This window comes from Magnolia sinica, chromosome 6 (genome assembly GCF_029962835.1).
Source record: "Magnolia sinica isolate HGM2019 chromosome 6, MsV1, whole genome shotgun sequence".
NCBI classification, from domain to species: Eukaryota; Viridiplantae; Streptophyta; class Magnoliopsida; order Magnoliales; family Magnoliaceae; genus Magnolia; species Magnolia sinica.
Genome location: NC_080578.1, coordinates 85,079,452 through 85,151,540, shown reverse-complemented (window position 1 = coordinate 85,151,540; position 72,089 = coordinate 85,079,452). Strand labels below are relative to the sequence as shown.

General features: G+C 40.3%; 1 protein-coding gene across 2 annotated transcripts; it reads right to left on the bottom strand.

Annotated features, from left to right (window-relative positions):
* Positions 1-16,373: 16,373 nt before the first annotated feature.
* LOC131248976 (transcription factor bHLH92) lies at positions 16,374-39,902 on the bottom strand. 2 transcript variants are annotated; one of them, XM_058249511.1, is made up of 4 exons: positions 39,386-39,902; positions 38,019-38,309; positions 16,852-16,958; positions 16,374-16,810 (listed from the first exon to the last, which is right to left on the bottom strand). In XM_058249511.1, exons 1-3 carry the CDS (start codon positions 39,752-39,754, stop codon positions 16,869-16,871), a joined length of 750 nt encoding a protein of 249 aa, XP_058105494.1. In that variant the 5' UTR covers positions 39,755-39,902; the 3' UTR covers positions 16,374-16,810; positions 16,852-16,868. The 2 variants fall into 2 exon arrangements, with proteins under 2 accessions (XP_058105494.1, XP_058105493.1); XM_058249510.1 differs by having other exon boundaries at positions 16,374-16,958.
* Positions 39,903-72,089: the final 32,187 nt, after the last annotated feature.

Below are 72,089 nucleotides of genomic sequence, written 5' to 3'. Positions count from 1 at the left end.
CATTATAAGGGGAAGTTTGTGGGGGTAGTAATAGTGGAACTTAGCCATTTGAATAAGTACTTGACAAAAATGTCTTAGGAAGAAGTATAGAATATTTCTCAATAATTAATAGCATTGAACAAGAATGTATGTGAAAAGACATTGTTTGAAGAACTTTAAGTTTGATAAAAAATGAAGTTGTTTGGATCTTGTCACATGAGTACCCATTTAATATGGTTGAACACGAGTATTCTAAAATATTCGTGAACAATCTTCAACCCATGTTTAAATTAGTTTCCCCCAATACAGTTAGGGTTGATGTAATGCATGTTTTCAAACAAGAGAAAGAAAAACTCTATTATTACTTTGGTCAGCTCTCTTCCTGAATTGGCTTTACTATTGCCTTGTGGACATCAAACTAATAAAATATTATGTATTATTATATGACTTCGCATTTCATTAATGATGCATGGGAATTACAAAAGATAATTCTTGCTTTTACAGTAGTAAAAACTACTCATAAAACAGGGACTTTATATAGAATTATCATGAATAAAGTCATATAGTGGAATATTGAATTTTCTTTTTAAAAAAAAAACACTTATTCTCCATCACTGTAGATAATGCTTGTCATGGTTAAAGTATGAAGACTTGTCTTTCTGATCGAGAATTGCTCATATTGTCTAGGGAATTGTTTCATGTCCATTGTTCTGCTCGTATTCTTTATTTAATTATGTAAAATGTCTTATGGGAGATAGCATGTGTGCTAAAAAATTATGACAAAGTGTGAAGTACATTAATCCATCATCATCAATGAAGCAAAAGTTCTAATCTGCAGTGGCTCGAGTAAAATGGTCAAAGAAAAAGAGTTACTTATGGATGTTCCAACAAGGTGGAACTCCACATATCTCAAGCTCGAGGCTACTTTGGACTTTAGAGAAACATTTTCATGTTAGAGCAATGTAATCATGACTTCAAGGTAAATCCATCAAATAAAAAATGAGATATGGGAAAAGTTATTAATAAGTATTTGGAGGTTTTTTATGAAGCTACCAATAAATTTTTGAATTTCAAATATCCAAATGTTAATATGTACTTTCCCAATGTTTGTGAAACTCATATCAAATTAGTTGAATGGGAGAAAAGTAATTACAATTATGTTAAATCAATGGCAAATTGAATGAAATCAAAGCTTGATAAGTATTGGCATAAATGTAGTTTGGTTTTGGAAATGGCATTAGTTCTTGATCCTTATTTTAAAATAGAGTTGGTGGAGTACAACTACTATCAAATCTATGGTGGTAGTGTTCATTTTTACATCAACAACATTTGACATACAATAGTTGATCTTTTCTCATAGTATAAAGTTGTTAACAACTTTTTCAGATCCATTGGTGAAAGCATTTGTAATAACAGTTTTTCATCATTTAGAGGTATTTCTGATAATATTGAAGATAAATTCAGAAGATTTAATAAGTAGTATTCTCATGCACGTCCTAACAATCAAGCCTTCTTCCAAAACTCAGAACTAGATTAGTATTTGGAAGAGCCACTATTCCCTCGCAATCAAGAGCTTAACATATTAAGTTGGTAGAGAATTAGTACTTAAAAGTTCCCAACACTTTCAAGAATGGCCCATAACATTTTGGTGATTATAGTCTCTACTGTAGCATCAGAATCAACATTTAGTACTTGTGGTAGAGTTCTTGATAGGACTCGTAGTTACTTACTTTCAAAAGTTGTGGAGGCTTTAATATGTTGATAGGATTGGCTGCGACATCCAAAAAACAGTTAGTAGATTTTTACATTTATTTAATTTTGATTATAATTATTTTTCATAAAAAGAAAATTCAAATTATCATTTTTATGTATATGTTAGGTGTTTCTTCTCCTACCATATGTATGAGCACAATCACAAGTTAGAATTGTCATAGTTAGTCTCTTCAATTTGGTAAGGAAAAATGTGTGTGATATTTTCTTAGAATTGATAGTTGATAGAATTTCTTGACTCTGTTTCATCTTTGTATTAGTTTACTTTTAAACTATTAGTTTGACTTGATAGAGTTGATATTCGGTAGATTTTTTTGAAATTTTAGATTAGTCCGAGCTCGGCGTAGGCAAATGTCGATCCGTTGACAGGACTTGAATAGGTGGCTATCAAATCCGATCTGGCTCCAACCCGTTAACAAATCCAGTGAGGCAGGGCAGGTCTGGATCCACTATACAGGTCTGATGGGGCGAGTTTGGATCTTAAGATGCCGATCCGTTTATGATCACATTGGTTCCAGATCCACCCGAATCTAATCCGGGTCTAACCCATTGACAGGCAAAGGTAAGACCTCCTACCTCCTAGGCTATTTTTATATAAATATATACTTTTAAAATATTTAAAGCAAAACACCTGAGGTTTACCATTAGATATTCAGCTGCCTGCAGTCAGATACTGTTATATGGTTTATGAACCATATTTTTTAAAATGACAAGACTACCCTCATTATCTCTCATTTGATCACTAACCGTGCCCTCTCTTGTGCTAAAAACACCCACCTTTGGAAACTTCCCACGGCCCACCTTGTTGTTTATCAGGGCCATCCAGTCTGTTGATTAGGTTGGGGAGACCTGGACAAAGGTTTTTAATGGTCAATAACCATTGTTTCATATGTTTTGGTCCTCTTGAAATTTTTGACTACTTCATTTTTTTTTCACGAGGCTATAAAAACAAATAGACGGTGTGGATATATATTTCATACATGGATGTGGGCCCTGCCATCAGGGTCCCACCCGCATCGCAAGTTCAAGGGTTGATGGCAAAGTCATGGGATCCATCCAAGTGGGTTGGATCCCTGATCGCAGGACCCACCGTGATGCATGTGCCTTCTATCCAGGCCGTTGGTCCATTTTGAAAACTCATTTTAAGGCATGATCCCAGATAATAAAGCAGAGTCAAATCTCAGGTGGACCATAATGTAGGAAAATTAATACAACTGTTTTGCCCCCACAGTAAGGGATACACCCAAACCATGCCCATAGTCGTTGGACCCGGATTTCCCAGGAAAGCCTTTCAGAGGGGGGCGGATTTTCTGTTACCCTTGTAACACCTCAGGGACTGTTACCCTAACCATGTGGGTCCCACCTTGATTTATTTGTTGTATATCCATGCCCTCCATCTGTTTTTCCATCTCATTTTAGGAAGCCATCCCAAACCTTAAGAAGATACAAATCTCAGTTGGATCACAACACTAGAAAGAGTGACGAATGACCATTAAAAACTTTTTGTGGGCCAAAAACGTTTTGGATCAAGCTAATCTTTCTATTTTCCCTTCATCCAGTTCTTCTTGACATAATCAACAGGTTGGATGGAAAATAAACATTACAAAAACCTTAAGATGGGCCCTTTGGAATTTTTAATGGCGAGACATCTAAACAACACTGTATCTTGTGGTGTGGTTTGTACCACGTTCTAAAATGGGCCGGAGAAACGGATGAACGGCATGGATATATAACACATCATCAAGGTGGGCCCTACGGTATGGGTAACACCCACTAACGTATTACCCCAGTAACACAAAGTTTGCATAGGGATGCTAAGTGGGGTCCACCATGATGTTTTTGAGAAATCTACCTGTTCATCTATTTTGATAGCTACCTTTAGGGCATGTGACCAAAATTAGGTGGATCCACAACTCAAGTGGGACATGAGAAGAAACAGTGGGGATTTAATGACCACTGTATGACTTTCAACTGAATGCCTTTTTTGATGGAGGGCTACAATTTATTTGAACATGAGCACATGCAATATATGAATATTCGAGGATGGACTTTTAAGAGGTATTCTTAGTTCAGACTTCTTACGGTACTGTCGAATATAGATATTCCAATCTCTATGGCACATTTTCTATGAAAATAGTGGAAAAAGTAACTTATTTAGTGGTATCCAAATGGACTCTCAAGGATTTCATGAGCATTTTTGAAACAGAAATTTGTATGAATCCTATTTTAAAGAGTATTTATAATAGCATGTAAAAAACTCTTATTCCTCTCACAATTTTCACCTCTCATCTTGCATATGAGAATATAACTATTGAAAAAGACTTATAATAATTATTTTCAATCTTATTATTTTCTTTACCAACCAAACAATAAAAAAAATCCAAACAATGGAAAACTCACAGGTAGTTCTTTTCTTTTCTCGTAATCCAAACAAGCTCTTTAAGTTCCATGGATTTTATTGATTTCTAAGTTGGAGGACACCTTCTACATGTATTTAGGACAATTGATATAAAAATGGTTACCCATGATTGAATGATCGTTTCCTTCATGAACCGTTGGTTATTGTAGCTGACTACGTGGGCCCAACTAATGAACTCTATTGTACTGCACCATGGAGTTTGCCTTGCAGGTACTGTCCCGATGCTGCAATGTCTGTTTTAAGCTGCTTAAAAGTGGTATCATGTTATTAATCAAGGAAAGCTTTTGATGTATTTTTAAACCATTAGATTATCATTCCAAGCGGCTTAAAATATGTAAAAAAAAGCTTACTTTAATGCAGGAGCAGAATAAAGGAGACCTGGACTCACCCAAGAAGGTGTGGCCCTTAATGTGGGGCCCACCTTGATGTATGTATTCTGTATCCATGCCATCCATTCGTTTTTTGAGATCATTTTAGGGTATTATCCTAAAAATTGAAGTAGATCCAATTATCAGGTGGACCATACCATAGGAAACAGTGGTGATTGACCATTAGTGGGCCACAAAAGTTCTGGATCATGCTAATATTTGTTTCTTCCCTTCATCCAGGCTTATGTGGCCTTATCATAAAATTGGATGGAAAATAAACACTACGGAAACATTAAGGTACGCCCTAAGAAGTTTTTAATGGTAGGGAGTTTAATAACCACAGTTTCTTATGATATGGTCCACTTGATAAGTGGATCTGCTTCATTTTTAGCATAATGCCCTAAAATGATCTAGAAAAATGGATGGACGGTGTGGATACAGAATATATACATCAAGGTGGGCCCCACAGTACGCGCCACACCTAATCTGCTCCCACTTGATGAAGTCATGGGCTCGAGCTTGGACTTAAGGCCCGTTTGGACACACTTGCAGAAAGGGTTGTTGAGAGAATGGTGTTGAATAGTGCCTATTTTATCTTATGGGAATGTGAGATTGGGGTTTGAAAGTGCATACCAACCCATGTTAAAAACTCTTGTTTGGCTCAGGATAGAGTTTATGCCTCGAATCCCCCATTGGAGGGTACATCCAAACAGACTCTTTTATGTATTGCATTGAGTACAAATTTCTAGGACAAAATTCCCAACGGTGCTTTCTTAGCTTCTTTTTTTTTTTTTTTTAAACACAGGCACACGCACCACCACACACTCAGGCCGTAGTGGGATTTCACCACGTACGGGTACTTGAACTTTCAATCAAGTGTTGAAACTCCTGAGAGTCTACCACCGGAGTAACGGCAAGGACCTGTATTGCCTTCACTAAATATTTTTCTTTTAAAAAATAGTGAAACTTAAGACTTGTGGGGCCCATGTGTGTGTAGTCTAATCCATTAAACATATGCACCATACCATGGTGATGACACGAACAAAACATCATGGTCAATCAAATCATCAAATGGGCTACACTTGAATTGGAATATTTTAAATGGTGTACATTATTTTTTATGAGTTGGCCCACTATGCAATTGGATCCATCATATTTTTTGTCACTATAATAATAATGTTGGTGTGCTTATGTTGGAAGGTTGGATGTGAAATACATACAACATGGTCCCCACAATTTCCACTTTATTTGTTGGAAAGAAAAAAAAGCATAGGCATTAATATAATTTATCCTTTTAAAAGCACTGCCCAGGATTATTTGACACTGGAGGCACTATTTTGTAAAATCCAGTTCCTTGAGGAATTTTGCTAAAACAAAATCTCCATTGATTTTGCTGTTGTGTACTTTAGAACCGTTGGATTGGCCATAAGAAGTATGGAGTGTTAGGCAACTAACCTTTCTTTCAGTCCTTTCATTGTACGTTGGATTTTGATTTGATGAGATTGGACACTTGGGATGGCATAGATGCTGGATTCATTTTTTTTTTAAAAAAAAACAACTCATCAACAGGAATCTTTCAACGTTGAAGATGATTTTAACTATATCCCATCCATGTTAAGGCCAATCATATAAACGGTTTGGATCATTAAAACATAACTATAAATAGAATCAACTCCCACGTGAGAGTTTGGCACACGATACTGACTTTTGACACCCATGCATGTGCTGGTATCATGCATGTGCTAGTATCTAGCAACCAAAAAAGCCTGCCAGAACACACCCATGTAGAGAAATAAGATACGTTGGGATTTTAGCCATTGGATCTGAGTCCTTTTCAATGACCTAAGCCATTTATACGGTGGGCCCCACCATGGACGAGGGATAAGAAAATAAAAACAAAACTCTTAGATTGAATATTAAAACTCATGTTCAAGGGAAAAGAATCATATGGTTAAAGATTGAAATATTCCATTCCAAGGTTTTTTTTCTTTTTTTTTTTAATTATTACTTTGGGGGTGAGGCCCATCGTATAACCGGCTTGGAGTGAAAGATTCAAAGGCTAGAGTACTGGAAACATGTGGATGTATACTAGCAAACCCTGCCACTTTTAATGAGATTTACAGATAATCTTCCTATATCATACTTAAAAATTGGTCCATCCAGCATTTTCTTTACAACTGTCCATTTGATGGACGTCACTGGAAGATTTTTAAACCTGCAAATCAGTGTGATTTTTTTGTTATTCCCCATCCTCATCAGGGCCATTGGTTTTAACTGTCCAGATCGGCATTCATATGTCCCTACTGAACTATGGAGGTTTTCTAACCCCACAAACGCCTCATCCATTGCAGCACTTGTGCCAACCTTGCATGTACGGGGCATTTGAGATTTGCATAAGATAGACCACACCATTTGAGGACATTTTTACGTTTCCATTAGCTATTGGGCGCCAGGTATATCATTTAGCCGTTGGGTGTTAGACATCTCATATGGTTAAAGCTAGTGTTGTCGGATTGTCCATAAAAGGCGATGACATCAGATAGTCATATTGCTAGCAAGGCGTTTGCTCACCTCGTAATTAATGAGATGTGGAAGGTTATTAGATTATAATTCATTAATTTTAATTCAAAAAGGTGTGCATAATATGTATGATATGCATTTCAAATGATTCATGTCGAGAGGCTTTCATTAATATCTTGGAAAGTGATGCAGACATTAGTGGTGCACCCTTTAGAGTGTATTAGAAGAGAAGGCGTCACCAACTGAGTAACGGAGCGGAAGAGTTGATGTGGATAGACGTTGGGTCCATCAGACCCATTTTCTGACACGCTACGAATGCAAGAGCGACATGACCGCACCCTGATTATGGATCCATAGGTCGGATTTCACACCTTACCACACGAGTGTTTTAATTTTACGTATTTTTGCTCTTTTTTCTTGTTTCAAGGGTTTTATTGCACCTTCTTTATTTTTTTCGTCTTTTTGTTATTTTTTTTTGTTTTCAGAGCTTTAGTATACTTTTACTTTTTCCATAGCTTATATATACATTATGAGAAACCCTATTTTCATGAATAAAAGTTCATATATTTTCTTTCTCTTTATTTAAGAGATTAAAGTTTCAAGATTGGCCCTTGGGTGTTAAGGATTCCACCCCGATTTCAGGTTTATTTCTTTTTATATTTTCAAGGTGCAAGAAAAGGTAAGAATCATTCTCCTCCTTTTCTTTTGACGACAAAAAAGATCTGTACTTTCTTCATCTTGAACCTTTCATTCTTCACCCATTTCATTTATCTCTGGATATCTCATTTCTAGTTTGAACGGAAAAGAGGAATAGTTATTCAGTAGAATCACATCCAAACTTGACTATGGACTGACTTATGCTATATATGAGATATCCTCATATCTATAGGTCCTGAATGATTTCATCTTTGTGTTAAAATTTACTTAATTCCTTTGATTGGAAACGGTTAGTTGATTCGTGTATTTATTTGAACATTCTTTAATCTGATTATACATGCATGTAAGATTAAGGCATCACATATCCCTATATCAAAATGAGATTATATTCCAAACTATTGTCTCTGTCAGAAGCCTTTAATTATATTATTTGGGAAAATTCTTGATTAAAAGGTAAGATTTAATTAAATTATCATATTGCATAGTTGAGGGTAGCATTAGGCATAATTTTTGTTTTCATCTTCAAAGTGACCGAATCATTGATTGAGCTGAGGAAGCTTGTGAAGGCATTAAAATACGCAAGCTGTATAGTAAAGCTACTGGTCTTATATACCAGAGATGACATAAGATCAGGCCTAAGTATGCATCACGTAACGGGACCCTCGACTAAGTCAGGCACTAATACTGTAGGAGGTTTATGCCCAGGCACTAGGAATCTAATCTGGAATGAGACTGGAATCTTTTGTAAATTGTGCCCTGGACTCATGGATGAGCTAAAGAAAAGTTATGGGTGCCACCATGCAAATGCTGCAATAGGTCTACATCGTAGCATAGAGCTCCATCATTATGATGTTGTGAGGCAAGCCCACACCATAACACATATGGCCCTATTTATAAGGCTTGGCACATGGCGCTACGGCTTTTCCTGGAATCCCAGTGCATCGTGCAGGGCCTTTTAGTGAGCCAGAATGCTCAAGCAAGGTTCACCTTAGCTAGCATCTGCGCTTGAAGTTCATTGTCTAAGGTGATGTAGAGCGGGTCGTGGACAATTTCATGGTTAAGATGGATTAGAAAAGGCTCAGTTGACAACAGAAGTAATCCGGACCGTCAGACTATAAATCAAACGTGTCTCACAATCCGAAATGAGTTATCAGATGTAAAATATATGATTTTGGGGTAGAATGAGCTACTTTATCCACCCAACCCGATTATGGAAATACAATTAGATTGATGGTTGTTTCCCCTTTTTAATTTATTTTTATTATAAATAGCAAGTTTTAGTTTGATTATAACTCTTCATCCGTTAGGCTTTAGTAGTTGCAATGTGAAAAGTGCTTAGAATAATTAGGAGAACAGCTTGGTGAAGCCAAATAAGATACTTACTATTTTTGGCCGAAAACCTTGCATATTAGTAGACATCACAACCGTCTATAAATATTAAGTTTACTATTTATAGTAAGCTGCGAATTCTAGGAGTTGTAATTTGATTCTGATTTCTTTATCATTGCTTGGTATCCCTATTTAAAGGGTTGTGAACTTCTTTATTTTCATTCATCAATCAATTCCAAGTTTTATAGAATTTGTTTTCTATTTTTCTAGGAGTTGTAATTTGATTCTGATTTCTTTATCATTGCTTGGTATCCCTATTTAAAGGGTTGTGAACTTCTTTATTTTCATTCATCAATCAATTCCAAGTTTTATAGAATTTGTTTTCTATTTTTCATGTTCTTTTTCTCGTAGATTCGAGGAGTCTCTAAGGAGTCCAAAGAAGTTCCGTGGATTCAGAAAAGTTATCCCCTTGAGGAAGATGATGCTTGACCTCACGTCCTTCTCTTGTCACAAGGGGAGCCCGAAGAATGTTCCGAAAGAAAAAAAAAAAATTTCTCTCTAAGTTTCTCCTCCCAAAATGAGTGTGACTGGAGTATGTATAGGCTTGTAGGGCCCAATTTTCCCAACTCACAAAGGTAGCTGATGCCTGGAGAACTCTGCTTGCCTAAGCAGTTTATGGCGAAGGGTTTTCTGTATATGGCATAGGTATGTGGCTACCCCAATCCAGCCTATACCTATATATATCTAATACGAGTGCAGATTATCTGGGTTGAAGGTGCAGGAAATTCTAGTGCCGTAGCTTCTCATCGGTGCACGTCATTTCTCGAACTGGATAATCTGGATTTCTCTCCTCCAAATAGATTGCTAGCTACACAAAGTAACTTTTAACACGTGGAACTTTTCAACATCCTAACATGACTTTAATATTAAATCTACACCGTCCATCAATTTTTTCAGATAATTCTAGAATACTAGCCCAAAAGAGAGGTACATTCAAAGCTTAAGTGGATCACACTATAAAAAGCAATGGGGATTGAACAAACTACCGTTGGAACTTTCATAGGGTCAACCGTAAGGCTTATTTTCCATCTAACCTGTTCCTAAGATCACAAGTTAAAATACAAATATCAGCTTGATGAGAACCTTCTATAGCCCTAAGAAGTTTTCAAACGGTAGCATCAATTCCTACTGTTTTTAGTGGTGTGGTCCAGTTTAGCTTTGGATCTGTATTTTTTTTGGGCTCATATAATAAAACAATCTGAAAAATGGATAGACAGTGTGCATCTAAGAAATACATTATCACAAGCACACTTAAATTTTACATGTCATGAAATTCCTTTGCCTGCGGTGTGGTGCAGGGAGCGGATTAGGTGAGATCCCAGACTCACCCAAGACGGTGTAGCCCTCACCATGGGGCCTACTTTGACATGTGTATTCTGTATCCACTCTGTCCATCCATTATTTCAGATCATTTTAGAGTATGGTCTGAAAAATTAAGAATATTCAATTATCAAGTGGACCATACTCTAGGAAATAGTGATGATGGAACACCTTACCATTAAAAGCTTCTTAGGGCACACCTTAATATTTCTTTGGTTTTTATTTATCATCCAATCTGTTGATGAGTTCACGTAACCCTGGATGAAGGGAAAAAACAAATATCCTTTTGATCCAAACTTTTGTGGCCCATTAATGGTCAATCACCACTGTTTTCTATGACTGATAGTTGTATTTGCTTCATTTTTTTTTGGATAATGCCCAAAAATGAGCTGGAAAAACAGATGAATTGAGTGGATATAGAATGCAAACATTAAGGTGGGTACCATGGTAAGGGCTGCACCCTCCCGTGTAGTAGGGCTGAAAGTTGGGCGGGTCGGGTCAGGTCAAGTTGGGTCGGGTTGGTGCTCAAACGTATCCCCACCCACGGTTCCTATGCCTCAACCCAACCCAACCTAACCTCGGGTTGGGAATTCTCAACCCAAGCGGGCTTGGTCGGGTTGGCTGGGTTGGTCGGGTGGATGCATGCTGATATTTTCGTTATTACATTACTCTATTATATTTCAATGCACGTCTTATTTTTTGTACCTATGATTTTATTAATTATATATGTAATTATTTATAGTAAAGAACTTCATTTTTTTCTAAATAAACAAGCTAAAATATAAGAAAATCGCTCCTTTAAAAGTTGTGTTGTGTAGCACACAATCTATTTGGGAGAGAGAAATCCGGCGTATCTTGTTAGCATGAGTGATCGGAAATAACGTGGACTAATGACACTTTGGGAGAGAGAAATCCTGTGCATTTGATCCACACTCAATTATATATCGATCGGGTTCGGGTTGGGTTGGGCAACCCGAGACCTCAACCCAAGCCCAACCCAAGTATTATTGGGTTTGTTTTGCATAGCTCAAGCCCAAGCCCGAGACCAAACCCAGTACATCTTGCCCGAGCCTAACCCAATGTTGAGTCGGTCACGGGTCGGCCGGTTTGAACCCACCGGACTTTCGGCCCTACCAGGTAGGGCTGTCAAGTGCCAGGCCTGGGTAGCCCTGGTTATGTCTGGGCCCAGAGTTTGAACCGCTTCAGGCATAGAGCCATGGGCCGGCCCTGATCAAAATTCTGATTTTTTAGCCCGATGTGATACTCGAGTCTCTCACCTAATCCGCTCCACGGTACAGCACATCGCGGGTAGAGAGAAGAAAACTGAAGCATTGACATGTGGAACTTTTATGAGCACCATCATGATGTATATATCAGATCCTCACCGTCCATATGTTTTTTCATATTATTTCATTGAACGAGACAAAAAATAAAGAAGATCTAAATATCAAGTGAGCCACATTACAGAAACACTGGGGATTGGATGCCTATTATTGAAAACTTATTAAGACCACATAAGACTTTTATCAAGTTGATGTTTGTGTTTTATCTTCATCCAGGTATGTGTGTACTTATGAAGGGATTAGATGGTAAATAAACCTCACAGTGGACTCTAGGGAGGTTTCAATGGTAGTCGTTCAATCCTGTTGCTTTCTATAGTGTGGTCCACTTGAGCTTTGGATATGCCTCAATTTGGACTCATGCTTTATAATGATTTGTAAAAATTTATGGACGGTATAAATCTAAAACGTAAAACATTGTGGGGGCTCAAAAGAGTTCCAAAAATGTTCCACACACACCTACGGAAATGTACTATGAAGTCGACCATGTCAACAGTAAGTCCTCATGAGGTTGAGTTGTGTGGCCCCATGGTTCTGTGTGTGGAACATCAACACCGTGCATTTGATGAGTCTCCTTTAGATTATGAGATATCCCAAAAATCAGTCGTACAAGGAACCCAGGTGGGCCATACCATCTAAAACCATGTGAAGGCAAGCCTAAAACATATAAAATCACTTAGTGGGCCCCCCTAAGTTTTGGATGTGGCCAAAGCTTGGTCTTACCTCTCATCCAAGTGCGACACATACAATGGATGGTCTGGATTTGTGAACCACATCTCAGTGAGCCCAATAAATGATTATGAATGTTTTAATGGAAGGATACCCCTCTCAACTGTTATATGTGGTGTGGCCCACCAAGTCATAGATTGACTTGATTTTTGAGCCAGTGGCCCACCATTGAATAGTGCATCTGACTATTGGGTAGATGTTCAACACACATTACAGTGGGGCCCACACAGCTGGAGTTCATGGAAAGACATGGTACCATTTCCCAGAGAGAGAGAGAGAGAGAGAGAGGGGGGCACAAAATCTGAATGATCCACGTAAGCAGATTGCGTGCTAAGTAGGCTAAGGGTACTGAGTAAACTTGAGGTCCTGCTATCGACCCTTAGCGGGGTGGCTAACATGGAGTGTGTGTACCAACATGGGTGTGTACTAACAAGCTAACCCAAAAAAAAAAAAAAAAGTAGGCTAAGGGTACTAAGTAAACTCTATGGGGTCCATGGTGATTTATATATTTCATCAAATAATTTTAGTGCTTGAGTCCAAAAATAAAGTGTATATAAATCTCAAGTGGACCACACTATGGGAAATAGTGTGAATTGAATGTCCACCATTGAAAAATTCTTGAGTGGCCACAGAAGTTTTGGATCAAGCTGATTTTTTTTTTTCCCGTTCATCCATGTCCTTGTGATCTTATGAACATATTGGATGACAAATAAACATCACTATGGTCCCTGGAAACATTTCAACAGTGAAAATCATTATTCTCAGTGTTTCCTGTGGTGTGGTCCACTTGATCTTTATATATTCTTGAAATTTGGGCTCAATCCCTAAAATGATATGGAAAAACGGATGGACGGCGTGGATAAACCAGATAGACTCACAATGGGCCCAACTGAGTTTACTCAGTACTCAATCAGATTTCCCTGATCCAAAGGTCTAATGGGGCATGACAAAGCGACTGGGCAACATGAAGCTTAGACCCTCACATTGACAACCCGACGTTTCTCCGGCGTCCTTTCATAGATGCATTGAGAAGTCTCCGAAGAACTAGTTGGAAGGGCAAAGTCATCCAAAACGGCTGGTCTTATTCGTAGAAATTATTTCAAAACGATACAACAACTGTACTGATTTGTTTAAAAGCCCAAATCAGGACCACACCGGGATTTCATTTTCTGATTTGTTTAAGACTCTTTCGCCAGAAACGACATTACCTAGGATTTCAAAATCTGACCGGGTTCGGTTCCACCACATCCAAACCCAACAGACCCCAGTTTGATAGCCTAAGTCAGAACACAGGCACACGTGTCGGCCCTAGATGGCCCAACGTGTGCAAGCAGTGCTTCTAACCGAAGATGGCCCACACGGGCACGAGTTGCCTGTGCCCCCGGCCACAGGAAGTTCCTGTGGTCCGAAGCTATGCCGGGCCCACTGAGATTGGCCGTGACAAATCCATGCGTCCATCAGTTTCTAAACATCACAGTAGGATGGGAATCCAAAAATCGGACTGATTCAACACTCAGGTAAGCCACACCACATGAAGGAGCACGGATTCAACTCCCACCATTGAAAATTTTGTGGGGCTACAGAAGTTTTGTATAAGGAGGCAGATTGCATTCTAACACTGTCTCATTACTGGACGGTGCTCTGTGGGCCACACAATGATGTATGTTTTTTTTATCCATGCCGTCTATCCATTTTCGATAGTGCATCAGCCCAAAAAATGAGGCAGATCCGAATCATGGGTGGACCACACCATACCAAACAGTGGTGATTGATCGGTCACCATCAAAAACTTCCTGGGGCCATAAAAGTTTTGGATTAGGCTATTCAGGTCCGTGTGACCTAATCAACAGGTTAGATAGCAAATTAACATTGGGCCTTTGGAAATTTTTAATAATGCACATTTAATTAATGTTGTTTTCCTGTGGTGTGGTCCACCTGATATTTGGATCTGCCTCATTCTTTAGATCATGGGCTAAAATAATTATCCAAAATGGATGGACAGCATGGATAAAACACATGCATCATTGTAGGGCCCACAGAGCACTCCGCATAGCCTACTTCACTGCTTGCAGTGTAAGTAGGCAATCGGCATCCTATCATCGGTAGTAACCCTACAAATGGATTGGATGGCATATGAACTTTATGGTTGGCTTGGCTCCAAGAACATTTCAATGGTGGATGTCTTCGTTCTCATTGTTTCATGTGGTGTGGCCTACCTAAGTTTTGAATCCGCCTGATTTTTTTGACTCATTTTGTATTGTGATCTTTAGAAACTGATGGACGGAGTAGATTTGTCATGGGCATCCCTGTGGGCCCAACATAGCTTCCGACCGCAGGAACTTTTTGTGACGAGGACACATGCGCGTCCGGCACACTCAATCACTCACGTACGATGGCTGAAAGCCGCAGCTTCAAAATGACCCCTACCTTAAACAGGAGGGGATTAGGTGAGACCTCTGGTCCACCGAGGTGGGTGAGACCCCTGACCGTGGGGGTTCAGATTGATGCATTTTCCTTAAATCCACACCGTCCAACCATTTTCAAAGCTCATATTTGGGGGTGATACTAAAAATGAAGCTCACTCAAATCTTAGGTGGACCACACCACAGGAAACAGTCGTGATTAAATCCCTACTATTAAAAACTTCATGGATTCTACGGGAATGTTTATTTGCCATCCAACCTGTTGGTAAGGCCTAAAACGCCTAGATGAAGAGACCACACAAATATCATATTGATCCAGAGCTTTTGCTGGTCATAAAAAGTCTTTAACGGCCAATTACCACTGATTCCAGTACTATAGTCCATCTGATATCTGGAACTGATTTATTTTTTGGATCCTGCCCTAAAATGAGCTTTCAATACAGATGGACGGAGTGGATGTAGTCACATACATCACAGTGGGCCCCACAGTCAGGGGTACCACCCACGTCGGTAATAACATGCCATGTTCGAACTTGCAAGTGGTAAAAATATATACAATAATGGCAAACGGTTAAATTAAGTACGACGTACATGTAACCAGTTCCTGGGCGCGGATTAGATACTGACAGGTTGAGTAGCGAGACTCGCTACTGAAGTGACGTCACCAAGTTCCGTGGGCCCCACTATGATGTTTGTTATTTATCCACGCCTTTCATCCATTTGGATAGATCATTTTAGGGCAATATCCAAAGAATGAGTTAAATCCAAAGCTCCAGTGGACCCAACGCAGAAAACAGTGGGACAGTGATGCGCACCGTTAAAAACTTCTAAAGGCTACAAAAGTTTTAGATCAAGCTGATATTTGTGTTTTAGCTTTTTTCATGTCTTTTTTAACTTTTGAACAGGTTGGATTTCAAATAAACATTATGGTGGGCCTTAGGATAGTTTCAACGGTGGAATCACTCTCCCCACTGTTTTCTGTGGTGGGGTCCACTAAAGATTTTAATCTACCTCATTCTTTGGCTCACGCCCTAAAATGATATCTAGAAATGAATGGACGGTGTGGATACAACATATACATCATAGTGAGGCCCACAGAACTTGGTGACGTCACTTCAGTAGCGGACTGGCTACTCAACCTGTCAGTATCTAATCCTCGTCCCCGGTTCCTATTTTCTAAGTTGTACTAACCCATCCCTACCATCCAAGGAAGCGGATTGGCTACTTCCCCTGACACCAGCCAATGGCTGGTGGTGGGTGCTATGTGGGCCCCACCATGATGTATGTGTTTCATCCATGCCGTCCATCTATTTTTACAGATAATTTTACCATATGAGACCAAAAATGACATATATCCCAATCTCAAGTGGACCACATTACAGGAAACAGTGTTGAATGAGCGTTGACCATTAAAAACATTTTGGTGGCCATAAAAGTTTTGGATCAAGCTGAGTACACTCTAGCATGCTGAGTAAACTATGTGGGGCCCACCGTGATGTATGCGTCATTATCCAAGCCGTCCAACCATTTTTCCAGATCATTTTAGGGCACGAGTCCAAGATTAAAGCATATCTAATCCTTAAGTGAACGACACCACAGGAAACGGTTGGGATAATGGCATCCAAAACTCCTGTGGCCCCTAAGAAGCTTTCGACGTTAGGTGTTCAATTCCTACTGTTTCCCATGGAGTGGCCCACTTGAGATTTGGATATGCTTCAAATTTGGGCTACCATAAAATTATCTGAAAAAATGAATGGACGGCGTGGATCAAATACTTACATCACGGTGGGGCCCACAGAGTTTACACAGCACGCTATGGCACACGTACACAATGCTCTTTCTAAAGGAAGCTTCTCAGCGCTCCGCACCAACGGCCCTCTTCCAAGCAATTTCGAGCTGCATCAACGTCAAAAAGGCGACGAATTCGCCTATGCCACCTCTCCTTTCCAGAAGTTCAAATTCCCAACTGCTGCATTGTCGGTTGCTTCCACGAAATCAAGCTCGAGCTTTCTCTCAACATTTCAACCAGAGCATTCTCTGCACCCTTCTCTCTCACGTAGCAATTTGAAAAGAAAAGCAAAATGATTAGATTATTGAAAACGAGAGAGAGATCATGTGAGCCCACATAATGAGTATGTGGACCATTGGATAGGAGAGGCCCACTGTTTATTGCACATGGTCCTAAAATTCTCTTGACCGGATCTTGGACGTCATCAAGTAATTGCAAAGTGGACGGTAAAACCATTTTTAATTGTAGACCGTCTATTTTTAATCTACCGGGAACTCCTCCCATCCAAGGGTCATTGGTGATTATAGGTGGGCCACCTCAGAGGAATTTGAGGCAGAATAAAGTAAGCATTCAGTTTCTACACAAGCAGCACACGTGTATGAGATCTCGGCCTTTCACTAAAATTCTGTTGACAATCAGGTGTCTCAAATTTACGCTGAAAGAGGGGCCATCGACCGGTTGATTGTCTGGTCAACACGTGGAAGGAGATCGAAAATATTCAGATGTTTGGCAAAATTATCTGGACAACTTTTAGAGCCTTCGATTACAACAGGTCGGCCCGACCGATCGAAACTGTCATACTTTGTGTAGTTTTATGTGTTTTTGCACGATTTGTTTCCATTTCTGTTTTAACTTAAATATATGGATGTAAGTAGGATTAGATTTCAGGTTAGACGTGTTTAAAGTTTGAGATAATTTTAGAGAGAGAAAAAGGCTAGGGCTTTTCTCTCGGAGCTTCTAATCGGTAAAGCTTTATCTTTTGTAACTTTGTTATTTATAACACATTATTGCTTTGTGCTTTGGTTTTTTCCCACAAAGATTTTTTCATGTAAATTAGGAGTGTTCTCTATTGAATTTGCTTGTGCGCTTATGGTTACCTTGTTTGATTCCTGTTTTTGTGCTTCCGTGAATCCCAACAAGTGGTATCATAGATAATGTTGGAAAATAGATCGAATTTGAAGACGAAGTATCTATAACTTATATATAATGAAGTATTTTGGGAAAAATAACTCTGAACTATTGAATGTGAAGATGAAAGATCTTCTAGTTCAATAAGGATTGGAAGACACACTCCTTAGAAAGCGACGGAAAACTATAAAAGAAAAAAAGTGAAACAAATTAGATTAAAAAAACAAATATCTCAATCTAATTAAGTCTAACGGATGAGGTCCTCTACAATGTTATAAGAGAGAAGACTGTTACTGATACATGGGCAAAGTTAGATAATGTCTATGCGAATAAGTCTCTTGAGAATTGTTTGTATTTGAAGCTGCAATTGTTGCGAGTCTTTGATTGCGATGCTTACTTTCATGTACCGTCCGTTAAGAGAGATGAGTTGGACCTTTATCGGCTATAATGATTGTATGAAATGGTATAAGCTATATGACTGGGTCACACGAAAAATAATCGTTAGTCGTGATGTAAAATTTAATGAGGGATCCATGTTCCGTAAGGATGAGTACAATAAAGCATAAAAATCGATTTTAGATGTTCAGATAGACAGAAAATATTGACGATGATACTGAAATATAGACAGAGGTACACGAGTAGGTGGAGTTGCCACTTGGGAGAAGGAATCCACCAAGTGATTATAGGTTATTGACGAGATACAGGAATCACTCACGTATTGCACTTTCTCTCATTATAGATGATAGGGATCGGTTTACTTTTCAGGAGGCTCTTGATGACATAGATGACGAAAAGTCAAAAGGGACAATGCACAACGAGATAGACTCCTTGTACAAGAATGAGATGTAGGAACTAGTAGAGCTTCCCATCTACCGTAAAGCAATTAGGTGCAAATAGATCTTCAGGAAAAAACATGATATGTACAAGGAAAGGTTGGTAGTGAAGGGATATACTCAAAAAGAATGTATCAACTTCATTAATATCTTCACGCCTATGGTGCAGCAAGTATCTATTAGATTCGTATTGGCCTTGGTTGCCCAATACAATCTTGAGCTGGAACAGATGGATGTGAAGTCTATTTTTCTACATGGAGAATTGGAAGAGCAAATTTACATAAAGCAAGCAGAATAATTCAAAATACAAAGGGCAGAGAATAAGGTTTATAGGTTGAATATGTCATTATACGGAGTGAAACAGTCACATAGGTAGTGGTATAAGAAATTTGATTATTTCATTATGAGTAGAAGTTTATCAGAAGTGAGTATAATCATTATGTTTATTTCAAGACATTAAGTGAAGTCTGTTTTTCTACATAGAGAATTGGAAGAGCAAATTTACATAAAGCAAGCAGAATAATTCAAAATACAAAGGGCAGAGAATAAGGTTTATAGGTTGAATATGTCATTATACGGAGTGAAACAGTCACATAGGTAGTGGTATAAGAAATTTGATTATTTTATGATGAGTAGAAGTTTACCAGAAGTGAGTATAATCATTATGTTTATTTCAAGACATTGATTGGTAAGAAGTTTATTATCTTGGTATTATTTGTTGATGATATGCTTATTGTCAGTCATAATATATCGAAGATTGACATACTAAAGGCTCGATTATTAGGGACATTTAGGATAAAAGGTATGGAGGTTACAAAGAAGGTTTTTGGTATTGATATACGCATAAACATGAAGAGGAGTAGGCTATGATTAATGTATGTCATGGTCTGTATAAGACCAAATATTTCACATGTGGTAGGTGTTGTTAGCAAATAAATATGTAACCTTGCAAGCAACACTAAGATGTAATGAAATGGCTACTTCGATATATTCGAAGTACGTAAGACTACGTATTGGCATTCGAAAATCAGGGGACAAGTTAGTAGGCTATGTAGGTTAAGATTGCACGGACAATATGAATAATAGAAGGTCGACTTTTGGTTACTCATTTGTGTTGGTGAGTGGAGTAATCGGTTGAATGTCAAAGCCTCAGTATGCGGTGGCTTTTTTTACAATCGAAGCTGAGTACATGGCAGTGACAAAAGCATTCAAGGAAGCGGTTTTGTTGAGAGGAATGATAAACTAATTGGAGCTTCAGCAGGAGATTGTGTCATTTAATTGTGACAGCGAAAACGCAATCAATTTGGTGAAAAACTCGATTTACCATTCTAAAACTAAACCTTTTGATGTGCGTCGTCATTTTATTCGACAAGTGCTTGAGGAATGAGATGTGACTATTGAGAAGATCCACACAAGCTTGAATGCAGCTAACATGCTTACAAAGGTGATTCTTGCAAAGAAATTCAAGTTCTGTGTGACTTCTCATGATCTGGCAAAGATAGAGTGAAGATAAAGTATGCATGAGAAGCAATGATTATGGAACTATGATGAAGATGAAGTAGATGTGTAGGATCAAATATGGCGTATTGTAGCATGAATATTAGAGTCATGGTGGAGATTATTGAAAATCGTATGCCTCAAATCTATGCTGAAACAGGGGCCATCAACCAGTCGATAGTTTGGTCGACAGGTCAAAGGATATCGAAAATATTCATATTTTTGGCAAAATTTTCTGAATAGATTTTGGAATTTTCGATATGTCGAAAACTTTAGTTAACAAGTTGAACCAACTGATCAAAGCGTTTTGACTCGTCGACTCGACAGGTCGACAGATTACATAGTTTTGTGCATTTTTGCATGATTCGTTTCTACTTCCATTTTACCTTAAATATATAGGTGTAATCGGGATTAGGGTTAAGGCTCATGCTTAAAGGTTTGAGATAGTTTTAGAGAGAGAAAAAGTTAGGGCGTTTCTCTTAGGGATTCACATTGGTAAGGTTTCATCTCTTATAACTTTATTATTCATAGTGCATTATCACTGTATCATGGGGTTTTTTCACAAAAAAAAAAATTCACTTAAATTTGGAGTGTTCTTTGTTGAATTTGATTGTGCGATTGTGAATACCTTGTTTGATTCATCTCGGTGTGCTTCCACAAGTCCCAATAAATTCAACCCCATATGAATGATCTTAGCCATCATCCGGAGGATGACCAAAAATATCTCAATAACTAATTACGATGGTAAAATGTGTAAGACCCGTGTCCTAGTCCGTACCGTTCTGTTGGCTTCCGCGGTCCTTTCGGACGAATTCCGGCAACCCTCAACCCGTATCCAACGTTTGCGCGCGATCCTAAACCGAGTCCCGCATACTAAAGTCGGTTCGAACCGAAACTTGTACCATTACAACCGCACCGTCACCGCAGTTCCAACGTCGCGTCTTGCATACCGATCTGGTACCCTGGCAGGGGGATGTGGACCCTCGTTCAGTTCGAGGAAAACGCTTCGTGTTGCAAATCCTAAGAGAATCCATCACATCAAATGTCAAGTATACTGTCATCACTCACCATCACTTACACCCATCCCCAAGTACAACCACCCTCTCCAAAAGTCAACATTTTCTTACAAGAAAGTACCTACTTACATCACTCACCATCACTTCTCTCCCATCATCTCTCTCTCTCATTTCTCCCAAGCTCTATGGGAGCAACTCACGTCCATGGCTTCCATGGGAGAGAGTAGTGTGACCCACCTTTCTACCACCCGATCCCACCGTCCTAAGCCCATCTCAACCATTGAAATTGTCCATTTGGGACTCTATCATGCATTGGCGGTAGAAGGAAGGAGAGATCTTGAGGTGGGTGATTTTATTACTTGATTTGTGATTTGAGAGCCACATATGTGGGACTCATCTTGATATATGTGTTGTATAGAGGGGCCCATAGTAGTGGGGTCCCTCCTATTTTCACCAAATTTTCCTTCTTTTCTCTATTTCTCCCTCTCCTCTTTTGGTGCTGGACGTGGGACCCACCAGTCATGTGTGTATTATCCACCCCATCCAAACATTGGTAGCCCACCCTGATAGCATATCTGTGGTGGGGACCACCTTAAATATATGTGTGATCCAACCGTCCAGCGTCCAGGGACGCTGGACGATGCCATAAGGTGAAGAGTGAACTGACAGTGTTGTGTACTGACAAGTAAACAAAAGCGTTAGTTTGATTTTTCAACTTTGGATGGACCACTCCTTCAGGCCCCAACTTGATGTATCAATCCAATCCACGCCATCCATTCTATTCCCCATGTCATTTTAGGCGTTGAGCTGAAAAATGAAGTCAATCTGACTATCTGGCGGGCCATAGCTTAGAAAACAATAGTTTTCACCGTTAAAATGCACTTTGATCTCTATACACCTCCAAAACATATTGAAAATTGGGCTTGTTTGGTCTGTCTTGAGACATGGAATGCACTAAATGGGTTAGATTCACCTGATGTGGGCCCCATGTACAAAAAACCCTAAAAATTCTATTTTTTTTCAAAAAAATATATAAACATTAGGCAGCGCCTGCTGCTGCTGAAGCAAGACGCTGCAGCGTCATTACAAGCGGGCGAAAGGCAGGGACCCATGACCCATGCTGTGGGCCCCACCATGATGTATATTTGATATCCACACCATTCATCGGGTGGGCCACTTCCCCAAGTGGACCCACTCCAAAAATCAGCCTGATCTAGGACTCGGGTGGCCCACATCACAGGAAATAGTGGGGTCTAACGGCTGCCATTGGAACCCCTTTTTGGGTCACCACAGAAGTTTTGGGTCAATAGGAAATTTGTTTTTCCTTCCATCCAGGTCAGCGTGACCTAACCAACAGGTTGGACAGCATTTAAACATTATCGTGGGCCCCACGTGGAACCCACCAGTGATGTATGTGTTTTACTTACACCGTCCACACCTAGACAGTGGGACCACCCCACGTGTGGGGCTGATGTGTGTGTGCGTGTGTGTGTGTGTATATATATATATATTATATTGTATATATTATATATATTATATATAGATTTTATATTATATTATATTATATGTACATGATTGTGGGCCTTCATGGGACCCACCATAATGCATGTGTTGCATCCAAGCTGTCCATCCATTTTGAAAGCTCATTTCATGGCGTGAGCTAAAGAATGAGTCAGATCCATAGCTCATGTGGACCCCGCCCTTGATGCATGTGTTGCATCCAAACCGTCCAATCATTTGGCAAGCTTGTCTTAACAGGCTTGAGACTAAAAATAAGTCAGATCTAAAGTTCAAGTGGACCCCACCATTCAAGGTAGTGGACAATGACGTCCACCGTTCAAAATTTCTAAGGGCCATGGGAGTTTCCTATTAAGCTGATATTTGTTCCACTTCATCTATCATTACATTAATTTATGAACATGTTGGATGGGAAACATATGTTATAGTGGACATTAGGAACTTAAATGGTGGAAATCATTATCATCACTTTTATTTGGGTGTGGCCTGTTTGATATACATAGGGCGTATTGGTGTGGCCCATCTGATGTACGTATGACCATGTGAGGAGGCCCATCTTAATGTATTGTGGCCCGTCCAGTGGGGCCCACCTTAATGTATAGGAGGCCCACTTTGATGTATTTTGTGGTCCATTCGAGGTGCCCATCTTGATGCATGCAATCCTTATTCACATCGTCCAGCAGCTACTAGACGATGGGGCCCTCCTTACTATATGATATTATATGTGTTGAATAAGCATACTGTCCATATGTAGTGTGGGCCAGCATGATGTATTTATTTATCCTCACCGCCCAATCTCTGGCCGTGGGATGTAGAACCCATGTGACATGTATTTCGTTCCATGCAGCTCATCTGTGTGAGGCCCACCTTGATACGTTCGTTGTACACATGGATCCCACATGATATATATGTTTTTATATCCATACTGTCCAACTATTTAGATGGGATGCACCATGATGTATTTTTATCTACGCCATCCAGGGCAGGCATCCCATTATGATATATATCAGGGCCCATGGGTTGAGGCCCATTGAGATGTATTCAAAGCCCATTTGGTAAGGCCCATTGTAATGTATTTGGAACCCGTGAGCAGAGCCCACCTCATATGTTCCACCCTAACCGTCTAGGTCATATAGGGTCAGCCTCGATGTATGTTTTACTCACCGTTCGTGGGATGTGTGACCCACTAGATGTATGCATTCTATATCCACGCTAACCATCTGGTGGGGCCCATCTGCTGCATGTGTAGGGCCTACCTATTGTGCATTTGTGCGGCCCATTGATGCAACCCACTTGATGTGCATAAGGCCAATTAGTGCGGCTCATTGATGCGGCCCACTTGTTAGATTGACACCCATTGATGTGACCCAATGATGCGACCCACCTGAGGTGCATATTAGGCTAATGGTGCGGCCCAATGTATCGACCCACCGTGATGTGTAGGCCCTTCTGCTACATGTGTAAGGCTCACCTGTGATGACTATTTAAGGCCACCTGTTGGATATTTAGGCCCACCTTATGTTTGACTCTACATGGGCCACTACTTGGGAGCAATGTTGGTTGAATATCCACATTGATGGGCAATGACAGTTAGATGTCCTCATTATAACCTTCCCTTAGGCCTTATTAGGCCCATTCTCTTCGTGGGTTAACCCACATAAGTAGGGCGCATTCGTCATAGATAGATGGCTCCGTGCTATCGGATTGATATAACCACGGCCGAGAGCCGATCTTTACATTATTGTTGATTAGTTGTCCATTTATGGACCCCGCCTTGTTTATACATGTTGATTATCGGTACCGATTATCGAGGCAAATCCCGATGTCAATTTCGAGTATTGAGGCCGAATATTGAGGCCGATTGTTGAGACCAATGCGATGTATATGCGGCTCGTATTTAAGGACCGTTGTGATGTGCATTCAGGCCGTGTTTAAGGCCTAATATGATATATATGAGGCCTATGAGATGAGGCCCATTAGGATGCATTTGAGGACCGGGCTATGGAGCCCATTATGATGTATGTTGAGCCCATTATGATGTATGTTAGGCCCATGAGAAAAGCCCATTATGATGTATGTTAGGCCCATGAGAAAGGCCCATTGTGATGTATTCATGGCCCATGATGCATGGCCCATTCGATGTATTCGAGACCCATGTGTAGGGCCCACATGTCATGTATTTGAGGCCCATGAGCAGGGCCCGCCTGTTGTGTATATATGTCCCTTGAGTAAGGCCCACTGTGTTGTATATCAGGCCTTTGTGTGAGGCCGTGGGTCCATTATATGTTTGGCTCTATGTGGGCCATTCCTTGGGGGCAATGTTGGTTAAATGTCCACATTGTCGAGGTCGATTGTCGATACCGATTGTTGATACCGGTTATGAGTATGTGACAGCATAGCATCATGATACATGCCCATACGCATCATTTACATGTTTGTTATGAGATGTGGTTGATCATTGCATATGTCATTGAGTATGTTGTTATGAGACTCCCTGATAGGCGGAGGTTATCTCACATGAGCATGAGGTATGCGCAGGATTGATGCATGACTGGATTGTATGAGTCATGCATCTCGCATTATGATTACTGTATGCCTTAGCGACATCAGGGTCGTAGCCTCCACAGACATATCGTGAATGGCCAAATGGGACACCAGAAATGTTTGGTTCTAACATACGGGCGCCATAGATGTCCCTGGGTGAAAATTCCTAAACCTTCGTGGCCAGGAGACGCCCCAATGTCAAGACCGAGTGGATACATGAGCGCCCGAGTGCCGAATACTAGGAGGCCGCGTCTCCCACTGTGTCGTGGTTGGTTGGGAGGGGGTGTGGCCTTACCCGCCTGAGGGTAGGGGGCAATACCAGGCTGAGTTTGACCAGCTCGTGAATGGGTCCATTATCGACATGGCGGATAGGTATTGGCAGACTATTGGTCAGGCGGATAGTGAGGTTTCTTACGCTAACTTGGACTATGCGGCTAGGAGAGCGATAATGCCATTTGGAGTGTACCAAACCCCAGTGATGATCCCAGAGAGGAACCGTATTAACATGTGGACCTATTAAGTACGAGTTGCATACTCATGCATTCATTTCATTCACCATCCACTCGGGCTGGTGGTGCACAACTAATTGCTATGTACCTTCGCATGGCCAGGATTTCGATTGGGCATGCGACTAACCTGAGATCAGGAGTTTACCACATTGGGTCTAACTATCCAAATTTAGGTATGGGACTGGTTTGGATAGAAGTCTCTTGTAATGGACCTCATAGCCTGCGATATTACGTACTATCATCCCGACTACACACTCCAGTATGGTCGTTTCATTTGTACCGCATATTGCATTACATTCACGGCATATGACATTTTGGGTTATATGTTTTTGCATTATATGGTCCAAATACGACTGATGCTATTCATGGACTCATCAGGAATTGCATATTGCATCGCATCCTTGGCATCTGATACCTGGCTCTTTACGACTCCTCATTTGCATAGCTGTTCTATATTGTGTATTCTGATATTGATTGACTCATGGAATTGTCTGTATTTCCACTTACTTTGTTATCGTATGATTTATGATCTTGTCATGATCTTGTCAGTATTTCTGTTTACCCTGATAATTCATGATCTTGTCAATATTTCTTCTTATTCCGATATGGTATGCTTTATGAATTACCAGTATTTTTGGTATTGTATGACTATGGCATTACGTTGAATACTTGACACTTACCTTGTGCACACACTTACACCACCCTCTAAGCTTTCTATAAGCTTATCCATGATAGATGCGTGCAGGTGATGTTAGGTTGCAACAGTGTTGAGCTTGGAGCGTGCAGCGGTCTTCTGGAGCTTGATTTTCGATTTATGTATTTCCCTTTCAGCATTGAATTCAAATGTTTATATTAGTGGATATGTGATGATGATGTTGCCTTTGTGATTTGGGTATGCTTGTGGTTATGCTTATTACGAGTTAAATGTACAAAAAAAATTCCCCTTGTAGCATTCAGGATCGGAATCTGGCGTATGAACGCTAGGAGTCGAGAATGGGGTACTGCGGAGGCTGTCAGCACCGGATTCGGCGATCGGGAATTTTGTGAGCCCGGCTTCCGAGTTTGGGGCGTGACAAAATGTCCATTTAGCAAATTGGCAAAAATGTCAAGAAAAATTGTCAGGTTAAGAAAACTTCATCAAAGTACTTTTCAGTCATGAATTTGTTTTGAAACTGGAGCCCACCTAATGATTAGACCAGTCTAATTCTTAGGTAAGAGCATCTAAATAGTGGTAGACTTATGATGATGATGTTGGTGTGAGTTGTTATTGTAAACAACCAAGAGAGATTTTAGGCATTTGAAATCTGCAACATCCCCTGAATGAGGGAGTTTAGCTTGAGTTTAGGAGACGGAATTGTATAGCAAAGAATAGGTTTTAGGTTTTTTTTTTAGTGTATATAACCTACGGCTGAACAAAGATGAAAAGATATGAAAGGCAAAATTTGTGACATGGTATCAAAGACAAACGAGTTCAGACTTCCTGTATTGCACCCTAACCATACCTCCATTCATGGCAAACTCTGATGCTCCGAACTCCTCTGGTAACATGTCCAATCTCTCTGACTCTATCCTTGAATTAACTACAAAGATGACCGAGGTTTTGAACAGCGCTCGGACCCCAACATCACCACTGAAACATCTGCTGCTCCGATCGTCATTAAGTTGGATGGTTCCAACTATGCACTGTGGTCCCAGGTTGTCGAGATGTATATCTCTGGCAAGAACAAACTGAGGTACATTAACGGCGATTTTCCCCAGCCGCTACCAACGGATCCCTCCTTTTGCAAGTGGCGCACCGATAACACCATTGTTAAAGGTTGGTTAATTTATTTCATGGATTCATCCTTAATTAGCAATTTTATTCAGTTTCCTACGGTAAAAGCGGTTTGGGATTCCATTGCAACTACCTTCTTTGATGGTAATGATACCTCACAAGTGTATGATCTTCGATGGCGTGTGACACGACTGAAGCAAGCCGCTAGCTCGCTGGAAAAATATTACATTGAGTTGCAGGGTTTATGGCGTAAAATTGATTTTCGCCAGCCAAATCCTATGGAATGCTCTATTGATATTCAGCACTTCCAAGAAGACCGTGTTTATGTGTTTCTGTATGGTCTTGACGATCGGCTAGACAAAATACGGGCTGATGTTTTACAAATGAAACCGTTTCCTACTGTCGAACAAGCGTATGTGCATGTTAGACGGGAGGCTATTCGACAACAGGTTATGACTTCCCATGACACCGATGGGCTCCAGGGGGCTGTCTTGGCCTCCAAAGCCCTTACTGTAAGCACCTCTGCCCCTAGTAAATCTTCCAAGACCCAAAATTCTACTGATGCGGAAAAATGTTCTCATTGTGGAAACCAGAAACACATACGTGAAAATTGTTTTAAGTTGCATGGGTACCCTGATTGGTGGCATGATCTTCAAGCCCGTAAACGTCTTGATGGAACCGGAACTAATGGAAGTTCAGGCACAGCTGTTGTTGCTGCTGCAGAGCCCCATCCTTCTCTTGTACAACCAGTTGCAACGTCCACAGATGCTCGTCCTAACTTGAACTCAGGTATCCCTGGTCTTGCTCTTCTTACCTCCCATAGAGATGTGAACTGTAGTGCATGGCTTCTTGACTTGGGGGCCACTAAACATATGATCTTTGCTGCCTTGGACTTCTCTTAGACCTCTCTTCCGCGATGCACCAGCATAGCCAATGCAAATGGTGTTATCTCACCAGTCACTAGAGCTGGCTCTGTGACCTTATCTCCACCCTTGCATTTATCTAATACTTTACTTGTTCTGTCTCTATCCCATAAATTATTGTCTGTAAGTCAGCTTACTGCAGACCTTGGGTGTGTTGTACTTATTTATCCAAACTTTTGTCTTATTCAGGATATTCTCACCAAGGAGATAATTGGACGTAGCATTAAGAGCGGGGATTATATTATGTGGAAGACATCAGTATCGGCCAGGCCAATAACATGAACCATCCGCATGTTGATAAAGAGACACTACTTTGGTTGTGGCATCAACGCTTGGGACACCCATCTTTTCCTTATTTTAAGTATGTTTTTCCTGATCTATTTAAGCATTTACAGACTTCTAATTTGAAATGTAACACTTGTATTTTGGTTAAGAGCCATCACGCTACTTATCCATTACGTATGAATAAAAGTGACACTCCATTTTCGTTAATTCACTCTAATGTATGGGGGCCCTCACCTGTTACTAATATGTCTGGCTTTCGTTGGTTTGTTATTTTTGTGGATGATTGTACCCGTATGACATGGCTCTATGTGATGAAACACAAAGATGAGGTTCTCAGTGCCTTTGAAACATTCCATGCTATGGTTGGTACTCAGTACGGTGCCACCATGAAGGTTCTCTGCTCTGATAATGGCGGTGAATATGTCAATAAGCACCTTAAAGCGTACTTTACTCAACATGGTTTAATTCATGAAACTTCATGCTCACAAACACCTCAACAGAACGGTGTCGCCAAGAGGAAGAATAGACATGTTCTTGAGACTGCTCATGCTTTGCATATTGGTGCTCATATGCCTAAACGGTTTTAGTCCGATGCCGTCTCAACTGCTGTCCATCTTCTCAACCGAATGTCTTCCAAGGTTTTATCCTTTCAGACACCACTCCAATGTCTTTCTACTTATGTATCACTACCTACCGCACTGATGCTTCCTCCTCCCATCTTTGGGTGTGTCGTCTATGTGTATCTCCACAAGAACCAGCGCACTAAACTTGATCCGTGTGCATGTCGGTGTTTGTTTTTGGGATAAGGCGTCCATTAAAAAGGGTACCGATGCTATGATCCTACCACTCGCAGACTCTATGTGACAATGGATGTCCAATTCTTGGAGACTAATATGTTTTTTTCCTCTTCAGCACCTACTTCTCCTCTTTCGGGGAAGAGTTGAATTGGTTCCAACATGAGATGCCGAATGAGTTTGATTGTTTCAGACATGAGGGGCCACGTGAACATGAATGTCATGCCCCAAACTCAGAAACCGGGCTCACAAAATTTTCGATCGCCGAATCTGACGCCGACAGCCTCCGTAGAACCCCATTCTCGGCTCCCAGCGCCCATTCGCCAGGTTCCAATCCTGGGATGCTACGAGGAGGATTTTCAACATCAGTTTGATTCGTAATAAGCATAACCAAAGGCACAACCCACAAACAATAACCAAAAAAACTCCATCGCATTTCCACTATGATCAAAAACTTTATAAGTACAATGAGCATAAAGGGAAATACAATGATGATGAACAAAACTCCAAAATAATCCGCCACGTGCTCAAGCCTCAGCGCTGCTGCGATCCAACGTCACCTGCACGCAACAGTCGTGCATAAGCTTATAGAAAGCTTAGAGGGTGGTGAAAGTGTGTGCTCAAGGTGGTAATGTAGTTATGCAGTATCAGAGTAATGCGAAACATGCTGATGAAAGCCAAGAATACCATTAGCCATATCAAGGCCATGTGGTGCAAAGCATGAATGATGTCGGCCATACCAAAGCCATGCAATGCGAAATGCAACTCAAGCATACAAATCCTCATCTAAGTCCACATGTCAATACGACTCAAAATCTGAAATATCACTAGGGTCTAGTACACTCCAAGCCAGATTGCCGCCCCGTCGCGCGCAATAAGGTGAGTGGAAAAGACCTCACTATCCGCCTACCAATATCGGGCTCGGCTCGTCAATAGCGGACCCATTCCTCGAGCTGGTTAGACTCAGCCTAGCATTGCCCCCTCCTCTCGGGCGGATAAGGCCGCACCCCCTCCCAACCGACCACGACATAGTGGAAAGCGCAACCGTCTAGTAATCGGCACTCAGCGCTCATGCACCCACTCAGTCTAGACGTTGGAGCAACCTCTTGGTACCATAAGGGTTTAGGGACTTTCACTAAGGGATATCTATAGCACCCCATGTAGAACAATATTTTCGGTATCCAATCCTGCCAACCACGATACGCCTGTGGAGGCTACGGCCCTGATGTCGCTAGGGCGTACAGTACCATATCACACAATGCGAATGCATGAATCACACTATCCAGTCATGCAGCAATCTTGCGCGTATCGTGCGCTCATGCAGGACAGCACCGCCTATCCGGGAGCCCATAAACAATCTGCCCGAGGGCATATGCTATGATCAGTCACTCCTCATATCAAGCATACATATGATGCATATGATCGTGAATCATGGGACTATACTAAGTAGGTTATATGGTAAATGATGCAGTTCATAACGAAGATAGGCTTATACGGCCTACACATTACATGTACGGGCCTAACAATGGGCCCTAGGGAAGGTTATAATGCGGACATTTAACCAACACTATACTTGCAATGTGGACGTCAAACCACCATTGCTCCCAAGGCATATCCCGTCGTAAACATCATTGCATAAACTATGTTGGGGTCACACATTGCAATGGTCCGTAGGTATATCCCATTGGGCCTTCAATACATCAAATGGGCCAAATCACATGGGCCTTATATTCATCAAGTGGGCCACATCAATGGGCCGCACCAATGGGCCTTATGTACATTGCAATGGGCCATAACCCGTGGGCCTTAAAATACATCACAACGGGCCTCATAATATGGGCCTTATGTGTATCAAATGGGCCACACCAATTGGACCCCATATGTACATCAAATGGGCCTCAACTCATATGCCCCAATACATTTTAATGGGCCTTACAACATGCCAAGGTGGGGTCCACTTAGACAATGGATCTGGCTCATTCTTCATGCCCATGCCATAAAATAAGCTTTTTAAAATGGATGGATAGATTGGATGCAGCACCTGCCTCATGGTGGGGGTCCACATGAAGGCCAACCATCACAAATTTTATATAATATAATATATATTTTATATGTAGTATATACAATATTATATATATAATATAATATAATATATATATACACACACACACACACGCACACATCCACACACACACGCACACGCACACGCACACATACACGCCCACCGTCCCCTGGATGGTGGGGATATAACACATAATCACAGTGGGAAGTGAAACACATATATCACTGTGGGCTCCACGTGGGGCCCACCATAATGTTTGCTTTCCATCCAACCTGTTGAGAAGGTCACGCAGACCTGGATTGAAGTGGAAAAACAAATTTCATATTGATCCTAAACTTCTGTGGACCCAAAAGGGGTTTCAATGGTAGAGGTTCAATCCCACTGTTTCCTACGGTGTGGGCCACTTGAGCACTATATGGAGCTGAAATTTGGAGGGGGCCCACTACTGGGAGTGGCCTACCTCTTGAACGGGTTGGATGGCAAATAAACATCAAGGTGGGGCCCACGGCTAGAGCCATGGCCGCTGCCCAGTCCGCCTACAACGCGCGCAGGCGCTACCTGCACCTCTGGCAGCAGCAGCGGCTGCTGCTTGTTTTAATTTTTTTTTTTAAAGAAAACCAATTTTTTTACAGTTTTTCACGTGTAGGGCCTGCATCAGATGAATCCAACCTCGCCATTATTTCCCATATCTCAATACAAGCCAAACAAGCCCAATATTCAATATCTTTTGGTGCATTAAAACCTCAGGTGAATTTTTAACGGTAACAACCACCGTTTGCTATGCTGTGGCCCACCAGAACATCGGATTGAGTTCAGTTTTCAACTCAACGTCTAAAATGAGTTAAGTAAAGGAATGGACGGTATAGATTAAAAATATACATCAAGATGGGGCTTATATGAGTGGGCCACCCCATGAGCTTGGAAACAAGCTACTACTTGTGTTTTAACAGTGACGCTGGACGGATTCTCACAGCTGTGGGCTTGCTCACGTGGGCCACTTCATGATGGATGTGTGGATACAACACATATAAGGTGGGCCCCACTTCTAGATGTTTTTGATAAAATACATGCCCCAGGGTGGGGTCCATCCAAGTGGGCCATACAACCAAGTTATGATCACATAAAAAATGAAATAGAGAGGGAGAGAGAGATAGAAAGTGGGACACGCGTGATGGAGGGACTCCGGCACTATGGGCCCTCCCTTGCACTAAATCATACATCAAGTGGGTCACATTACATGTGGGCCCATTAAATTGAAATCCAACGGTGGAGATCCCTTCTCCACTAAAATAGACGGTCTAGATGACCCTAAGTATGCAAGGAAAATAAACATCATGATAGGGTCCATGGAGAATGGCCCCATCATGGAATGATCATGATGATCCAAGTAGGCCATCGGCCACATCTTAGGGTCCAAAGTGAGATCCAAACCATTGATCGGTTGGCCTCACTTGGCCCATCTAAAAAAATATTAAAACTACCCTATCAAAGCACCCCACCGCTTAATCTTCTTGCTCCCTTGGCTTCCTTAGCTCCTTGTGCTTCTCTTTGATGGAGGAAGATGAGAAATGGATGGCTAGGATGGGAGATCTAGGGATGGAAAGGTGGGCCACACTTGTAGCTTGGAAGAGTTAGAGAGGCTCATACGTATGGATTTTTTTCTTTCTTTTGGGAGAGTTTGAAAATGAGAGAGAGACTTGTAAAGGGAGAGAGAGAGGGATGGGTGATGGATGTGTTGATGTGATGAGTGATGGGTGTAAGAGGCTTTTTGACTTTTGTGGCTAATGGTGTAAGAGAAGTATGGCTTATGTAAGAACTTTTTGACTTTGGGGCTTGCTTGGGAAAGGGTGAAAGGTGATGTGTACTTGACATGATGGGATGGATTGATTGATTGATTGAGGTGACATCTCATAGAGATTCTCTCGAGTTTTACAACGCGCGGCGTTTTCCTCGCACCGAACGCTGGCCCACATCTCCCGACCAGGGTATCGCCTCGGCGCGCGAGTCGTAGCATCGGAACTGCGGTGACGGCACGGTCGCTATGGTAAAGGTCTTGGGTTGAGTCGACTCGGGTTGATGGCATGTGAATTAGGGTCGCGTGCAAATACCGGTTAAGGGTCGAAGGTTGCCGGAATTTGACTGGAAAGACCGCGGAAGTCTAAGGAACGGTACGGTCTAGGATACGGGGCTTACAATGAGGGGTAGAATCATGAGAAGCCGTAGGAGCATGATGGCTAAATGATAACTCAGGCGTTGTGAACTGTGAAGCCGAGATATATCCTAATGTAGAGCATACAACATCTGAGACCGAACCTATATCCCCTCCCTCTGAAGTGTCAGCCGAATCATCTCCTGAGAATACTCCTAAGGTAACTACTGTTATTACACCCTTACATACCGATGATATGATGCTTCTGCGGGATATGTCTTACCACACAGGTACAATCGTGGCAAGCGACCTAATAGATACTCTCCAGATATTGAAGAACAAAGGTCGAGGTATCCAATTGCTAACTATGTATCCACCAAGGAACTCTCTAAACCTCAAAAGAAATTTGCACAGGAACTCTCTATATGTCAAATTCCTACCAATGTTCATGAGGCATTGGCAAATCCAAGATGGACCTAAGCTATAGAGGAAGAAATGGAGGCACTACTTAAAAATGATACATGGACTCTTGTTCCATTACCTGAAGGAAAAAAAACCATGGGGTGCAAATAGGTGTTCTCCACTAAACACAAAGCAGATGGATCTATTGAACGGTACAAAGTAAGACTGGTAGCGAAGGGATATACACAGACATATGGTATCGATTATCAGGAGACTTTCTCACCCGTAGGCAAGTTGAATACAGTTAGGGTGTTATTGTCTCATGCAGCAAATCTTGATTGGCCTTTGCATCAACTTGATGTAAAGAATGTTTTTCTCAACGGTCATCTCCAAGAAGAGGTTTATATGGATGTTCCTCCAGGATATACAGCATTTTCAGAGAATGGAGTGGTGTGTAAATTACAACGAGTGTTGTACGGACTGAAGCAATCACCACGAGCACGGTTTGGAAGGTTTAGCTTGGCAATGAAGAAATATGGTTTCCAACAAAGTAAATCTGACTATACTTTTTCTTAAAGCATCAGTTGGGCAAGGTAACTGCTTTGATAGTCTATGTAGATGACATGATTATTACAGTAGATGATGAAGAAGAAATCTCTTTGCCTCAAAAGTAATTAGCAACTGAATTTGAGATGAAAAATTTGGGAGGACTCAAATATTTTTTGGGAATTGAAGTTGCCAGGTCTAAGTAAGGTATATTTCTCTCCCAACAGAAATACGTATTAGACTTGCTAACCGAAGTAGTGATGTTGGAGTGTAAACCTGCAGATATCTCTATGGTTCAGAATCACAAGCTTGGAGAATACCCAGACCAAGTACCAACAGATAAAGGAAGATACCAAAGGTTAGTTGGTAAACTCATTTACCTCTCTTATACTTATCCAGATATTACATACGATGTAAGTGTTGTAAGTCAATTTATGCATAATCCAAGTAAGAGTCATATGGAAGCAGTGATTCGAATACTTCGATACTTGAAGTCATCCCTGGGCAAGGGGCTTATGTTCTCAAAACATAATAGTCAATCGATGGTTTATGGATATACGGATGCGGATTGGGCAGGTAATATCACTGACAGAAAGTCCACCTCAGGATATTTTATATTTGTTGGGAGAAATCTTATAACCTGGAGAAGCAAGAAACAAAAAGTGGTAGCTTTGTCAAGTGCTGAAGCTGAGTTTAGGGGAATGGCTAAGGGTCTTTGTGAACTCCTTTAACTAAGAAAGCTACTCACTGAAATCGGGTTTGCCCCCACTTCCGAGATGGATCTCGTGTGACAATAAAACTGCAATTGTCATTTCTCACAATCCTATTCAACATAATTATAATAAAATGTGGAGGTAGATCGACACTTCATCAAAGAGAATCTTGAAGTAAAAACAATTAGGTTTCCGTTTGTGAAGGCGGACATCCTTACAAAAGTTGTATCTAGCAAGGACTTCTACAACTCACTTGACAAGTTGGGCATGCGAGACTTCTATGCATCAACTTGAGGGAGAGTGTTGGCGTGAGCTGTCATTGTAAACAACTAAGAGAGATTTTAGGCATTTGAAATCTGTAACATCCCGTGAATAAGGGAGTTTAGTGTGAGTCTAGGAGACGGAATTGTATAGCAAAGAATACGTTTTAGGTATTTTTTTTAATGTATATAACCTACGGCTGAACAATGATGAAAAGATATGAAAGACAAAATTTGTGACGGATGATTGGTTCCAAGTTGGCACATGCTTAGACAAATCGTGAATTTTTATCACTACATTAACTACTTTTCTACTTTAAAAAAAGTTTTTTAAAAAATGATACTACAAAATTTTATAGAAAAATATTCGTACATGGACAATGTAGGACAAGATAAACTTTAAAAAAAAAATAAAAAAAATTAATAATAATAATAATAATAATAATAATAATAATAAGAGCATACAAAAAGTTGAAAAGCTAAACTAAAAATTTATGTAGTTGGATAATATGCTAATGTCCACAAAGTAGTAGTAAAAGCTTTTTTCCTTCACTAAAAAATATGAAATCAAAATTACAAAAGTTACGTTACTCCCATTTTTATTTTTTTTATACAAGAACTTTGCACAAAAGAATATTTTAGAAGAATGAATGAATAAAACGTCTTTCTTTATCTATGCTCCTCCTCGTATATAGACCACACCAGACGAAAAAAAACATATGGTCGATTCCAACCAAAATCAGGCCTCACAGCGGAACCACAGCAGGAAAGAGAGTAAAGGAGGGAGAGACGTCTTTCAATGAGAGACGTCAACGTCTCTCAACCACATCTCAACACAAAACACTATAAAACGTGCCTTTCTTAAAATAAGATATTGCTTTCTTTCAAATGATGTTTATGGGAAAATTCCTTGCGGCTTCCTATTCTACCAAGACTGCCTCCATATTTCCAAAGTAAAAGATGATTAAAATATTCCACTTTGTTAAAAAGGTGACTTTTACACTAGTGGATCATAGAAACTAAAAATCAAGCCAAACTGACTATCAAGACTATCAAACATCAGATAATATTATCCACCATCCAAAACCGTTCAAATTTATATGTGGCCCACCTAATGATTAGATTGACCTATTTATTAGTTAACACCTACATCATGGTAGGATGAACCTGTTGGATGTGGTAAATACACCACACAGAATCCACATTGCTCCACCCTACTACTTTTTCAAAAAAAAAAAAGATGAGGACATCTTAATCATTTCACTCACTGAAAAACACTCAAGGCGCATTGATTGGTAAGTAAATTAAAAATAAATAAATAAACCTATAAGATTGATATTTTCCTGAATAAAAATGAAGTTCTTGAAAAACAAATCCCATTCCTCAAAATGGAAAAGTACAATTCAAGAGAGAATCCTTGGTCTCGCTACTGAAGTTACATGAGCCCTACCATGATGTATGCGGTGTATCCATACCGTTCATCCATCTGGTTAGATCATTTTAAGACATGACCCAAAGAATGAGGCAGATCCAAACCTTAAGTGGATCCCACCACAGAAAACAGTGGGGATTGAACGCTTACATCATGGTGGGGCCCATAGAACTTGGTGATACTTCGTTAGCTAATTCACGTCCGAGTCCTTGAGAGGTTGTGTGGGCCCATGAAATCTTTAAAGGGATAGGGAATTGATTTCTAAGAAACAAATTCCCAGTGAAAAAGATTGTCTAGTGTTTGGATATTGGGAAAGCTATTTTCAATAGTATATTTTTGGGTTTTAATATTGAGAGAGACATTTCACCCCTCTTAAAAAATATGAGCGTTGGATGAGAATTCATTTTTGGAAAATTTTCGACCCATTTTAAAGATAAAAATCAGAAAGTAGAAAATTCTGGAAATTGAATTCTCATGGGAATTCATTTCCCACCCTTTCTCAGGACCAAATGCCATTATTTTTTTATATATATAAAAATAGACCTTCCAAATGAATGAATTCCAAGTTCCAAGTTCCCAAACACAGATTCTGGATTCCACAAAATTTCATTCCCAGTTGTCAAACATGATGGATAAAATTGGTTTCTCAGAGAATTTGTTTTCCAGATTTAAATTCATTAGTAATTTCTAGATTCGGGGTTGGCAAACGACCCCTTAGGCCAATTTTGCAATCACGTGGAAAAATCCATTCAGATTATAAAAGGAAAGGCCCAATTTCAGACACTCATCAGCTCAAAGAAAAAAAAAAATTCTAAAATTCCGCATCGAGAAGGCAATATCTTCCAAGGAAAACAAAAAATGTGATGGAAATGCTATTAATCCACTGTAAAGATCATATTTTCAAAACTAAGGATGCTTATTTTTACACACCTCTTTCTCAATTTCCACTGTCACTTCAAATTCCTGCCCGAAAGATTTCGATCTGATTGCTCTCACTTTTAGTTCCATGCTCTTCAAACATTTCATAATCTCAATCATCGATCCGATACCAGAAGATGGATCTGCAACCCGTAATTCAATCGTAGCTACCTCTGAAGAATTCTTGGTTTTCATTTCTAAGCTTGCCTGAAGTTCTTTGTTTCGCTTTAGTAGCTCCTCCTTTAGAGCTTGCAGATTAAGCAGCTGTGAAGCTGCTGTATGAACAATGGAGTTCTTATCATTCTACAACAAGAATTTTCAAAATGTATGAGAGTTAAAATTATTCCAATCCAAAAGACCCAATTTTTTTTTAAAGGTCACGATTGTCACAATTTTGAACATTGCATTGTGGTCCACAATCCACACCATTCATTTGATGGGTCCCCATTGATTTGCTAAAGCCATCCAATTGCTGGAATTTTTTGCACCCAATGCTGATAATTGCTAGTATTCACTGTCCATTTGTAGGTTGAGTTGGACAGTTAAGGCTGCCCGGGCAGTGAAGTTTTCCTGCTGTGGACGATCATGGGTGGGACCCACTTGATGAATTCTACAGATCACGGACTGTTACACCATATGTCCAATTTGAGTACAGATCAAAGGAGGAAATTAGTGTTCATCACCTCAAAAAACTCTTAATCTTATAGTAGCTTTTATAACCAATGCAAATTACCCATTGCCCAAATACAATCATTTGTAGACAATTGATGGTCTTTCTTCAAATTTGTACTAGTAATTAGACAAAAATGATAATTCTTTTGAAAATAATTCCACGCAGAATAAACAGAGAAGAAGAAATCATAATTATAAAAATAAAAAGATTCGACTCAAAGCCCAATTGGGTCGAGTCAACTCGAAAACTTGGATGAATTTTATCATTTTTTCAGAAAAAAAAAAGTACTATTTAAAATATAAATATATGAATTATTCCAAGTTGAATTTTAACGAGTTTTTCTCAAGCTTCAACTGAGTCATGACCAAATCTAGTTTTCCAAGTCTTGGTGAAATCTAGTCGAGTCGACTCGAGTTTTTATGAAGTTTTTAAACTATGAAACAAATCACTATTACCCAACTAATTCTATATGGTATGATTGAAAACAAAAACAAAATGTAACTGAACAGAAGTCCTGAAATTCTTCGAGAAAAGATTCAACAGATTACTGAAAATCCCCTTTCTTTTATGGTCTGACTATTAAATTGGCGGCATTCATTTGATTTATGAAATCCATAAAATACCCAAATGTTTGAAAAACAGGAGAATTTATCGCTGAAAAGAAAACAAATCCAACAAAATTTCTAACCACGGGGGAGAAAAACACCTTTGTTCGAGGCGGCAGCATCAAATGCAGATCCGTATAGTTCTGCCTCATCTTCTCTCTCCTATGACGTTCATTGATCATATGCCGATAGCACTGACTGCTCTCGGGTTCTCTATTTTCGACAGGCATGGCCCTCATCGCTCTCAAGATCTCAATCATCCTCCTATTTGAGTTCCGGTGGTTGAGCGGAAAATTCAGATTCTCTAGTGAAAACCCAGTACCTGGTCTAGTGTATTGGACAAAGGCGCTCTGTATGACAGCCGGATCGGGGGCCACCCGTGGAAGGAGGGTCTGGATTTCTGGAATCTCATGCCAGAGCATTTCCATCTGCATCTCCATCTGCATCTCATGGTGGAAGAAATGGTCCATGGATTTTTGGTAGTCTCGTTTGCTCTGCTCTCTGCTTTTGAACTCAGCTACTCTGCTCTTCCCGGGAGAATTTTGAATTTCCGTTTGCTCTACTCTCAATCGTTTGCTCTGCTCTCAGCTTTTGAACTCAGCTGCTCTGCTCTTCCCAGGAGAATTTTGAATTTCCGTTTCAGCAGCTTTTATAACGGTCCGCCATTTGAAGCGTGGGAAGAGGGGATTTGAAGCCCGTGAAAAACGTGGTCAATTCGGAAAGTGAGAAAATTGGGTTGAGATATTCAAAAGACCTTGTCTTTTGCTTTGTACACGTGCTTAAATGACGTTTGTCGTTCCTTCTCGGCTGGCGCAGTAGCTACTCGCGGATCCTACTCTCGGTTCTCTTTTCCCTGGTGTGGGGGAAGATCCGTGCAGTACGCCTTCGGGGCCCACTAGGTATTCGAATATTAGGACGCCGAGTGGCTGTACCGTTAGGGCTGTACACGAACCGAGTTTGCTCGGTTAGCTCTCTCGAGTCGACCAGAAAAAGCTAAACCGAGTCGGGTTGATTTTTTGAGCTCAACAAATTTCTGAACCGACTTCGAGCTTGCCGAGGCTCAACTCCACTTGGATCGAACCCAACTCGAATTGAACTTGGATCAGACTGGTTTGGTGACTCAATTACTTTGATATTGATGTTGCTCACCAAGTGTTCGATGAAATGACTTAACAAAGTGTGGCTGGTGGCAAGAAAGGTATGTATATGAAACAAATACATTTTTTTTCTTAATTTTTATGTTGCTTAAAAAGTGATTGATGAAATACCTTAAAATCACTACTATTGTTTTACTTACAATGAGATTTTAAAGGTGCAATCCATGTGTTTGTAAAAATGTTGCACAGGTGAACTCAGCTCAATCTTGGCTTGAACTCGGCCCGATCTACTGACCGGACCGAGCCGAGCTAAGCTGAGTTCAAGCTAGGATAAGCAAGTGGCCAAGCTGAGTCAAGCTATGCCAAGCTTGACTCGGTTCGACTCGTGTACACCTCTATGTACCATCCATAATGAAGTATGTGTTATATCCCAACCGTCTTTTCATTTGGCTAGCTCGTCCTAAGGCTTGAAATGAAAAATAAGACCGCTCCAAAAAGCAAGTGGGCCAACCACGCTACAAAAATCAGTGGGGGGTTGAACGTCTACCATTGAAACCCTTTCGGGAGTTACAAAAGTTTTTGATCAATATGATATTTGTTTTTCCTCTTTATCCAGGTCTTTGCGACCTTAAGAGCATATTAGATAAAAGATAAACATTATGGTGAGCCCTACAAATATTTTAGCCGTGAAAATCATTATCCCCACTGCTATTTGTGGTGTGGTCCAGTGGAGCTTTAGATATGATTCATTTTTTGGCTCATGCTCAAAAATGATCTCGAAAAATGGATGAACAGTATAGATATAATAAATATATGATTTCGGCCCACGTAACTTTGATCTCATTTGAACCGTTATAACAAGTGTGAGCTGGAGGAGCGTCAGCACTCCTCTTCGCACGACACGTACCCACACCAGCTATGTCGCTGGTGTGTGTGGTACACCCGCTTCCCGAATCTTAGGTCGGTCTTGTTATTAGCTGTGTCCCACAAATATGCCATGAGGAGAACGGATTGGCTACTACCCCTACCAACCAGCCAATGGCTGGTGGTCCGTGCTTTGTGGAGCCCACCATGATGTATCTGTTTCATCCATGTTGTCCATCTATTTTTTAAGATCATTTTATGATATAAGAACAAAAATGAGATATATCCCAATCGCAAGTGGACCACATTATAGGAAATACTGTTGAATGAACTTCAACCATTAAAAACTTTTTAGGGGCCATAAAAGTTTTGGATGAAGCTGATCTTCTTTTTTTTTCCCTTCATCTGGGTCTGTATGACCTAATTAACAAATTGGATGTCAAATAAACAGTACAGTGGGTCTTAGGAGGATTTTAATGGTGGATATCCAATCACTAATGTTTTCCTGTGGTGTGGTCGACCTGAGATTTATATCCTCTAATTTTTGGCACATAACCATAAAATGATCTTTAAAAATAGATGAACCGAATGGATGAAACACATACATCATGGTGGGCCCCACAGAGCACTGACCATCAACCACCGGGCTGATTGCTGAGGGAGTAGCCAATCCGTTTCCTACCATGAGGGTTGTGAAAAGAGTACAGGAGGAATTCCTTTAATCCAAAGCTTCGTGGGACCACCCTGACTTCCTTGTGGCATCCAATCCGTCCATCAGTTTTGCCAGCTGATGTTAGATCAGATCAAAACTGAGGCAGATCAAAGGAGTGGGCCACACTAAGAAACTTTCTTGGGCACAGAAGTTTTGGATAAGGCTGGTATATGTGTTTTCCCAGTAGCACATTGAAGTTCCTGCATTCATAATCTAAGTGGGTCATCGTGATGTTTGTGAGAAATCCACTCCGTCCGTTCATTTTTCCAGCAAATATTAGAACATGATCCTAAAATGAGGGAGATCCAAAATTCACGTGGCCCGCACCACAGAAAAAAGTAGGGAAATGCCCAACATTGAAACGTTCCTGAGTCCACCTTGACATTTATATGCCATCCAAACCTTATGAACTGAAAACACAAAAATATTTACTTGGTCCAAAACTTTTGTAACCCCACAAACATTTCCACGGTGAACATTCAATATTCACTATTGATGTAGAAATCTAGCTCACCCCCTTCGTGCTCCAAGCACTCCTATATGCCTGCGCAGGAGGAAGACAAATGAGACCCTAGCAAGAGCAGCGGACCCTACGATGTCAATGTCAAGTTAGGAATCTAGGTCCGAGTAGTGTAGATAGGGGTTTGGGTAAGAGATTTTCCGTACCTATCTATGCAAATGAGTCATCTATTTATACCTTTTGGATAGAGTGATCGTGTCCGTCATTCTTGGCACAACTTATGTCATTTAGCGGGAACGACGCATGCACTGAAGTTGGCAGTTACGATATTGCTCCATACATGTGTTACTAGAGTTAAGCCTCGAGCGTGGTTGTAGGGCATATCTCCGTCCGAACCGACCTTATTATCTGAGCCCTTCTTGCGACGGTTCAGTCGCGCTGTTGATGAGCACCTATTTGGGGTCGGCGGACGTGGTGTGTAATGACTTCTTATGGGTTCCAGACTGATGTGAAAGCTCTATAAAAGAACTTGGACAGAGTAATATGGCATGTTTCAGGTCACGAGTCGGCTTATCTTACTTGGCCATTCCTTTTTCCCGATGCGATCGCTTAACTGGCCAAGCCGTGCTTACCCCAATTGGAGTCGGCTCAAATTCTCCCATAACACTCACTATTTATTGTTGTTCGGCTCACTTAAGTTTTACATCTACCTCATTGCAAACTCACATTCTAACATCAGCAAGAAAAATGGATGGATGGCATATAAACATTACAGTGCGCCCTGGAAAGATGTCAATGGTGGACATTTCTACCATATTATTTCTTATAGTATTGCCTACTCGAAATGAACTAATGGATTGAGTGGATGTAAGGGGGTAACGCGGTGGGCCCCACACAGCTTTAGGGGTCATTTGGCACCGTAGATTTGGGGGATTTGAGGGGATTTCAAATCTCCTAATTGTTTGGCAGCATAAAGTAAATGGGGGTTTCAAATCCCTCAAAGAGGGAGTTTGAAATCCACCACCATGAGAGCTTGGATTACACCTAAAATCCTTTCAATAATTGGACGTGTAATATGTATGTCACCATACTATTATTTTATTGGGCACATGGCCCACTAATGATATAAAAAAACAATTAGATTATCAATTGCCTCACTATAATTACTTTAATATGATGATCAGCACCGTCCAAACATTGTCCATGTAAATCGACGATTAAATATCGTTGGTTAGTCACGCGGACATGATCCTGTGCTTGTAGCCCATTTGAGACTTGGAGTTTTATCATTTTCGGTTAAAGCATATATTTCAATGGGCTTATTACAACCGTCAAAAATTACATATCTAACTAATTAGAGATATTAAAGTTAATTTAGTAATAAAATTCAAACCCCTGTAAATATAGCATGTATAGCTACTTTTGGATTAAAGTTGATGCCAAACACATTCCAAGGGTTTCAAATTCAGGGGGTGGTTCCAAATCCATGCTCCCAAACAGGCCCTTAGGTTACCCTGATGGAAGCGAGTTAGGTGAGACCCAGGTCTCACCCAAGATGATGTGGCCCTTACCATGAGGCCTACCTTGATGTCCGTATTTTGTATCCACTATAGCATTATACCAAATATGATATGGCTCTTACCGTGGGGCCCACCTTGATGTATGTATTTTGTATCTACTCTGGCATTATACAAAAAATGAATCATATACAATCATTAGGTGGACCATACCATAGGAAACAGTAGTGATTGAAAGCACTACCATTAAAAATTTCTTTAGTCACACTTTAATATTTCGGTAGTGTTTATTTGCAATCCCATCCGTTGATAAGGTCACATAAGCCTGAACGAAGGAAAAATATAAAATCAGCTTGATCCAAAACTTTAGCTGCTCATTAATGGTAAATCACTACTGTTTCCTACTATATAATTCACCTGTTGATTGGATTTGATTCGATTCATTTTTGGCATGATGCTCTAAAATGATAGGAAAAATGCATGGACAGCTATGGATACAGAATAAATACATGAAGGTGGGCCCAGTGTAAGGACCGCACCGTCTTGGGTGAGTCCTGGTCTCACCTAAACCGCTCCCTTCAGGAACAGGCGCGGCTTCGGTGGATCCCTGGATGGATGTAGGGCCCGTCGTGATGTACGTGCCTTATGTCTACACCGTTCATCTGTTTTTTGACCGTTCATTTTAGGGCATGATCCTAAAAATAACTGGATTCAAATCTTAGATGGACTCACCACAAGAAATAACGGTGAATTACGATTAAAAGCTTCTTCCGAGCCACAAAAGTTTTGGATAATCTCTTATAAGTTTTTAAAGGTAGGCATTCAATCACCCCTGTTTCTCGTGGTCCGTTCAACTGAGGTAAGACCTTTCAAAACGGATGGACGGCGTGGATGTAAGGAATATGCATCAAGGTGGGTCCCACGGCCAAGGATCCACCGAATTCGCTGGATCGGGGGAACCACTGAAGCCGCCGTGCCCTACAGGAACACTCCGTTGAAACACGTGTTCGTGAAAAGAAGCTGACCAACGGTGCACGTTGGAGTCCACGAGTAACTGGTCATTTTCAGCTGTACAATTGAGATGGAACCCGTCTTGAAGACCAGACGGTCAATGCCATTTTTCAGGGACGAGAGACTGCTAAATGGTTTTAGATTGCATGGAATGTAGAGAGAGAGAGATATGCATGATGAACCGGTCTGATCCAGCACACGTGTGCATTATATACACGTGTGAGGTGTTCTCTCGTCATTTTATTCCGAGGTGTGCATACATGGCACGTGTCTCGAGGAATTGGGAAGGTCGCCATAATCGGACGCGGATTGCGTCCTACTCCAACCTTCTCTAGCCACTTCCGGTCGGTTATGAGGGCGGCGGGCCCACCGTGATGTAGGGCTGAAAGTCCGGCGGGTCGGGTCGGGTTGGTACTCAACCCTGGTTTAACCCAAGGTTCCTATATCTCAATCCTAATCCGCCCGACCCGACTTCGGTTTAAAAATTCTCAATCCAAGCCCAACCCAAGCAGGCTCGATTGGGTTGGGTGGGTTAGTCGGGAGATACATGCTAATATTTTCATTATTACATTAGTCTATTATATTTCAACTAATATTTTCATTATTACATTAGTTTACTATATTTCAATACACTTCTTATTTTTTGCATCTACGGTTTTATTAACTATATATAGGTATTTATGGTAAAGAGCTTTATATTTTTTTTAAACAAACAAGATAAAATATAAGACTAATCCTTTAAAAGTCATGTTATGTAGTAAGCAATCTATTTGAGAGAGACAAATCTAGCATATCTCGTTAGCTTGAGTCATTGAAAATGGCGTGGACCAATGAGACCCGATGACACTAGAATTTCCTATGCCTTCAACAGAGATGAACTACACTCAATTACAATTTATAACTTACATATTGATCGGGTTCGGGTTGGATCGGGCAACCCGAGACCTCAACCTAAGCCTGACCCAACCTTATCGGGTTGGTGTTTATATAGCCCAAGCTCGAGACCAAACCCGGTACATCCTACCCGAGCCCAACCCAATGTCGGGTCGGTCACAGGTTGGTCAAGTTAAACCCGCCCAACTTTCAGCCTTACTGTGATGTATCTGTATATGCTTGCCGTCCATCCCATCTCTCATATCATTTTAAGTTATGTGAACAAAAATATGCAGATCCAGCGCTCAAAAACCACACCAAATAATAAGGATGGGCTACATTAAATGCACAAAGTTTTAAATGCAAGAGTTATTTGTAGTATGGTCCACTTAGCATTGAATTTGTCTCATTTGTATGCTCATACCTTAAAATGATAGGAGAGAATGGATAGATTGCATAGATAAACAAATACATTGCGGTGGGCCCACTCACAGAACTGATCGTTCGTAGCTAGAGACTGGTTAGGACACAATTTGCGTCCACCATAATCCGGTGCAACGAACGAACAAAAGCTCTGCAGAGCTGATTCGGTTAGGCTGAACTAACACCGGTGAAGCAAATTGCGTCCTGCCCCTGACTCAGTCAAGGGCTTTGTGGGGCCCACCATGATGTATGGGTTTTTATTACTATGTGCATCTATTTTTTCCAATCGTTGAGGCAAAAGTTAGGTGGATCATACTGCAGTCCAATGACACCTATAGTTGAACTCTTCGCAAGCCTACCATGATATTTATTAACCATTTAACATGTTCACAAGGTCACCTGGACGGACGGAAAACACAAATATCAGCTTGATAAAAACTTATGCACTCCCAAGAAGTTTTTAATGATGGAATCTCCCATGTGTGGTCTACTTAGCCTTAAATTTGTCACATTTATGGGCTCATGCCCTAAAATGATATGGAAAAACAGATTAACAACATGAATAAAACACATGCATGATGATGGGCCACATAGAACATATGCCTTGACCAGGTCCATCTATGTATAGCATGTCACGCCCCAAACTCGGAAACCGGGCTTACAAAATTTTCGATCGCCAAATCCGGTGCCGACAACCTCTATAGCACCCCATTCTCAGCTCCCAGCGCCTGTACGCCAGTTTCCGATCCTAGGATCCTACATGGAGGATTTTTAATATGAATTTGTCTCGTAAAAAGTATAGCAACAAGTATACCTAAATCACAAGAACAACATCATCACTACATATCTACTAATATAATCATTTAAGTACAATACTGAAAGGGAAAAATATATGCCTATAATAAAAATCTTCACAAGGCTCGGCTGTGCGCTCCTGCTCCTGCTCAGCTACAACTACGTCCTAGCGTCACCTGCACGCATCTATCGTGCATAAGCTTATAAAAAGCTTAGAGGGTGGTGTAAGTGTGTGAGCAGTATATGCGTGCTCAGAATGTAATATCAGAGTAAAGGGAAATACTGGTAAGCCCACGAACCATACAATATCAGAGTATGTAGAAGTACTGACAAGTCCATAAAAATATCATCAACCTAATTCAGGATATGCGATGAAAAGATATATCAAGCCAATGTCATATACTGAGAAAGTAATGTTGGTCAGTTATGCAATGCGGAGATATAATGAGTCAAGTTATGCAATGTAGAGACATAATGAGTCAAATATCAGATACTGATGATACAATACCATATGCAATTTTGAAAAGCTACAAATGCCATCAGTCTCATCTAAGTCATATGAATGCAGAAACGTAGTAACCCAAAATGTCATATGCCGATGTCATATACTGAGAAAGTAATGTTGGTCAGTTATACAATGCGGAGATATAATGAGTCAAGTTATGCAATGCAGAGACATAATGAGTCAAATATCAGATACTGATGATACAATACCATATGCAATTTTGAAAAGCTACAAATGCCATCACCCTCATCTAAGTCATATGAATGCAGAAACGTAGCAACCCAAAATGTCATATGCCGATGATGTAATGCAATATGCAATATGTGGTGTGAATGAAATGACTAAGCTGCAGTGTAAAGTCGGGATGATAGTACGTGATATCGCAGGCTATAGGACATATCATAAAGGACTTCTATCCAAATCAGTCCCATACCTAAATTTGGATAGATAGACTTAATGTGGTGAGCTCCTGATCTCAGGTTAGTCGCGTGCCCCAACCGAAATCTTGGCCATTACGAAAGTACACGTAACAATTAGTTACGCACCACCAGCCCCAGTGGATAGTGAATAATGAATGAGTATAATGCTGAGCATACAACTCCTGCTCAATCAGTCCACAAATCGAAACTGTACATCTATGGGATCATCACCGGGGTCTAGTACACTCTACATGCAATCGTCGCCCACTGACGCTCGACCATGCAAGTGGAAGAGACCTCACCATCCGCCTAGCCAGTAGTCAGCTAATATCTACCCAACACGTCGATGGCGGACCCAATCACAAGCTGGTCAAACTCAGCCTAGCTATGCCCCTTAATCTCGGGCGAGTAAGGCCACACTCCCTCCCAACCGACCACGACATAGTGGGAGACGCGACCTACAGGTATTCGGCACTCAGGCGCTGATATATCCACTCGGTCTCGACGTTGGGGCGTCTTCTAGCCACGAAGGTTTAGGGACTTTCACCCATGGACATCCAAAGTGCCCAGATGCTCGAACCAAATATTTTTGGTGTCTCATCTAACCATCCACGACATGCCTGTGGAGGCTACGGCCCTGATGTCGTTAGGGCATATAGTAATCACAACACAATGCATGAGTCATACAATCTAGTCATGCATCAATCCTGCGCATACCATGCGCTCATGCGAAATAACCTCCGCCTATTAGGGAGTCTCATAACAACCTGCCCAATGACATATGCATTGGTCAACTACATCTCATAAGAAACATGCAAATGATGCGTATGGGCATGTATCATGATGTCATGCTGTCACATACTCATAATCGGTATCAATAACCGGCATCAACAATCGACCTCGACAATGTGGACATTTAACCAACATTGCCCCCAAAGAATGGCCCACATAGAGCCTAACATATAGTGGGCCCATGGCCTCACACAAGGGCCTAATATACATCACCATGAGCCTCACTCAAGAGCTTAATACACACCACGATGGGCCTCATACAATCATAATGGGCCTTACACAAGGGTCTCATACATCATAATAGGCCGCGTCACATGGGCTTCATCACATGGGCCTATATACATCAGATGGGCCCCGAATACATCACAATGGGTCACAATCCATGGGCCCTAAACACATCGCAATGGGCCTCTCACACGAGTCCATTATACATCACATCAAGGTGGGCCTCAATGGATGGCCACAAATACGTCACATTGGGCCTCATATACGTCAAGTGGGTCGCATCATATGGGCCTCTAACATGGGCCTAATATACATCGAAAAGGGCCACATCCCATGAGCCTTATATACATTACATTAAGCCTCGTCAATCGGCCTCGATAATCAAGATCAACCTCAACAATCGACCTCGACAATCGGAATCGGCCTCGATAATCGGAATCGGTGCAAGGCAGGGTCCATAGATAGACGGCCGATGATGGATCAAGCAATGTCAATGGGGCCCAATAATTTAGGTTAACCGACTAGAGAATGATGAGAATGGGCCTAATCAGGCCTAAGGGAAGGTCATAATGTGGACATTCAACCATCATTGCCTGTCAATGTGGTCCTTTAACCAACATTGCTCCCAAAGAGTGGCCCACGGCCTCGCACAAGGGCCTAATAAACATCATCATGTGCCTTAATTGCATCAAATGGGTCGATTCAAACGGGCCGAATCAAATGGGCCGATCAAATGGGCCGAATCAAATGGGCCGATTCAAATGAGCCGATCAAATGGGCCAAATCAACCACACCATTCATCTATTACTAGAGATCATTTTAGAGCATTATTTAAAATAAAGGAATCATATTCAAAGGATCATCTGGACCATACCACAAATGGCAGTGGTGATAATGATTTCCATAGTTGAATTTCCAGTGGGCCCCATTATAGTACTTATTTCCACCCAGTCTGTTCATAAGCTTACAAGGACCTGAATTTAGAGGAAAAACGAATATCACATTGGTTCAAAACTTCTGTAAACCCAAAAGAAGTTTCAATGGTGGGTGTTCAATCCATTGTTTTCTATGGCGTGGTCCACCTGATAACTGGATCTGTCTTATTTCCAACCTCAAGCTTTGAGGCAAGCAAGCGAGAGGAATGGACGATCTAGATGCAACACATACATCAGGGTGTAGGGCCCACCGTCTAGCCACCTAGGCAGTGTGGCAAGACCCATACATTACAGTGGTCCCCACGTCTATGTCAGAGGGACGGTAGGGGTACAATACATGCATCATGGGGGGGGGGGGGTCTAGGACCGTTTCCATTTGATGGACGGTCTGGATAACAGGTTAACTGCACTGTCCAGCAACTAGACGGTGTAGATAATACCATATATCATGGTAAGTCCCATAGTAGATGGGCCCCACTACAATTGGCGCTAATACAGCAGCATATAGCTGCGTGAGATGCAGCGTCAGCTACTGCTGATAGTTGTGTACAGGTGGGTCCCACGTAGGGCCCACCACCATATATATATTAAGGTGTATATATATAATATAATATCATATCTTATCATATAATATCATATTATATAATATAATATATTATATTATAATATAACATGCGATATATAAAAAAAAAGCCACCGTCCAGAGAGTCTGATGATCTAGACGGTGCACATCTGATGCATAAATCGTGGTGGGTCCACACGTGTGGCCCACCTCATCTTGGCTCTATGAATATATGATATATATATTATAATAATTATTTATTTATTTATGGAAGGTCCAGCGTCCAGGGGGTCTGGACACTCAGGGACGGCGTGGATTTAATCCACCCCACCATGAGGGTAGGCCCCACCGTCCTGACCTTTGGACGGTGTGGATTTAATGCATATATCATGGTGGGTCCACACGTGCAGCCCACATCGGCCTCAGATCAAACCGATACTTGTGTTTTCATTTGATCCGATCTGTCCAAACTGACAGCCATGTGGGCCCACTCGGTGGATGGCATGGATGAAATACTTACTCATGATGGGCCACACACACACACACCATCCATACAAGAGAGAGAGAGAGGAAGAGAAAGAGAGAGAAAGAGAGGGGAACGGTGAGATAGAGGGACCCCGCCACTATGGGCCCCTCTCTACATTGCTTACATCAATGTGAGTCCCATCACAAGTAGGCCATTAAATCAAAAATCAACAGTGGATCACCCACTTATTGCACTCCTCCTTGATCCCTTGGACTCCTACGCTCCTTGCCTTCAATTTTGATGGAGATTGATGATGAATGAATGGTTGAGAAGGGAGATAAGAGAGTGGGAAAGTGGGCTACACTTGGATTTGGGAGAGAAAGCTTGGACGTTGGGTGTTGCTTGAGAGGTTTGAGAAATGAGAGAGAGACAGGGGGGGGAATAATGGATGAAAGGGATGGATGGAATGGTGGTTGTAAGGGGTGGGAATGGGAAGGCATGGGTTGGGTTGAAATTTTTGTGAAAGAGGGATGGGTGGAGAGAGAGAGTTGACTTTGGGAAAGGAAAAAGGATGAGTTACTTGTACTTGAGGTATGGAGTGTACTTGACTTGATTGATTAATTTATGGGACATGTTGTAGAGATTCTCTTGGAATTTGCAACGCACGGCATTTTTTTCGAACTGAACGCGGGCCCACATCTCCTGGCCCAGGTATTGCCTCAGTGCGCGAGACACAGTGTCGGAACTGCGACAACAGCGCAATCGCAAAGGTACAAGTTTCGAGTCGAGTCGATTCTAATATACAAGATCGGCCTAGAATCGTGCGTAAACATTGAATACAGGTCGAGTGTTGCCAGAATTCGACGGGGAGGACCGCGAAAACCTACGAAACGATACGGTCTATGATACGGGCCTGACATAGCAGGCCGCAAACTATGTCTAACATAAATCTATTACAATGGGTGTAGACATCCCATAATCAAAACATGACTACTTGACTTTATAATTTGGGTGACAATCGATTTAAGAGGCTAAAATCATCACAGAAAGCAACCGATGGTCTAGATTGAGTAGCCGACAGACTACATTGAGTCGAATGCCAGCTTTTTGCGTAAACATGGCGGTGCCACCACCATCTCTACTAAAAGACGGCACTACCACCACTGTCTTTACCTAAAAACCGCCGCGTGGTCTACCGTAAAAGTTGTTTATGCACATAACTCGCTCGTCCACTCGTTGGCTCACCCATTTGTTCATTAATTTGATTTTCCTGAGCTTGCAACTTGGCACTTCCATCCTAAGCTTGGTTAATTGTCTCTTCAGCATTCGCTTACCTAAGCTCGATTATACTCTGGTTTGGGTTTGGTTTGCACGAGCCTATGACTTGGGACAGCCCATCACGATTTAAAATTCGGAAACAAAGTGTGTACCCTGAAACTTGAGTTTTCGTTTGTAACTTATATACAAAGTGTACCAATTTAATATGTTGATCGGTTTAATTAGAGATAAGAATTACGTTCATTTTAAGTTCTACCCAAGTCCATCAATTTTCATTCACACATATATAACTCTTAGTAATATTCAACTATGCACATATAGATCTCCACACTTACTCACATAACATCAATCATAACTATTATTCATTGCTTTTACCAACAACTAAAAATATGCTCATTCCGATCTTAAAATGTCTAAATCAAATGGAACCAAATCAAATCTTAAAATCTAATAATTATTACTATGTGAAATGCTAAAATCAACTATCCTGAATAAAATTATATGTCTAAAATGTTTTAATGCTACCAATTCATCTCCGGACAAATACAGCCACGTTTGTCATAGGTCATGTTCAGGTTTCACTACATCTTGTAGTTCCTAAGCAACTTCACCAGCTGTATCTCATTGTACAATTTTTCCATCAATAAAAGGGTAAGCGGGGCAAGCTTAATGAAATAACTCAGCATGGTTCATGTACATACCGATTGAAACAGTATAAGATATAAAATACAAAATGGCTCAGATGGGGTGATCGTCCATCTGCTCGAGTTAAAGATCGTTAACTCGCATCCACCCATTGAGTAGGTTTCCACCTTCTGGTATGCTTGGTCATAGCCCGCATATGATAACGATCTACTAGGATCGACATTTCTTCCAGGGAGGTCCCTGTGATCGATGTATGATTTCATCATTTCATAGTTATTCATAAATACTCGTTTTATTAAGAATATATGTTTGTGATTCCATCGTGTTTTCAGTAATTAAATATGAGATCATAGATTAGCATGTGACACACTTTCATATATTACCAATAGTTAAATTAACAAAATAATACATCAATCAATCAACCACACAACCATTTCTATTTTAATTTCCATGAACATAAGACATCTTGGGATTACTCACCTAGGTCTAGCAATGAAAAATCTACAAGATGGTAAGATTGATTTGAATTCAAAAATCCTAACAATAATATACACCACATTATTGTTTAATCGAAGTTTCATTATATAGTGGGGTCCACCTTTAATTAATCACCTTAGGTGGCTAATCACTATTCAACAAACCTTAAAGAATTTGTACATTCTTAATAAGTTCCTGATTGAAGATTAATTTAATATTATGGGAGTTTCTCCTTTATTCTTAGATTCATGGGTTATTTACATCTTTAGATCAGATTCAAACCGTCTATTAGTTTCCACTTAAACGATTTAAGAAAAATTCAATGAATTATCCAGATCTATACCATTTAAGTATAAGATTCACATTTTCTTGAAGATCAAATTAAAAATACCCTTCTTACAATTATTGTGGCCCACTAGACGAATGAATCCATCCACAATTCTGGATGTCAGGATAGATTTATCCCAGAATGTATATAAATGGTAGGGATCAAATCCAATATGCCCGATCACCCATCCTAGAATCAAATATACAAATTAATGTATACAATTATATCTGACTAATGTGGCCCATCTGATGATCGGATCGATCTGGTAGTTAAGGCCTTGTATATCTCAGCCTTAGTGATCATATGATCAGTACAGATCTGACCTGGCACAACCAGATGCACACAAATCAATCTCTGCGACAAGAAATGTCGCGTGGAATCTTAGCTTTCCATCGGCTTTAAATCGTATCTACCCACAAACCAATGTGATGAACATGTAGCCAATCCACACTGTTCATTGCATAGATCGGGGAAAAATATATTAAATACATAAAGAAAATGAACGAAAAATAAAATGTTATGTACCAAATATGAGCTCCCAAATCTTCCATTTCTCTTTGTTTTCTCTGCATAAGTTTTCCTATTTTATTTAGTTTAGTTCGAGTAAGGATACGAGAGATTTATTTTAGGGATGAGGGTGAGATAAGAGGGAATTGCGAAAAATTTCTCTCAAATTTAAATAATTTAATTGAAAATAAAAATACAGTGGTTACTATAATGAAGTTTGGATCGATGAGATGGTCGATGGGTTGGTCTTGATGGATGACCTAGATTTGGTGAACGGCAACCCTCCTAACATGGGTGACTTCCGTAACCCAAAAATGAAGGAAAACGGAAACCCCCCATCACTGCATTGCTTACGGGAGTATTTTTTGGAGTTGGCTTGTGATGGAAATTATGTGGGGACCACCATAATATTTATGGGAAAGCCACTCCATCCATCTATCTTGCCGGATTTGTTAGGATATGGGCCAAGAAATAAGGTAGATCCAAAGTTTAAGTGGGCCACACGACAAAGAGATAGGGTAGGGGAATGCCTACTATCAAAACCTTCTTGGACGTTATCACAATAAAGGTTTATACCTCTTAGACTCTTTATCCTCATAGGATTGGTATATGGTTTATACTATGTTTATCTAAAATTTACACCACCACTTGTGTATAGAATGTATTTATAATACAACAATCCAATCCTTTTTAACGTACATGTGTGTATATGTGTGACGTGATGCATGTACACAAACATTGATAGAAAATTATTATAGGATGGATGGCTAGGATGAATGGTCAATTGATCACGACAATGGACGTACAATTTTGAAAATAGATGATATGATGGATGGTCCAGATTAGTTCAGATGATTTGATGGCTAGGTTGGTGGTTTGTGAGATAAATCCATTAGATGGGAAAGGTCCCATTGTTTGGATGTTTAATAGGCCCCATAATGTGAGGTTGGAGTATTGGCTATACGATGCACCAATGGATTGTCATGAGGCTATGCAAGTCTCTCTCTCGTTCGAATGTCTCACATCCCACTTTTCTAATAAAAATCTTTAAACTAAAACAACTTCTATTCAGACCATTTGCTTAGAGCTAAAGTTGACCACGACACACACCATTTTACGTTCCCTATCAACAAACAAAGTTCGGGACTTGATCTCTCAAGGATGACCAAGATGTCATTTTAATGGCCAACGCCTATCTATAATTCAAAACAACATGTATCAGCATCCTAAGTGAAAATTAACTGGTACTTTTGATGTATGCCCTATGATATCCGTAATGAACTTTTCAATTTGGCATTTGGGTGGCCCAATTGACAAATCAGATCACTATGATGGACGGTCAATTGATGGTATAAAATATAAGTATTTAGACAGTTAGGATATTAATAATATATATGGGTTATTGTACAATTGACTTTGCAAACGGATACGTATAAAGTGATCTTTGGATGTAGTATATGTTAGAAATGTAAACTGTTAGATTTAAGTGATTGTTTCATGGGTGTAAGATCATAGTTTTGAAGGTAAAAATTTAATTTGATGAGTGATCGAGCGGATATGAAGATGTAATGGTTAGTTTACTTTGATCGGGTGGTCTAAATTCAAAGTGAATGGTCAGATATCTTTATTTGATAGTGATAGGTTATATCAACAGTTAGTTTTAATATACGGATAAAAATACTAGGGTATTTGATAGTTTGTACTATCAATCAACAGTCAAGAAGTACTTTCTATGTTTAGATTCAAGCTAAACCATGGATATACGGTTAAAATTAATTAATCTACAAGTGTACAGCTGAACAAGTGTAATCGTACATTCTCACGTAAGGGTAAACTTGCACCCAAAATTTTGAGTTGTTACATTCTATCCCCCTTAAATAAAATATCATCCTCAAGATTTGAAAACTAGTATCCAAAAAAAAAAAAAAAAAACTGATCACACCAATGTTATTGATAGCTCTAAACACTGGATTAGTCTCTAAGGATTTTTTGTTCTCACAAAGTATAGGGCTTAGATTCCTATAAGATTTTTTGCTACTCTGAATAAAGTACTTTAAATAAAAATGTTAATTTAACCAAAGTTAATTATCAAAATTAAAAAATCCGTCGGTTGAACCGACATGGCACTAGTTTGGGCATATTGATTATTGGTTTGATGGTTGTTGTTTCTATCACATTTTCTTATACTTTGAGATTTTATATTAGATTTAATTTTTTTTTTCTAGAGATCCTATCATAAGTCTATTATTTCTCTGTCAGTGGAACCGAATAAAGTACTTCAGATAAAAACATTAATTTAACCAAAGTTAATTATCGAAATCAAAAACTCTGTCAATTAAACTAACATGACACCAGTTTAGGCAGATTGATTATCGGTTTGATGGCTTTTGTTTCTGTCACATTTTCTTATACTTTGAATTTCATATTAGGTTTAATTTTTTTTCTAGAGATCTTATTATAAGTCTATTATTTCTCTGTAAATTTTTAGCTTTTTTTTTAATTATAAAAAATTTAAAAATTCCCACGGTCAAATCTGTCCAAAACAGACGAATTCTGAGCAATCTGCACTGCACTGACTCCCCTAATCAGTATAGTGACTGTCCGACTTAAATTTTCTAATTATTTTTATTTTAATTTATACTTGTATATCTTCGATCAGGATTTTGAATTACATCGATTGGACTAGTACTTTTATAGTTATGAATTTTACAAGTTGGGTGATTCCTACTTCCCATTGTTGTCTAGCAGAACTTTGTGAACTAAATATACTTAAAATTCATTATGGTTCAAACTAACCCATCTCAACCTAAAATATATTTAAATCAGAGTGTAAGGAACATCCTCACTTAGTTTTTAAGTTTGTTTTTTTTTTTTTACATATCAACGAATAGGGAATCCTTATTTTTTTCTACATATTTCACACAACAATCAATTTGAGAATCCTAAGCGTACAATTTTTAATTCAATGAATCTACCGATTAAGTAAGTGTATGGGGATACATAACATAGAGGTCACACTAATTTTATAAGAAAGCCTCTCTCTGATACCATTTTGTCACGCCCGAAAATTTGAATACAGAGTATGCACCCTCAGACCCAAATTTCAGTTTGTGACTTGCACATAAAGTGTACTAATTTCTTCTGTTGATCGGTTTAATCAGAGGTGGGAATTACATTCATTTTAAGTTCCACTCAAGTCCATCAATTTTCATTCACACATACATTACTCTTAACAATATTCAACCATGCACATATAAATCTCCACACTTACTCACATAACATCAATCCTAAATATTATTTATTTTTTTAGCGACCAATTAAAAGTAAGCTCATTTCGATCTTAAAATGTCTAAATCAAATATAACCAAATTAAATTCTCAAAATTCAATAATTATTACTACTATACAAGATGTTAAAATCAACTATCCTGAATAAAATCAGATGTTTAAAAATGTTTTAACGCTACCAATTCATCTCCGGACAAATACGGTCATGTTTCCCGTGGGTCATGTTCAAATTTCATTACATTGTCCGGTTCCTGAATAACTTCACCAACTGTATCTCCATCTGTACAATTTTTCCATAAATAAAAGGGTAAGCTCGTTAGGCTTAGTGAAATAACCGACATGGTTCATGTGCATACCAATGAAAATATTACATGATAGCATGAATGCACATGATGTATGAATGCATTATATGGGGTGATCGTCCATCTGCTTGGGTTGGAGATCCTCAACCTGCATCCACCCATTGAGTAGGCTTTCAACTTCTAGTGGACTTGGGCATAGCTCGCATCTGGTAACGATTTAGTAGAATCAATGTTTCTTCCAAAGAGGTCCCCCAGGATCAACAATGCAAAATACATTTGTAATGGATAATGTATGATTTCATTATTTCATAGCTATTCATAAATACTTGTCTTATTAGACATATACGTATGTTATTCCATCGTATTTTCAATAATTAGATGTGAGATCATAGATTAGCATGTGATACAATTTTATATATTACCACTAGTAAAATTAACAAAATAATACATCAATCAACAAAACATATCAATCAATCAACCACAAAACCAATTCTATTTTAATTTCGATGAACATGAGACATCTTGGGATTACTCACCTAGATCTAGTTGTGAAAAATTCACAAGGTGACTAGATTGATGTGAATTCAAATATCCTAACAACAATATACACCATATTATTATTTGATTTAATTTCATTACACAGTGGGGCCCACCTTTGATTAATCACCTTAGGTGGCTAACTAGTATTCAAAAAATCCTAACAATTTGTACATTCTTAATAAGTTCCTGATTGAATATTAATTTAATATTGTGGGAATTTCTCATTTATTATTAGATTTAGGGGTTTTATATGTATTTAGATCAAATTCAAACCATCTATTGGCTTCTACTTGATCAATTTAAGGAAAAGCCAATGAATTGTCCAGATTTAGACCATCTAAGATCCATATTTTCCTTAAGATCATATTAATAATAACCCTTCTTATGATCATGTGGCCCACCAGAGGATCGGATCCATCCATAGTTCTGGATGTCAAGATAGATTTATCCCAAAATATATATGAATGGTAGGGATCAGATTCAACAATGGACGTACAGTTTTGAAAATAGATGATGTGATGGATGGTCCAGATTGGTTCACATGATTTGATGGCTAGGTTAGTAGTTTAGGAGATAAATCTATTAGATGGGAAAGTTCTCGTTGTTCGGACGGTTTTAAATCATAAGGGCTTAACTGATAGGCCCCATAATGTGAGGTTGAAGTAGTGGTACACAATGCACCACTGGATTGTGAGCCTTAAGGTGCACACTTAGCATGCTAAAAGTCCTTAGGTTACGCAAGTTTCTCTCTTTTTAAAAATATATTATAAGATGTTTTAAATGTATATTATTAGATAATATAACACTGAATGTCTTACATCCCACTTTTCTAATAAAAATATTTAAACTAAAATAACTTCTATTCGGATCATCCGCTTGAGATGAAAGTTTATCACGATGTGCCATTTTACGTGCCCTATCAACTAACAAAGTTTGGGCATGAATCCCTAAATGATGACCAAGATACCATTTTAATGGTTAACGCCTATCCCTAATTCAAAACAATGTGTATCAACATCTTGAGTGGAAATAAACCGGTAGTTTTTATGTATATCCTATGATCTTCCTAATGAACGGTTCAATTTGGCATTTAGGAGGCCGAGTTGACAGATCAAACTATGATGGACGGTCAATTGATGGTCTAAAATTTAAATAATTGGATGGTTAGGATATTAATCTTGTATATGGGTTATTGTACGATCTATTTCACAAACAGATATGTATAAAGTGATTTTTAGATATATTGTATGTTAGGAATGTATACCGTTAGATTCAAGTGATTGGTTCACCGGTGCGAGATGCTTAGATCATAGTTTTAATGGTAATTTAAGCATATTTATAAGTGATGAACAAGAGGAGTGGATCCAAATTTTAATTTGATGAGTGATTGAGCGGATATGAAGATCTAATGGTTAGTTTACTTTGATCGAGTGGTCCAAATTCAAAGTGGATGGTCAGATATCTTTATCTGATGGTGATATGTTATATTAATGGTTAATTTTAATGTACAGATAAGAATACTAGAGTATTTGATGGTTCGTCTTATCAATCAACGGTCAAGGAGTACTCCATATGTTTAGATTCAAGCTTAATCACAGATAGACGATTAAAGTTACGAGTAAAATTGCATCCAAATTTTTAAGTTGTTACATAGTCGAACCTGGCCAAGTGTCCCTATAAAATCCCTATAAAAAGGACCCTATACTAAAAGAAAATAAAAGGTAGAAAGAAGAATGAGTAGAGAGAGTTTGGGAGATTTCAGTGAGCCTTGTGAAAAGGACTCGGACAAAGACAAAAGCCCTTCTTCCGTTTCGACCTCTCTCATATTATCGATCTCTTATATTCTGTTCACCTTTATTCTTTTTAAATTAAAGTCTATATTCTTTATCTATCATTTTCCAATCTGTATATTCCAACCTTACTGTTTTGAACACCTGAGACAGTATGTTTTACTCTGACATCACTAAAAGTATGCTCTATACTTTCCTCTCTTGAGAATCTTTTGTATTGGAATACGTGACTTAGGGGAGTAATAAAAAAACTCTGTGTTCTAATCTCTTTCTTACTTCTATCAAATTTTTTTTCATTTTTTCATTTTATCTTTTGTAGCTTAAACATATAAATCTTAGTATTTTATTAGAAGTTTTTTTTAATACTTCAAAGTAGAGATCATGTTTAACACGAGTGGTAAGAGGGTGCATAATATCTTCGTTTTTCATAACCGAGGCCCTTACTCAGAATTGATGGCGTAGATCTATCCAAAAGTTACTCGAATCAGGAATTTTTCAATCTTCCTGATCTTTAGGCGATTCCTCGGATTCTAGCCAATAGTGGATTATGGAGCTTTCATTTTGGCTATTGGCAACTCTTACAATGTTGATAGGTCATTTTGTCGACCTTGTGAAAGGTAGTAAAGAATCAAACTGAGTTTACCAATCAGTCACACTCCACTGGGGCTATGCATCCAAGAATACGAGCATATTGCATGATGTGTTATTAACGATATACGTGTAATTACTAGCTTCTCTTCTCAACTCCTCCGTGAGGTTCGGATATGGAGGTCTTAGATATGGGTTTCACCTGATCTGAATAAACTTCAAATTTAGACCTTTCATATGCTACTGCCTGTATTAATGAAACACCTAAAAATCATTAACCTTTCTTCTCAACCCTTCCGCAAGGTTCGGGTATTGAGGCCTTAGTTATGGGTTTCACTAGATCTGGATAGAGTTTTGATTTGGGCCTTCACATGCTAGCGCCCATATCAACTGAGCATGCAATATTCCTATATCTATCATACACATATATAATATAATATAATATAATACATATCGTTCGACTCATGCAACCATCAGACAGTCTGACCCGAACACCTAATGGGGCAGTTCAAGGGAAAATCTCTCGCCAGCGTCCACACTAGGACATGATACTATTTCATTAGTTGTTTAGGTTGAGCACAAATTGAATCTAGGTGGTCTGGAGACTGCCCATGGGTACTTAAGTAAAGAAGTCAATGTGGCAAGATTTATATAACGCCCTGATTTTTGTCAATTTAGGATATCTTTAAGGTTAACACTTAAGCAGAGGTCACTAGCAAAAATACATCAAGTACATGCATAGTGAGTAGCTCATAGAAATTAGGTTGATTGTCGATGGTCCGGGAGCTAGTGAAACATACCACGACAAGGGGTATGTGCTATAACATTTAGAATTAGCCACCCATCATCGCCCGTATACTATGAATGCATAATTAGCCCATCTATTATTATTCCAATTACAAATAGCCAATTTAAGAAATATTAAAGGTCATTATGGAGGGCTCGTCACCTAGCATAGGCCGACAACTCAACATAGTTCCAATGCCACCATCTCCGACTTAAGAGATTTCAACACTATGTTATTTAATGGTAAGCTCATCACTTAGTGGTCAATCATAGTTCAACAAGTGGAACTTATCATCGTGAGGTTATGCAAAAATATCCATCAAAGCCATATAGGGCAAATATTCCATCAAAGCCATATAAGGTAAATATTCTATCAAAGTCACATAGGAAAAATAGTCCATCAAATGGTATGATAAAAACAGATTGTCCCCAAAAGTCACATAGGCACAAATGATCCATAAGATGGTAAATCTACGACAAAATTCAATTTAATCCAATACATAAAATGGCCACCAGTTTAAGGGTTCATTGTAATCATTAGAGGTGGGTAGGATTCGATCTGAACCGAACCGAAAGCCAGGGTCGGGTCAGATCGAGTAGACGCACTCGGATCCGACGCCAAACCAAGTCGAGTTCAAGTCATGTATCAACTCGATCCGATCTGATCCAATCCGAACCAGAATCAGGTAGTATAAAGTCAGATTTTACTTCATTTTTTTACATTTACCCTTCTTCTAGCCGAACCCTAAGCCTACCCGAGCCAACGCCGCCAGATGAACCTACGCAGCGCCGCAGCCCGATCCGACTTCCTATCCTTCCCTCCTTCTTTCTCAGCTCCTTTTTCTCCTAATTTCCCTCCTGTTTCCTTACTAGCACTAGTTTATGGCTTGGCTTGACTCGGCCCAATTCAAATCGACCAGACAAACTCAACTCAATCTGACTCGGTTTCTTTGATCGAGTCAGACTCGGTTCAGGTCAAGCTAGTAAGGAATCGGTTCGAATCGAGTCAACCCTGCTGGACTCAGTCCCGAATCGGATCAAGTTTGGGTCAGGTAAGTTGGACCTAATCTGGTCCGACGTGACTCGATGCCCACCTCTAGTAATCACCATCAATCAAGTTTACATCCCAATTCTAGATATACATATATAAGTGGAGTTTTCCACTAATTAATGTAGTAATTCAAGTTTCATAAACAATCAACAAGTATGAGAAGATATTTAGGTGCAACATGTAAGTGTTTATACTAGATAAATGTTGAGTATATGATGTGAGGATTCATTCCAATAACTGACACAAGTAACCATGAAATAAAACTATCAATTATCAGTCAAATTTAAAAGAGAAACAATCACTTAAACTAACATGAAAGTGGAAAGCTCAAGGAAAAAGGTCATCACTTTACAAGTTGAATCGCCTACAAATGTTGTTAGGAAGTGCGCACAACCTTAGGATCAAATTCTAAAGATTGCATGATTGGCAGATTAGGTGGAACCCGTTGTCGATACAATCCCAACTTGATGGACTCAAATTGGCTCGATCCACACACAATCACAATCCAATAAGAATTACCATAATTGGCACTAAGTTAGTTTAAAAAACAGTAAACAAGATAGTCGACTCACCTAGCCCAACTGAACTAATTTGACTAGGTCGACTAGCTTCAATTCAGCTAGGTCAGCCCAACCAAGGGATTTTTAGACAAAACCCAAACTTATAATCAAATCGAAATTCATTCTATTAGATCTAGGGTACTCCTTGTTTTCAATTCTAATGTTAACTTTAAGGATGGACTCACTCCAATGGCAAGAGACTACCCTCTTGATTCAATCTTGATCAAGTTTAGGTGTGACAAGTGCTCAATGAAGTCATTAGGGAACAAGTTTCCTATGTCAAAACCAATGGGCTAAAGTTAATATCTCTAAACTAGATACAAATCAATTTCTCAATAAGAAGGTAAGTAGGGAATCTGCTCATCTAGTCGAGTGACTTGCTTAACTCAGCTCGGCTTAAATTCATGTCTACACACGATTCCAACCTTCGAGCCGAATTAACTAAACTTCACATGTTAAAACAAACCCGAAACGGATTAGGTTTAACCCTTAAGAAAGAAACATGCATCGAGTCATCAACTCAGCGATTTAATGGTCCAAGAGATGCAACATAGCACACAAACTTGGTATCAACTATGTTTTGTTAGCTCGCTGGCTAAAATGCCCACAATGTACTCTGAATACAACCTATCAAGCCAACATAGTAACAACTATGGATGTTTGGACATAGGACTCAACTGAGTCACCTCAATGCAAGTCAAAATAACTCGGTTAAAAACCAAATAAAAGGGAGGCAAGAGTTTTTACCTTAGTAGAAGTTGAATGCGGCCCAACTCAATGTCATGTGAGTTAACTCGAGAGGACGGGCCTAGTTAGCTATCAGATTCAACCAAGTTAGGCGAGTCAGGGGTTCAACTTGAGACAATGAGTCCATATCTCGGTTTAACCTAAACTAAGTCAACAGTTGAGCCAAATTTTATCCTAATATTTCTCTTCTTCTATTACTCCTATAGAAGCCTTGACAATGTGGTGGACTTGTCTCAAGCTTTTTATGTTGTTCATACCGTAACTGAGTCGAGACAGCCAACTCGATCTCCATCTCTACATGAATTCACTATTTTCTTTGATATTTTGTTTTCTCTTCCTCTTCCTTTCTTTTTGTTTCTTTGTGTTTCTTCTTCTCTCTTGTTGGACACCCAGACTAGCTATGAGCACGTAAGTCATGGGTCAGTGAGTTGAGGACTTGAACAACCTCAAACCGAGTCGGACAGTGAGAAACGATTGAACCCAACTTCCACAGACATGATCTCTCCTTCACCTTTCTCTAGAGCGTCCACAAGAACCTGGACTCAACTAGTACACCTCGACTCGGCAGCGAGACAAGCTCCTTGACTCGACACTCTTGTAACAACTGCACCACAACCACCACTTCTCTCTCTCTCTTGTATTCTTTCTTCCCTTCCGAACACGGTCAAAAGGGTCGAGACAAGGCCAAACACGAACTCAATCTACTTGCTCATAAGATGGTTTAACACAGTTGACATCTGTCGGTGGAGAAGAAGACTACCATTAATGGCGTCCTTCAACCCATTGCTTCTTCCTCCATTCTAGTTCTTGCAGATGGTCCATATAGATCCTAAGAAGCTTACGAACCTACTTTTGGAAGCTTGAGGAGGTTGGGTTAGTGGGTTCGAAGGGAGAAGCTTGCGAATGGGTTTTCAAAAAAATTGAGAAGAACCAGTTGCAGCTTCATATTATCTCCACATAGGTAGGGTTTTGGGTAGAGCTGGTGTAATAACCCAAGTAAATTCTGACCGTCTAATTTTAACCATTTATCAATGTACCAAACTAATCCAATATGACCATTGATCCACATGATTAACCTATCTAATCTCAACCATTGATTTGAACATATCCAATCTAACCATCCGTTAATTAATAAATTCAACTATGCATCTGACCATCTATCTAAAGAAACACTCATCCATCTTGTTGGTCATGTAGCCACCCACAATTCTACCTATCTATCTGACCACATACCCAATGTGAGGTCCATAACAAAGGTGTGTGTATCACCTCTTTTAAAAGTCATCGTTCATCGCTCTTTCATTTAACCCATCCTCACATCCTACCCGTCAATCTCGCCTTCAATCCATACATACATTTGGCGATCCAACCACTGATCACAAAATAACCCATCCTACCATATGTTTATCCGTCCATCCAACTACATCCATTCATGCAACCTTGCATATATCACACATCACACACACCATGTACACACTTCCTCTCACACGCATGGCAAATACATCACATGCACACACATGTGGCAGACATATGGCATGTGTGTAGCGTAGTCTACGTGTAGCATACATGATGTTCATACATGCAAATTGAGTTATGTTCCACACGTGTTTTTTTTTTTCAAAATTTTTTTTATAGAAATTTAAAAAAAAATGTTAAGAGATGAATACTCTTGCACACATGATGCATGTGCCATTAGTTAAGAGAGGAATACTCTTACACACATGATGCATGTGCCATTAGTTAAGAGAGGAATACTCTTACACACATGATGCATGTGCCATTGTTGAAAAATTAAAGAAATAATATTTTCTGTAAAATATGAAAATTGAAAAATTCAAGTTGATCTGAAATAAGGACAGGCTGAAGCATGTTTGGAACGCTATCCTTAAAGCGTTATTTGCCCTTACTCAAGCGAATTGAGTATGCTGAAAGGTTACAGGTAAACCGCTTTTAGGATACGACAAGCTTGATGCGGGTCTGCATTCAGCAAACACGAAGGCCCACTAATGGAACTCTGTTACACAATCTAGCAGAAATATATATATATTTTTTTTAAAAGGACAAATCCCAGAAGAAAAGGAGAGAAGAAGATTTTTGTGAATATGACCACTGCACTGGTCTGTTCTTCAGCCACTGGTTCAATTGAACCATTATAGACCACACCGCTGGTCTGATTTGCAAGCAATGGTTCAGATGAACCTTGCTATATTACTGGAGTCACTGCCTCACTGGTCTAGTGGAGTGGAGAGGCTATGGTTCGTATGCTTATGCTCGAGTGAGTTGTTTTGTATTAGAGACCCATCCAGGCTCTCTTTATATAGGCTATGGTGGCTGAGGGGTTATGGTCTAGGGACATAAATCCTATTAATCCATTTCTAGCCGTTGGGAAACTAGCCGTTATTTGGTTGTTTCTGACTGTTGTGCATGGCCCATAATAGCAGCTGCATGCCGACTGTTGTGAGAGTTGGCTAGACATTTTCTAGCTATTGGGCTAGCCATGCAGCAGTTTCAGCATGGTTCTGTAATGAATTGCATGAGGAGTTACACCTTTGCTGCAACAGTCATATTCCAACCTCTATATATACAGAGGGACTCTCATTCAGTCCTCTAGTTTTTCTTCCAACCAGTCATCCGCCTTAGCCACTTAGTTACACACGTCTCGCTCTGGTTCGTGTAAGGTCTCTAAGGAGCGACCCTCTGCGACACGATGCGGATGTGCGAAGTGGGAAGTGCACCACTAGCACCTCTATGGCCACACAGCTATACTGCCTCACATGTTCACACCCTCGCACCGAGCTTGAGCCCGTACCCGTGACTGAGACTGAGCCCGTGCCCATGCCTGGGTGCGGGCGCACGCGCAGGTGTTCTAGTGCTACGCACTGGAACACGCAAGTTCCATTCTCCTCTGGACCATGTGGGTAAGTATTATAATACTTCACTCTTCACATGTATACCCAAAAAATTTCTTCTCCTTTTCCAATGTGGGACTATTCCCAAAACCATGAAAAAGGCATTTTTCAATGTCTTTTTATATATTATATATATTATTATTATTAAAATATATTTAAAATCAATATTTTATAACAATCTCCCACTTGATTTTAAAAATATATTTTCTCAAAAGAATATTTCTACCAAAATAATAGCTTATATGTATAAAGAAATATATCTTTTAATTTTAATCTTCTCTTAGTGTAAGTATCTCAAAACTCTATCGAAATGACTGGTAGTCGTAGCGTTAAACTAGTTATTCGTAGATAACAGAGTCAAAGAAACCACACATATATTCACTATGTGTTATTTAGAGTTCTCACAATCTTACTCCGCACAATTAATGGTCATGTGCTTATCTTATTTTATGAACGATCCTGAGAGGAAACTCCTAACTCTAATGAGAGACAACACCATCTCTATGTTCATATAGGTGAAATCCCTCTAATGTCTTCGTTACTATAAAACACTTGTCGTTTAGACTAGATTTCATTAAGAGTTCTAAGACTCAACCCTCTTTCATAATGCTCAGCACTTATGTATTATGGATGAAGTCTTATATAATTTAGTGCTAAAAACTTTCTACATATCAGTGACTTATTTTTACCCATTAAACCTGAAATTTGAGATTTTCTGACTTTAGGTTGGGTTACTATCACTGGTGGAACTTTGATTGAAGAGTTTCAACCACATCCCTCTAAATGTAGCCTTTACTACCTCTCTCGATAGAGGTTTAGTAAAAGGGTCTGCTAGGTTATTGCTTTATTTCATATAAGAAATAACAATGATTCCATCTCGAATCAATTGTCTGACATAATTATGTCGAAGACTTATATGTCTAGACTTACCATTATATGTGCCACTATAGGCTCTAGGTAAGTGGCTTTACTATCATAATGTAGCGACATAGTCGATATAAGCTTTACATAGAAAGGGATTTCTAATAGAAGATCTCTTAGCCACTCAGCCTCTTTGCCTGTTGTAGCCAGGGTTATGAATTCAGACTCCATAGTTGAGTACATCATACAAGTCTATTTCTTGGATCCTTAAGATACAGCCGCACCTCCTAGGGTGAATACCCACCTTGCACCATTCCATAAACTTTCGCGGTCCTCTCAGTCGAATTTCGACGACCCGCGACGCGTAGATAATATTGGCGCATGCTCTTGAGCCACATCCTGTAAACCCAAGCCGACTCAAAACAAGACCTATGTCATTGCGACCACGGCATCGCCGCGGTTTCGACGACGCATCTCGTGCGTCAATGCGATGCTCAGATTATGAGATCCGGCCCGTGCATTATCTAGGTCGTTGATCGCTTGATCGTGGGACCCACCTACCCCTATTGTTGTACTTCCCTAGAAAAAAAAATAATTACTATGATGTCACCCTAGGGGTGACATCACCCTACCCTACCACCTTACCTTCCCTTTTCCCCATAAGTCAAACTCATTAATTCCCATTACCTCACCATCCCTCTCTCCCATCACTCCCTTACATCATTTCTCTCTTTCACTTCTCTCCATTCCAAGCAATCCCTCCATGGAGCAACCCACGTCCATGGCTCCCATGAGAGAGCTAGTGTGGCCCACCTCCCTATCTCCCATCTCCACCATCCAATGATCATCTCCACCATTGAAATTGTTTCTTTGGGGCTCTATCATGCATTGGCGGAAGAAGGAAGAAGAGATCTCGAGGTGGGTGCCTCTCTCTCTCTCTCTCTCTCTCTCTCTTTCATTTTTGTGTGATGCATGGCCCACTTGGATGGACCTTACCTTAATGTAGGTTTTATCCAAATTGTCCAAGTCATGTGGACCCTACCTTATCATGATAAGAAAACACTATTAGACCCATTAGGTGGGCCACATTCATGTGAGACCCACTTAGATAAAGCATGGCCATGTACACGTGGGACCCACCATGATATTTTATTTATCCATGCCGTCCAGCGTCCCTGGACACTGGACGTGTTGATGGCTAATATGGAGTGCGTGTACTGAAATGGGTGTGTAGCTAACAAAACAAAATAATATTTAGTCTTTTTAAAAGTTTCAGGGTGGCCCACTCATGTAGGCTCCACCTTGATGTATGGAACTAATCCACACCGTTCATCCCATTTCTTAGCCCATTTTAGGCGTTGAGCCGAAAAATTATGCCAATCCGAATATTTGATGAGCCACATCTTGAAAAATAGCGATTTTGGTGATATAGACTGTTGGGGGCCGCTGTGATGTTTATATGCATCAAATACACTCAAGATCGAGTTTGTTAGGCCTGTCTCGAGCCCGGGGACCCAACCGACGGGGTGGATCCTACTGATGTGGGTCCCACTTATGATAACCTGAAAAAAAAAAAGAAAAAAAGAAGGGTGGTTGACGCTGCTGCTGTCAGCGTCCAGAGGACTCTGCAGCAAGCAGCGTCCTTTTGCTTGAAACGATAGGGTAGGCCCCACATCAGGCCCCACCATGATGCCTGTTGATCATCACCACCGTCTAGTCGATGACCCCTTTAATTATGGGGCTATAAAAAAAAAAAATTCAACCGTCCATGGGAACTCAAGTGGCCCACATCACAGCAAACAGTGAGGTATTAAACGTCTACCATTGGAATCTTTTTCTGGTCACAGAAGTTTTGGAACGTTATGAAATTGGTTTTTCCTATTCATCTGGGTCCATGTGACCTTATCAACGGATTGGATGCCATATAAACGTTTTGGTAGGCCCCATGTGGGACCAACTTGCTGGAAACGGATTGGATGTTGTACCTCACACCTGCTATATACCTGGTGAATTAACGTTAGCCAGTTCCATGGCCCTGAACATGAGGTACATGTTATATCCTTACCGTCCACCCATTAGACGTGGACCCCACCATGGCAGCGTGTGGGGCCCACTTGATTTCATGTGTCCTGGTCCACACCATCCGTACATTGAACGTGACCCATTTGATGGACATGTGTATCCAAACCGTCCATCCATTGAAACTGATTCAGATCTCAGGTGAAAACCACCTTATATACACAGTCCACCTGGTGGACGCTGCTGGACAGCTGTCCAGCAGCCATGGGACCTTAGCATGTGTTATATCGCACCGTCCATCCATGTGCGGCCAACCCTGCACGTGTCACCCGTACATGTGGCGGGACCCACCTTGATGCATGTGTTTTCTATACACGCCATCTGTAGCCCACCATGATACATGTATTTCATCCCTACCGTCCAGGGGCTCCACATGGCGCTTGACCTTCATCCTCGCCGTCCATTCCATGCACCTGGAGGCTGGATATTTATAAAATATTTTATTTTAATATAATATTGCCGTGGGCCGTGATGTATGTGGGACCCACCTTGGAGAGCTGATTGGCTGATGTGTCTCACATCAGCTACATAATGTTGTTTTGACAATAGCGAGTTTTGTGTGTCTTCAATGAGGTATGTGTTACACCGTCCACCGGTTCGGCTTGTGTGGGGCCCACCCCACACGTGCTGCACATGTGGAATGGGCCCACCATGATGAATGTATTCTCTATCCCTATCGTCCATTCGATTTGGAACGGTGGGATGGCACTGCAATGTATGTGTTGTATCTGCACACCGTCCATCTAGGCGGTGTTGTGTGGGCCCACATGATGCATGTGTTGTACATGCACACCGTTCATTTGAATGGTGCTGCGTGGGCCACCCTTGATGTGTTTTGTGGCCCATCCATGAGGCCCACCCTGATATATTTGAGGCCCATCTTGCAGGTCCACCCGTTGTATATTGAGGCCCATGGGTTGCAACCCATTGTGATGCATTTGAGGCCCATGGGCAAGGCCCATTGTGATATATATTAGGCCCATGATGCATGGCCCATTTGATGTATTCAAGGCCTAGATACATGGCCCATTTAATGCATATGAGACCCATGTGTAGGGCCCACATGTCATATATTTGAGGCCCATGAGCAGGACCCACCTGTTGTGTGTATGTGGCCCTTGAGTAAGGCTCATTGCTATGTATATTAGGCCTTTGAGAGAGGCCTTGGGCCCACTTTATGTTTAGCTCTATGTGAGCCACTGCTTGGGAGCGATGTTGGTTAAATGTCCACATTGATGGGCAATGATGGTTTAATGTCCACATTTTGTCCTTGCATTAGGCTTTGATAGGCCCATTCTCATCATTCCCTTAGTGGGTTAACCCAAATAAGTGGGCCCCATTCGCCGTAGACGGACGGCTCCATGCTATCGGATTTGATATAACCACGGCCGAGTGTTGATCTTTATACTATGGTCGATCGACTGATCATTTATGAACCCCGCTTTGTTTATCTGTTGATTATCGGTGCCATTACCGTAACTGATTTGCCGATTCTGATTATTGATTGATTGCTGATTAGCGATCGAGGCCGTTTATCTTGACTGATTGCTGATTAGCGATCGAGGCCGTTTATCATGACCGATTGTCGATTGGCAATCGAGGCCATTTATCATGACCGATTGCTGATTAGTGATCGAGGCCGTTTATCATGACCGATTGCCGATTAGCGATCGAGGCCGCTTATCTTGACCGATTACCAAGTAGCAATCGAGGCCGTTTATCTTAACCGATTTGCCGATTTTGATTATCGATCGATCTCGATTGTCATGACTGATTGCCAATTTCGATTGACGTGACCGATTACCGATTCTGATTTATCGTGGTCGATTGTTCATTATCGATCGAGACCGATTACCGATTCTGATTTATCGTGGCCGATTGTCCATTATCGATCGAGGCCGATTACCGATTTTGATTTGTCTTGGCCAATTGCCGAATATCGATCGAGGCTGATCATCGATTCTGATTTGTCATGGCCGATTGTTGATTATCGATCGAGGCCGATTGCCGAGGCCGGTTGTCGAGACCTATATGATGTATATGCGATCCGTAGTTGAGGCCCATTGTGATGCATTGGAGGGTCAGGCGATGGAGTCCATTGTAATGTATATGAGGCCCATGTGAGAGGCCCATCGTGATATGTATTAAGCTCTTGAGTAAGGCCCATGGTATTGTATATTTGGTCCTTGTGTGAGGCCATGGGTCCACTATATGTTAGGCTTTATGTAGGCCATTCCTTGGGGGCAATGTTGGTTAAATGTCCACATTGCTGAGGTCAATTGTCGATGCCGGTTGTTGATACCAATTATGAGTATGTGATAGCATAGCATCACGATACATGCCCATACGCATCATCTGCATGTTTGTTATGAGATGTGGTTGATCATTGCATATGTCATTGAGCATGTTGTTAT

Excerpts from the sequence above, each read along its gene's own strand:
- LOC131248976 (XM_058249510.1), bottom strand. The coding sequence starts at position 39,754 with ATGGACCATTTCTTCCACCATGAGATGCAGATGGAGATGCAGATGGAA. Across the intron at positions 38,310-39,385 it reads TGCTGCCGCCTCGAACAAAG|AATGATAAGAACTCCATTGT; the intron begins GTGTTTTTCTCC and ends TTCTTGTTGTAG. Across the intron at positions 16,959-38,018 it reads CAGTGGAAATTGAGAAAGAG|GGTGCAGAGAATGCTCTGGT; the intron begins GTGTGTAAAAAT and ends GTGAGAGAGAAG.